Genomic DNA, 72089 nt, shown 5'->3' with positions numbered 1-72089 from the left:
TATAGCATAAGAGGCAGTTCTTGGGCATGACTATCAGGCTTCTGGAGGAACATGGAAATGTTGGGTGGTCGTCAACTCCCAACACTGTGAAATCATGAAGATTCAGGTCAAAAAACATGCATGCCTGAGTTTTGAGTTTTTCAGCAGTTTTTCACTCATGGATGAGGCTCATTTGAGCCTGTGGAGATCGGCCATCAGCATGGTGGTGACTGAGTTCTGGAAGTTTTTAGCTGCTGGTCTCTGTCGGGACAGGTGAGTCCCACCATAAGCCTCCCTCCAGGCTGCCCAGAATATGAGATTCAGCCTGGTGCGGGTTCTGAGGCCTTTCTCTCAAGAGCAAATTTCTAAGATAAATGAGGTCACAATGCCAGAACTTTTTGAGATGGAAAAGGCAAAGACTATGGGGGGCAATTCCTGTACTACTCTTTTAAAAGTACTTTTTAACATTTAAACACTATTTCATAAAAGTCCTATATTTGAAAATTCAACAGGTTTTCTCCTCCAACAGGAAAACTTCCAAGGTTTAAAATGGTTAATATAGGGGACTGGAGCAATAGCACAGCGGGTAGGGCGTTTGCCTTGCACTTGGCTTACCCGGTTTCAATTCCTAGCATTCCATATGGTCCCCTGAGCATGCCAGGGGTGATTCCTGAGTGCAGAGCCAGGAGGTAACTCTTGTGCATTGCCACATGTGAAGATGTGACCCAAAAAGTTAAATAGATAGATAGATAGATAGATAGATAGATAGATAGATAGATAGATAGATAGATAAGATAAAATGGTTAATATAGGGGGCTGGAGTGATAGCACAATGGGTAGGGTGTTTGCCTTGCACGTGGAAGACTCGGATTTGATTCCCAGAATCCCTGAGCACCTCCAACGTAATTCCTGAATGCATTAGCCAAGAGAAACCCCTGTGCATCGCCATGTGTGACCCAAAGAGCAATATATATACATACTTAATTGTATGGATAATAGATTACTAAATAATAGGTCTATTTTATTAAGTTGAATTATCTTCAGATACAAATTGTTTTTGAGAAACTGTTGAGATTATTTTTATCAGTTGCCAGAATGCCATGCAAACCAACAGTCTTCTTCAAAGAGAATCTTAAAACAATAGCCACAGGGCAGAATCTTTAATTGTTTTTAATAATAGTATATGAAAAGCAAAAACAAAGTAAAAAGTATAAGCATTTATGCTTCTGACAAATTACCTATTTGAGAATCACTGCAAGTAATACATAAAAGCAGCAATAACTTTAAATATCACTTAAATATCATCCTCAGCTAAAGACTCTCCTTTAAAGTTACTAGGGAAACAAAAAACTAGGCCTGGATGGTTACCATGAGAAGCATAAATAAACATATTTTTCATGACATTTAAGTCTCAGCCTTTTCTATTGATATAAGTTTTATATGCAACTCTCACACAATTTTCAAGAACCTATAAGCTCAGAAGAAAGTCCTTTTTAACAGTAACTATCATAGTCTCTTTTTTTCCTGGTTTTATTTACATTTGAATTACTATATAGATATGTTATAACTACAATTTATAAGGAAATGACCTTTCTAAATTAATGTGAAATCTATCAAAAGAATACCACTACACAATTTGGTACCCACTAACCATATGTGGCTTATAAATGATTATAGTGTGTCTAGTCTAATTTCAGATGGACTATTTGACATAACAGTTTACACACACATACACATATATATCAACCTATTGTTATCATATCAGACAAATTATTTCATCTATATGCATCCACATATATTCCTTCAAACTAGAAAGAAAGGGAATGTTTTTCATTAACCTCTAGGTTAAGAACCACTACGGTTAACACTCTAGGGGCACAAAGTTTGCAAAAGGTTATAGGAATAGTTATTCTCTTTTCTCTGGCATCTCTCTATATTGTCACTGTGCATTGATTTAATATGGTGGGTCTCATCTAAATGGTATCTAAAGATTTGGACTCATTTGAATATTAGAAGATGAAGGAATCAGCTTTGTTTATGCAGTGGAGGTTTATATGACTTGAATAAGAAATTCCATTTATATAAGTTTCCTATGAAAACTATTTTATTAATAAATAATAAATATTTCCCACTAATACTGGTCGATTGCAAAATAGTTTGTTATTTGCTAAACATAGAAGTAATTCATGTACATACTATTTTTGTATCCAACTCGCACAGTAATAAATTTTATACATAATCAAATGAGATAATACTCAAAGGTTGATGCTCTGACAATTCTTGGAATTCAACATCACATGTTGGACACTTGGGCACACTGACTGCTCAATTAGCTTTCATCCCTGATTGACATTAATTGAATATTTCTGACAGTAAGAATCAGGTTTGGTCTAGGTAAAACTAGGAATCAAACTTGGACATCTGGGTGATAGTACAAAGGTTAATTTAAGGTGCTTTCTTTGCACATGGCCAACCCTGGTTTAATTGCCAGCCCTCCATATGGTCTCTTTAGTATTGCCAGGAATGATCCCTAAGCACATGAATAAACCCAAAGCACTGCTAACTTCCTCACAAAAACAGAAACAAAAATCAAACCTGGGCTTACATGTCTGGTTTATATTATTTTATTTTATATTTATATATTTATATTATTTACTATGCTATTAATTATATATTTATAAATATATATTTATATACTTATTATATTATGTTTTATATCATTTACTAAATGCTTTGAATTATATCTTTACATTTTTATAAAAATACTTATATTTTTATAGTTTTTATTGTAGTTATGTAATGTGGTTGAAATCGTGTTAGATTGTGGTATTGCTTTTCCATCACCAAAGTGTCCCTGATCATCAACCACTGTATTTAATATATCCTCTTAGTTTACCTGTTATAATTTTTATTTTAACAGTATTAATCTTAACAAAAATGAAGACTGTAAGAACAAATAATATGCAATAAAAGAATACTATTACGTACACTATTATGTAAGCAGCACAAATTTGACATTTTTATTGTAACTCTCTAAACTTTCTTTAATGTAAAGCCCCTATAAGAGTAGGACTTAATAGCATTTGAAAAAGAACTGCCTAAAAGTCACAGCAGATATTTCAAATGAATCTCCATAGGATAGAAGTATAAAATATGATATAGGAAACATATATAGAGTATTATATAACAAACAAAGCAAATGAAATAGACATTCAAAGAAGAATACTTTATCCAACCAGTCTATCAGTCAAATTTGATGCTGCAACACAAGACTATACTAACAATCAGTAAAGAAATTCTTGGTCCCTCAATTGGTGCTGCAAGATGTAGTAATGGTTTCATATAAAAAAAAAACTAAAGAAACAGATTAAATACAGAAACATATAGAACCCTTGCAAGAAGATGACATCAATTTCCTCTATTCCAAAAATATAATTTATCCGTGGTCCGAGCTTGCCCCTCAAAAGGCATAGATTGACTGAATGGATCAGAAAACTGAATCCAACATTTTGTTTCTTAAAGAAAATGTACTTGAACTATTGTGAAAAACACAAGCTCAAAATAACATTCTGAAAACAATCGTGCAAGAAAATAATAAGCTAAAAATGTGTGGACTACAATACTTACATTGGGAAAAAAACTTCAGTCTACATAAAGCTAATAAAAAAGACAGTTGCAGACACTATATAATGATCAAAGTATCCATACAAGAAGACAACATTACCACATATTAGCCAAACAAAACAATATCAAGGTATATAATAAAACTAAGCAAGAAGAAAATAGTGACAAGAACATAATAGTAGATTTTTAATTTCTTGGCTTTTTGGTCACACCCAAGGATGCACAGGGGTTACTCCTGGCTCATGCACTCAGGAATTACTCCTTGTGATGCTCGGGAACCATATGGGATGCTGGGAATTTATCCCAGGTCGACCTCGTGCAAGGCAAACACCCTACCTACTGTGCTATTGCTTCAGCCCTGATAGTAGATTATTTTAATACCATGCTCTCATCATTGAATAGTTCAATAATAAAGAATCAATAATGAAGCAGCTCCCTTAAATAATAAATATAAGAATTATCAATATCTATTGGGCTTTCATCCACCCAAAACTAAATATACATGATTTTCCAGTGGTCTAGAATCATTTTCTAGATTAGAAAACATACTGGAACACAAAACAAATCTTTACAAAATCTAGAAACTAGAAATCAGACCAAATACCCTTTTAGACCATAAATCTGGGGAAACCTCACGCACTTGTGAGTTTAACAACACACTTCTTAAAAACCATTGTATCAGAAAGGAAGAAATATGTATCTATCTCTATAGTCATATAGATATGTAGATATGTGTGTATGTATAGTCCTGATATACATGAGAATAAAGACATAGGCTATAATTAATAAGACAATAAACATTCATCAGGAAACAAAAACAGGATCAAATAACCTAAACTCAAATTTCAATATGAGAAAAAGAATTACCTAAAGGACACCTAAGTAAGTAGAAAGGGGAAAATAATAAAAATCTTTAAGAAATCATTGATAGGAAAATAAAAACAAACACAATACACACAATCAATAAAAAAGAGTAGGTTTTTCAAATAAATGAGTAAGATCAAATGTCTTCTGGATAAACTTACAAAGGGAGGGAAAATTGATAAAATAAATCAACATAACCTTATTACTAAAAGCTGACATTACTAAAACATAAAATTGCAAACCAGTATTTCTGATGACACAAGTACAAATATCCTAAACAAATTTTTATAGAATGGACTATGACAATTTATTAATTGCATAATATAAAACATTCAACTAGCATTCATCACAAGAAGGCAAGAATGGTTCAATTATACACAAATCAATTTAAGTAATATACCCCATTAATAAAAGAAAGGAAAAATCCTATTTTATCTTCACAGATGCAGAGAAAGAAACTGATAAAATGCAATACCCATTTATCATGAAAACCCTCAACGAATGGGGATTGAATAAAATGTTTCTCAATGTTTTGAAGGCCATATACAATAGTACCATAGCTACAACTTCCAAAATAGGAAAAAATATGAAAGCTTGTCCTCTAAGTTTGGGTACAAGACATGATTGTTGACTTTCACTGCAACTTTTCAGCATATTACACTAAAAGTCCTAATTACAAAATATTATGCAGTATAAGAAAAATCAAAGGAATTCAAAATGGTAAATTGGTCAAACAATGGTGACTAGATTTTGTATGTAGAAAGTTGCAAATACTTCACAAAAATCTACTAGAGATATACATATATAGTAAAATAGGAGGGTACTTGCATTATTATATGTAATGGAGAAGTTTTTTCTTTTTAAATTACACTTATGCTGTAAAAAAAAAAAAACACTTAGGGATCCATTTGACAAAAGAAGTGAAATGCTTATTAAGCAAAAAAAAAAAAAAAAAAAAAAAAACCATTTAGAAAAGACAGCAAACGGAACAACATAGGCCTTAATCTTGGACTGGGAAAATCAGCCTCCCTAAAAAAGATTTGCATATGCAACTCAATTTCCATCAAAATCTTCATACTACATTTAAGGGCATATAACAAATATTTCTGAAATTTAAAAAGGCGGTAATAAAACTTCAAGAATAGTCAAAGAAATTCTGATAAGAAAGAAGATGAGAGCATCACATTTCAGACTTTAATCTCCACTATAAAGTCTCTATAACCAAAACCTCACTGTATTGGAACAAAAACAGATTCTTTGTTCAATAGATAAGAAATAAGAACCTAAAGATGAATTCTCAAATATATTGCAATTAATTTGTGAAAAATTAATCTATGTGTCAAGTAGAACAATAATAATATCTTTAATAAATCATGCTGGACAAACAGGCTATACACAAGCAAAAAATGTAGATCCCTATCACACACCATAAACAAAGATAATTCAAACTGGATTAATTTTCTTAGTAGCAAAACATTCCTATAAAATACTTGAATGAGAACATTGGCAGTACTCTCTAAGATCTCGATCTCAAAGGATTCCTGAATTATATGACCCTATTGTCAAAGGAAACAAAAGAGGAAAATAACACATAAGCTTACTCAAAAGCTTCCTGAACTGCAAAATAAATTAGGGATGAAATGAAAAAATAAGCTGCTGATTGGGAGAAAATATTTCTATAATGTACACCAAAGAATTAAATTACAAGATACATAAAACACGTTCAAAGCCCTCAAAAAAAAGAGTCTATAAAAAAGTGGGTGACAAAATGAAAGATACTTTTTCAAAGATGACAGAGAGATGGGCAATAGGCTTATTAAAAATGGCCATCATCATCATTTATAAGGGAAATTAATTCAAAATGACAATAAGATATCATCTCACACCAGCAAAAATGGCCTATATCAAAAAGTCCAGAACTAATAAGTAATCGTGGGGATATAACAAGAATAGAAACTCTCATTCTTTGTTGGTGGCAGTTTTGCTTACTTTGGTCTCCATGTAAAATGGCATGGAGATTTCATCAACAAACAAGAAAAGCGCTTGCATGTTACCATGCAATTACACACTTGGACATCTACCCAAAGCACACAAAAACATTAGTCTGAAAAGACAAATGGACACTAATGTTCATCACAACATTATTTATAATAACCGAGGTCTTCAAACAACACAAATATTCAATGAATAAGCAGATAAAGACTTCTAGTAATATTTACATATAAGGCATTATTTAGCTATGAGAAAAGTTGAAATCTTATGATTTTACTACAACTTGGATGGATTAGAGGAAGTTGTGCCAAGTGAAGTGCATCAGAAAAAAAATCTAAGGTAATTCACTCATGTGTATGAGGAGTATAAAAGATCAAATAATTAGATGATCCAAATAGAAATGGGCATTGAGATAGGATTAATTAAACTGCAATATGCCTATGGCAAAGTGATAGGGATGGGGACTTTAGAACAACGGTGGAGAAATTTGGGCACGTTAGTCCTGGGCATGAAGTAAAAGACCTGCAAAAATAATAATGCTATTATAATATAACAATAAATACAGAATAATGCATTTATTAGCCATACTTTACATTATGTTCTTCAAAGATAGCACAATTGTTTTGAGCAAATGCATTATATACTGTATACACATAGTAAGTATATATACATGGTACATACATAGTAGTCTATTCCTTCCTCAAATGTTGCTATCTTAAACATTCCTATCTATATAAAGACTCACTCTAAACAAAAATAGCTTCATTGATGTCCAGTGATATGGTTCAGTGGTAGGTTGTATGAATGCGTGTGTGAGACTCTGGGCTGGAAACTCAGCATTTAAAATAATTTTAGTAGCAATTTCAAAGCAAAAACAGTTAATAAAGTCTTATAATCTTTATGTTTTGTAGGCAGAAATCTAATTTAAAATGTTAGTCACTGAACTTGTAGTCAAATGCAAAATTTGTTCATATAATTTTTTTAATGTTAGAACTACAACACGTATACAAATGAATAACTGAAGGAATTCACAAAAGTAATACTGGAGTTTGTTAATTGCACTCCTAATCAAAAGTTACTTTTCCCGTATTCAACTTAATAGTCCCAGAGAGACCCGTTCTTTATTGCATTTACATATAACACACACACATGCCACGTACATCCACACGTTTTAATTTAGTTTAATAGAAACTATTTTTCACCAAAAGCTTTGTTTAAGTCCCCTACTTTCAAAACCTCCTCAGATCTATTTCCCTGCTGTCCTATTTTATTTCAGTTCTATTTTGAAGAAAGCCTCTCTCTGTGATTTGAAACATTTCCCAGTGTCTACGGCAAAGGCTAATTTTTCATCTTATTAATACCAATAATGTGATGCATTTGAGCACTCTGCAGTGTTTTGATAAGATTCCTCAGGGGTCTAGCCTTTTCCAGCTATCTAAAAATGTTCAAAAATGAAGCATTGGGGCAAAAAATATAAGCCCTGCTGACCACTTAATACCAAAGGTATAGAATACGTGGTGAAAGCTTGTTCTTTAAAAGTGTTTTCTGGAGAGTGAGCCATGCAGAGGGCCCCATTAACTTCCAAACACTTCAGAGTGAAAATTGGGAGGAAAGTGTCTTGTAATGATTGGACAAGAAAACATTTCACGGAACAATTATAATAAGGACAGAAGGGTGTTTAATATAGAGACTACTGATTTTAATTGCCAATCCAATAAAATGAAGAAAGAAATGGTAATTTTGAAAGGGGAAATTAAAACATTATGTTATATGACACTGGTTACCATATTTTGAGCTAGCAAATGCATTGTTCCATCTCCCTCAGTCTCAGCAGTGTTGCTGGTTACACAGTAGAGTGAATAAATAAGTAAAATGATTAATTTGTTTCAAAAATGATAGAAAAAATAATTGTAAATGGCTATCTTTTTTATTCTGGTATGGCCCATACAAAAATTATAGCTGTGGAACTTCAAAATAAATACAAGACAAAAGACATTGTGACATTTTTGGTATATCTTTGTGTATCATAAGTAATTTTAGAATTTAAAATTGGTTAAATTTTGAATTGACTTTTGAGAGCTATTGTTATAAGTAACTTTAAGAAAACTTTTATGTATTAGATGATGCTGGCTATAAACTTAATTATTTACCAACAGTTTGACATAGAGAAGTGCTATGACAGTTGCTGAGGCGAATTAGTAAATTTGCTTAAATCAAAGGTAATTTTATTTATTCTATTAAATAAATAAAATTCCTGGCTCAAGGATATATCTGAAAGCTGTTTCTGTTTTCTTTTGTTTTGATGTCACACAGTGGTACTGAGGACTAATTCCTGCCTCTCGGCTCAGGATTACTCCTTGTATAGTTCCAGGGACCATGTGGGATGCTAAAGGAACAAATCCTAATTGGCTACATGCAAGGCAAACTCTCTACCTGCTGTACTATTGCTCTGGCTCTAAAAACCATTTTTATGATAAAATTTTAATTGTTATATCAAATAAGGTGAATTAAAATTAACCCCACTGAGAAAAAATATATACATTATAAAACAATTTATAGCTATAAGTTCATAACTCATACCAGGCAACATTTAGTTTTACTATCATTTTGCCAAAAATTTTACATTTTAGGTCTCAGTTCTGTCTAATTTACCAGTTGTAATGAAGGTTTTGAATATGCTGGGAAAGTTTTGATCACGAGTTCAAATATGTTTATATCAAAGATGTCTCTCCATGTGTATCTTCTATGCTTCTACTGGGAATGCATACATCAGCAATTTTATTCAAATACAAGAAATTACACGGTGATGAAGCATGATGTATATTTTACAATTATTAGTAGAAATTAAATTATGTGTTTTAAGACTACTGAAAATGTGACATAAAAGATAATATTTAAATGATGAAAATTATTTATTTAAATGTTGTCAACTAAATATTGAATGGATTTGTCATAACAATGCAAGAAAGATATGTTCAAAATAAATTATTTGACTTTGCTACCAGATGCATTTTAACATATTCAGTGAACTCTGACAGCTGAGAAATTCAGACATAATTTTGTTTTGTGAAATACAAGTGATAATGACCTTAGAGTAATTAAAATTACAAATCCAGTGTTTATGATTATGATTGTAAAATCAAACACAAATATAATAACATTCCAGTTATTGATGGAAATATGAAGTGAATAAATCAGTTCTAGAGAAATTATAACAACTTTGAAAAACATTTTTATCTACCTCCCAGTTCTCGATTAATTAACAGAACACAAGGGAGAGTTCAAATTCAATTAATTTGCTTGCTATATAGAATTCTAATGGAGTGAATTAAAGAATACAAATGTGACAATATAAGGAATAGCTTTGTTTGTTTGGGGAACACATCTGGTGGTGCTTAGGACTTACTTCTGACTCTGCAATCAGGGATGACTCCTGGTGGTGCTTAGGGGAACCATACTGGATGCTGGAGACTGAATCTGAGTAAGGTGCATAAAAGGCAAATTCCTATCAGTGTACTATCTCTCTGGACCAAATATGAAAAAAGTTTTGATAGGATAACAATTTGCTAACATCTGCATGCTGTTAATTCTTGCTTTTTAACTGCGCTATTGACAAATTAAATTATCACCTAGTATAGCTTTTTAACTGCGCTATTGACAAATTAATTTATCACCTAGTATAATATTATATATGTCATATATATACACACATATACACATCATGGAAATATTGCAGAAGTCTGGATTATTGTAATTATCAACAGGTATTAGAGCCTATTTGTAAAAGACACTTTTTGTCAAAATGTATAAATAAAAGAAAACAAAACAATCTGACATTTTTCAACAAGGTTTAAATCTATAAATCTTAGAGTAGTTTAAACTAATTGAGGGCAAAGTGTTAAATGTATTATGAAAATTAGCTCATGGTTTTAAGATATAGATTCAGAAAAATTTGCCAGCTGCTTCATAGGAACTATTAAAACACTAAAGTTGAAAGCATTCCCCAAAAGAAGGAGAATTAATATTCTGTGGAGTTGCATGCCAGATGAATGTCATTTGAGTGGCCTGAAGGTTCAAGGTGGGCTCATCCTTTTTGGTTCTCTGACTCTTGTCTGCGCTATCAAAGTGAAGAGGAAACGTAAATAAATTATTCTGATTAACCATGCAAAACAAAACTCTCCAGAAATCAGAAATAGGTAGTTGCTGAGGCATAACATATCCATATTGTCTAAACTATCTTTTGTTTGAATTAATCAAAAAACATAGTGTTACTTAATTTTGTTACTATAGAACATAGTATCTATAGTATCTATAGTATCATGCCCCATGTGGCACTCGATAACTAAATGTGGGCTTTATTTTAAAATTAATTTATTTATACTTTGTTATAAGTAAATGTTGCATTTGTAATTTGCATACCTAGATACCCAGGATTTGGTTAAAATTTGGGGGATAGGACATGAAGAAATAGGATAGCACATAGCTTTGCACAGGGCAAACTTGGGTTCAATCCTTGGAATTCCATATGGTTCCCTGAGCACTTCCAGGAGTAATTCCTGAGGGTAACGCCCTGAGCACCTCCAGGTTATAGCCCCAAAGCCAAAAGCAAAAAAATAAATAATTTTTTTTCCTTGCATGAAAGAGTCTTGAATGAGAAGGTTTAATAAGCATTGGCACTTAAAATGAGCAAGATAATGATATCACAAAGTACATCTAACCTCTAAAACTGTGCCTCTCTTTCTTCAGAACATGGTGCTCGAAGAAATATTGATGCATAGATACCAAGCATTGATTGGGGTAAGATAAATATTAAGAAAAATGCCAATATCTGATATGAGAATGGACTGGACCTAATGAGACTGTAGAGTATTCATACCACTTAGGGACAAGAGAAACAACAACAGAAAAGACAGGGTCATGCATGGCTATATAATACATATTTCATTTCAGAAAACTCACTGTCTTGTGTAGGGGAGCCTGGCCAAGTAGAAAAATATGCAGACTGATGAGTAGATACAATTTAATTTTATAAGTGACATTTTAAATTAAAGAAAGGGTTGAAATGGAGAAAATTTACTGATGGGTAGTCAGTAGAGAATTTCCTGAAAATGTAGTTACTTTTAATTAGTGGCTTAAACAACATGAATTTTCTGTGTTAGGACCCTGTATCACCTAGGTTTGATCCACCACTCTTAGGTTTCTCGCAAGAGATAACCAAGCTGTCTACATGGTGTAATTTTCACCTGGGGATTTCTCTGGGGAAGTATACTCTTCCAAGGACAGTGAACTGGCTGTGCACAATATACAGTTCTGTTTGGCTCATAGAGTTGGCACTCCGTAGATGGCTAATCATCACTAGCTGCCTCCGGCCCTGGTCGTATGAATTTGTCAACAGAGCAACTTGCTTTATAAAAATTAGAAGGGTGAGGATCTTCTAGAAAAATAAAGTTAGAATATTTGTGATGTATGCTGTATGATTCTATGTTCATATCCTATTAAAAGAAAGTTTAGGGCAGGAGATAGCACAAGACCATGATTATTAGAAGAGAGGTAAAATTTGGGATCAGTAGTGGAAACTATCTACACCCAGAATTGTCATATCAGGTTATAAGCAACAGTGCAGACCATTTCTTCATAATCAAGGGATATGTACATCTGGAAATAATTCACACCCCTAAATTTAAATGCAGCTAATGAGGTACCAGAAAAATACTTAAAACAACTACTTATAGACTAGAAGAAAGACTTGTATATTAACATAGCAATTGTTGGAGATTTCAACACTGATATGTCACTTCTTGATAGATCAACCAGACTAAAGTTCAGCAAGGAAATACTATTTTTTAGGGAAGAAATATAAGAGAGCGAGTTAGTTTGTATATATATATATACATATATATCTGGAAAAGCTATATATATATATAGCTTTTAATTCACCCTAAAGCTGAATATACATGCTTCTCCAGGACGCATCAGACAGTCTCCAAGATAGACCACCTACTGGACCACAAAATATACCTGCATAAAGATAAGAGGATAACAATTACATCAACTATGTTTTCACACCATGATGAAATGGAAATGGATCACACAAAGAAACAGAGAATCAAATCAAACATCTGGAAATTAAACAGCTTACTACTCAACACCCAGTAGGTTAGAGAGGAAATCAAAGAGGAAAACAAAAGATTCCTGGAAACAAATGAGAATGAAGATACAAGCTACCAGAATTTGTGGGACACAGCACAGCAAAAGCAGTGCTAAGTGGAAAGTTTACAGCTCTGCAGCATTTATCAGGAAAGAAGAGAAGGCGCACATCAATAATTTGAACTCACAGCTTAAGATCTTGGAAAGTAAATAACAAAAGAAGCTCAAACTAGACAGGAGAAAAGAAATAGTAAAACTTAGAACAGAAACCAATGAGCTGAAATAAACACACAGAGACACACACACAGACACATACACACAAAATAGTCCAAAACATCAACAAAATCAAGAGCTGGTTCTTCGAGAAAATAATCAAGATTGATAAACCACCAGCAAGACTCACAAGGAAACCGATGGAGAGAAACCTAACAAACCGAAGCAGAAATACAAAGGGGCATCATAACAAAAACTACAGAAATACATAATATCATCAGAGATTACTTCAAAAATATTTATAGCACAAATAAAAAGAAAATCTTGAAGAAATGGATCAATTCCTGGATTCCTATAATTTCCCAAGGTTAAACCAAGAAGATTTGGGATACCTAAACAGACCTCTCACCATTGAGAAACAGAAATGGTAATCAAAAGTCTTCCCCAAAATTAAAGCCCAGACTCAAATCAATTCATAGTGAACTCTTTAAAACCTTTAAAGAGGACATCCTGCCCAATCTTTTCAAGCTTCTCCAGGAAATGGAAGAAACAGAAAGACTTGCAAACACTTTTTATGAGGCAAATATCACCCTGATAACCGAAGCAGACAAAGACACCACAAAAAAATAAGGAAAATTACAAACCTATATCCCTGATGAACACAAATGCAAAGATCCTCAACAAACCACTAGCAAATAGAATTCAACAATTTATCAAAATGCTCATACACCATGACCAAGTAGGATTCATCCTGAGAATACAAGGATGGTTTAATATTCACAAGTCAAACAACATAGAGCTTTGGCATTTTTGAAGCCCAGGATTAGGCTAATTGAAAATGCTCAGATGCTTGGAGGAGGTGACGGGAGAAAGTGAAGGGCACAGCATATAAAACAGTGGCAGTGGGAATAAGGACTGGAAAGAACTTCTGAATCACTGACAAATATGCAGTGTCCATTGGGCTGTTAAAATTATAATAGAATTGAAAAAACAGAGTGATCTAGACTGGAGTGGTGGTAGTGACAATGTAAGTAAAACAACCCAAGATATGTTTTCTTTTGAGGAGGGTGAGGTTAGGAGAAAATTAAATAGGCAAAGAAACCACGATTATGAATGGAAACTGGATTTCAATTACAAATATAAGGTAATATATGAAGATACTGAAACATAAAGCTGCACATCAGAACACTATACTATATAATTAATATCACCTGTTTTATCTATAAAAATATAGTTTAGGAAAATAACTAGACAACTTGATCATAGAAGTTCAAGTTCAAGAAGGGAATTAAAGAATTTAAATTTCTGCTAAGCTTCTTGTTTAAACAAAAGGGCCTGAGGAGCATAAGTGTACAATGACATTAGAATGAGATGAAGGAGTATTTCTTTATAATCCAAGGAGTATAAAGAAAAAATTTCTTTGAATAGAGAAAAATATTTCTGGATATGCTAAGTTTGAGATGTCAGCAAGAATTAGGCAGAAATGTGTAATAACACTAATAACAAAAGTTGAGCTCAGGGAAAATTTGGGGCTTACTATAAAATAATGTATAACAAAAAGTGTCAACATACTAAATGCTTTAGAAGATAATGAATTAATAAAGAAAAACATGTTTGGATTTGATAGCAATATATTTCAGTCACTTTAAACCTTATTTTCTAATATGTAACCCATCATCATCATCATCATCATCATCATTGTCAATCAGTCTCAGTAACGTCTCCATTCATCCTAGTCCTGAGATTTTAGAAGCCTCTCTTTACTCGTCCTTCCCAATGGTGCGACATCGGAGGCTCTTTCAGGGTCAGGGGAATGAGACCCATCATTGTTACTGGTTTGAGCATATGAATACGCCACGGGGAGTTTGCGAGGCTCTCCCATGAGGGTAGGAAACTCTTAGTAGCTTGCCAGGTTTTACCAGAGGGAGAACTAGGCTATAAAATGCTGCACAGCTGCTTTGCATGATAACCCAATGCATGATAATATATTTGTGAAGTGAAAAGAATATAACCAAAGTATTTTAATTAACTACATGGTCTTTGCCAAACTATATAGTTTCCTAAAGTATCCTTTCTCCTCTATAGAAAATATACAGCAATTTTAATTTCTAACATTCCTTCAAGTTTCAAATTTCTAAATGTATTAATTGAAATATAGCATTAAATAAATAAAATAAAATAGCATGATGTCACATTTTATAGAATATTTTGAATGGCATGGAATAAAATATCTAGCATTAAAGATCATAAGTTAATTAAATTTTTAATTAGTTTTTATTATAACAGTCATGCACCTTCAAGTATTTTAATATGATGACTATTTTATGGGGATAAATAGTAATAAAATAAATATAATCCAAGGAGTGTTTTTTCATATTGTAGAAAAAACATTTATTCAGCACTGCTGGATAGAACCTACCCCCTTTTAAAGAATTTTTTCCACCATCATATGCATAATACACAATCAGAACATATTACATTCTATGAAAGAAGATGTGTGAAAAGAAATCATCAATTTTTCATTTACACCAAACCAACAAAATCCAACCCTCTATTTAAAAACAAAATTATTGTATTGGCCTAAATTATCCAAATTGTCTATTTTTTTTCTTAGCATTTACCTTTGTTGCTTACGTTATCAAACCAAGTCTTGATTAGCCCTATTATGATTATGGAGTTAATGTGCCTTTAACCAAAATTAACCTTATTGTAAAATAGACAATCATCTTAACAATATTTGCATATCTGTTTAGTATGAGAAGTTGTAAGTTTAAATGTTCATGACTTTTCAAAAAGCAACAAATTCATTATCTGAGCATTATAATTCACATTGTAATGTATAAACACTAGCAACTGCTTAAGCTATTAAGCAAATACTCTGATTTGAATTTAATTTCTCTTTGTTTCCGTCATCACAATGACTCACTTTCCACAATGATTCTTATGTCTGTAATTTTTTCTTAGGCAATTAAAATGTAGTTATTCTTAGGCAAGTGATTATGAAATTTCCATAGGGAAATTCCATACTGCCTTCTCTCAATAACTTCTTAAATATTTTGTTTGTACTTTTCATGTATCAATATATAAGACAGAATCTAAGATCATCCTTTTCTTTTCCCTTTCTTCACAGAATCTATTACACCTGTTTTTTTTAAAGTCCTAAGAATTAATAAAGAAAAGGAAACGACTTGTTACCCTCACTCTTACAATACTATTATTGCTGTAAAACATTATTCATAGATATTTAAGAGTTAGGCAAGATAATAATTGTTCCTCCCACCAATGTTAGCCTTCTTTTAACATGAAGAATTACACAAATATTTGTATGATACTTCATACTAAAAGTGGTGTACATTATTCTTAAAACACATAAAATTACGAAAACCGACAATCATCTCATAGTTTAGTCAAATTATTAGTAAAATACTAGAAACATGAAAGTAGTATTAAAGTGTTGATAGAAAACAACTTCCAAATTATCTAATAATATTTGGAACTCATAAAATGCTTATCATTGGCTAAGTATCTATTTTTCAAATCAAGGTATGAATGAAAAATATGTAACATTTTATGTAAAGGTACATCCAACATTTCTTCACTGTGTTCAGTTTGATTTAAAAAAAATGCTCAAGCTTTTCTTCACAAAAATTGCTTCTTTAAATCTCATAAAAACATGTGGACATATAAATTAGTGGAGTTGACTCATGAGGAAATATTTCAATCCTAACATTTAGTACCTCGAGGAGCCTCCAGACTGAGTACTTTTATCATTTAGTTCAAATTGTCAACTTCCACTAGCTTTATTGCCTCAGTTTTAATCACGTAATTTATGTTTTTCCTCAGAGAGTTATCAATTAGCTCTGAATTTTCAACTTTGAATTTTTCATTAGTTCTCTTCCCTGAAGTTGGAGTGCTCATGCATTCTTTCTATGCTGCATCTTTCAAATACTTTGTCACAATTTTTCTACTTTTTTCATTTTGTTGAGTTTCAATAGCATTCATTTCCTTCTTGCTTCTAATACTGCTTGCTACTATTAGACTCAAGTATCACTCTTTTTCAACTCTATGGTCCTCAAAGCATCACCAGAAATGAGCCCCCAAAAATGAGAAAAAAAAGAAAAACAGAAACCTTTTAGCTCTGGAGGCAGAGTGATAGTCTAGGGCATAGGGTACTGAGTTATGGAATGGTGGATAATGCTCCAATAGGATGTGGTGTTAGGGATATGATTTAATGTCAGAGCATATTTTAAAAGACTCCAAAGCCTACAAGTCTTTGTCAATGAATCCTCTCAGATCTAGTAGTATACTTACAAATAGGCATTGTCTTTTCATTCAGTAACTTGATTATGGTTGCAACTTTTGTTGATGTACCTTTTACACCAAAGATGTAATTTGTCTGTCACAGTCACTGTCATCCCGTTGCTCATCGATTTGTTCGAGCAGGCACCAGTAACGTCTCTCAGTGTGAGACTTATTGTTACTGTTTTTGACATATCCAATACACCACGGGTAGCTTGCCAGGCTCTGCCATGTGGGCGCGAAACTCTCAGTAGCTTGCCGGGCTCTCCGAGAGGGGCAGAGGAATCAAACACGGGTCAGCAGCGTGAAAGGCGAATGCCCTACCACTGTGCTATTGCTCCTGCCCAAGGTATAATCTACTAAATATATTTATCTATAAGATGTTATTTATTTTTATAGAGTATTCTATATGAAGGGTTTGGCTACAATTGTTCCATTACTTTCACTATATATGCATAGCCTTTCAAATAGGATTGTCATTTAATATTTATTTTTATTTGTCTTTTGGTTAAAGGGGAGCATTCTTGGTGGTACAGAGAACCATATAGAGCTGCAGAACAAACTGAGGATCATGAGCACAAAGGCACATACAGACCCTAGATTAATAATTATTGGATTATCATTTAATGTTCAAAATAATTTACCTCTGCTAAATTCATTTATAGTGATCCACAGAACATACTATAATTTTCTTCCTGTTCTCACTTTTTGTTACCTCTGGTTAGATTGTTTCAAGCATATGCACTGCTTTTAATTCAATGCTTACAAAACAGTGTATCTTTCCTTTTTTAAATATCTTTATTAACATTGATGTTTCCATAGTCTTTAATCCTCTTCCAGAAATCTTACTGGAGCTTTTAATCATGCTCCAAAGCAACTTGATTAATTCTAAGGTGAACTGCTTGACTATTTCGTTGGAATTTCCCTTCATTATCATCTTAGAGATTCCTTATACATTAAAAAAAATAAGAGTTATTCTTTCTATCTTTATAATATCTGAGGAGGAAATTCTCCAGTAGTTTTATGGAAGGGGTTTATTTGAATCATATTTCCTGTGAAAGCTATATGTGAAGTTGCCATTTTCTACTCTAATAGTAAACTAATAACATAATTGGGTTTTAAATTATGAATTAGCTTTTCTTCAGAATTTTAGAGTACTGTCTCATTGTTTATTACTAACGAGAATTTGACAATACTTTTTGGGGAAACATTTTTATCTAAAACTAATTTTCCTTTTTCCAATTTGGAAATGTATAAATTCAATTAAATTAATAAATTTCATATTGCTGTGACTTGACATGTGTCCATTTTCATATACACCCTGAGAAAATTGGTATGGTGATAAACTGAAAATATTTTGGAATTGTGAAGTATCTTAAATTATTATATAATTTCTTTCTTAACTTTTTTTGGTCTTCTTTTTTGAAACTCAAATGACATCTGAAGCTAAAAAGACATTATCTATTTTTGATAAATAATTAAATTCATTTTATTTTTTCCCTTTTGTTTTTTTCTATATTTTTTAAATCTACTATCTAGGTGATTTTCTTACCATTTTATTCTTTTTTTTAGAAAGTTATTCACTGCACTCATTTTTGATTACCAAAGGTAGTCTATTATTTATCCATATCAGCAAATAATTTTTTACTTATATTTTCCTTTTCTTAAAGTTGGTTTTTATGCCTTGATACTTTGTGACAGATGCATCAGATTTCTTTGACTGCCTGTTTATATACATATTTTTTAGTACAGCTCTCAGACAATGCTTGAAACTTCTTTTGTGTTTTATCTTGGGTAAATAAACCTGATTTACTGTGTAATTTTTTACTATACAGTGAAATTGAATTTTCTGAACAATTTCTCTATTGCATCTGTGACATATTTACACTTGGGCTGGATGGAGACCCAAAGAAAGGTTAAAAATATTCTGTGAATTCAAATCTAGTGTCTGTGAGAGAGAAGAGGACTGATTTTTGGAAGATTCAATAGATAAAGTTTCAATTTGACCCATGATTTTCAACTATTGTGTCTGTGTACTCAAATATTCTGTGTTCTTTTTAATTGTTCACTAAGAGACTAAACTAGAACTCTAGAGTTCTGCTAACCTAAATAGAAACAGATGCTGGATCTTCTTGATCAGACAACTTCCTGTCTTTCTGTCTATGCTTATACCCTGTGCTTCACAGGACTATCTGACCTAAATAAATTCCTTCTAGACTGTCTTAACCACAAATTCAGACTCTGATTTCTCAAGACTTCAGTATCCTTACTAATGATTCAACTCTTTTCCCTTTTCTCCAACTATATTTTGTTATCTCTATGTTACATTTTTTTACTCCTTTGAGGGTGGAGAGATAGTATAATGAATAGGGTGTTTGTCTTGTACACAAGGTTCAATCCCTAGTATCCTCTCTGGTCCATCAGTGCATCAGAAATTCCCTGAGCGCAGAACCAGGGGTAAGCCATGAGCACCTCTTGATGTGGACCCCAAACCAACCAAACAAAAATATACTTTGTTGTTATTTTAGCAGCATTTGAAAAGAGAAATGTGAACTCTTTATCTTTTCTAGAAATTAAAACTCATTCATCTACCAGATGGAAACATTACCATATTAACTCCATGTTACTCTTCTAACTATGCATGTTCAGCTACTTCAAATTACTCTAGTCAGCATTACAAATCAGCTCATGGACACTCAGTTTTGAAATTTGTGTCTTTCACATAATTCATTTACTACCACTTATATTTAGTCATTGCTATACCATAAAATATTTTATCCATTTCTAAGCTTCCCACCCTAATCAGTTTTCCTATGCCTTAAAGTAATTCTAAAAAGAAGTCATAAACTACATACACCTGGGACTTAAACATCTGAATTTGGGCTGTAGGGACAAAATATTCTTTATTTCCTTCTTCTAGGGCTCCGTATTCACAGATTCAAGCAAAACTGATATGGGTTGGTGAACTTGTGAATGCAGAGACTTCAGAAAAAGAAAACAAACTTCTAAAGCCTCATTATCTTTAGAATCCAGAGTTTCGGGATCCATAGAGGGCCTAGGTATGGAGAATTCGGAAATCAGTCCCTGTGGATATTAACTGTGGTTAATGTGCGGAAAATAAAAAAATTTACTCATATCTTTATCTTGCATTAGGATTGGCACTGCTAATTCTTTTGTTGTTCTAGGGTCAACCACAATTGAATTTTGCTCCAAATCTCTAGGTATGACAGCTTCTTTCTTATTTGTAATTCTTATTTTACCCATATGATGTTCTATGGCAGCAACTAAACTTAATCTAGCTTTCAGATATCATTGTATCACTGTCATCCGGTTGGTCATCGATTTGTGGGCTCCAGTAATGTCTCCATTGTAAGAATTGCTGTTACTTTTTTGTCATATCGGATACGCCATGAGTAGCTTGCAAGGCTCTGCTGCGCAGGTGAGATACTCTCGGTAGCTTGCTGAGCTCTCTGAGAGGAGCAGAGGAATCGAACCCGCATCAGCCATGTGTGAGGCAAACTCCTTACCCACTGTGCTATAGCTCCAACCCAGCTTTAAGATATATCAGACCTAATCTGATCACCCAATCACCATTTCTACAAGTGTGCTTATTTCAGTGCTTCTTCAGTCACTCTTTTTTTCTATTTGATTGTATTCAATGTACAATCCTTTTCTTCTTTCTTTAGAATCACCAATTGTACAAGAAGCTTGATTTCATTCCACATTCTCATTTTTGTGCTCTGTCACAGTTCTTTCTGGAGTCTGCAAGAGCTTCTCCTGAGTAGTATTTTTCCTTTTCTCTTTTTTTTTTGGCGTAGGTGGATGAGTTTGTTTTGGGGTCACACCCAGCAAGGCTCAGGGATTACTCTTGGCTCTGCACTCAGGAAGCACCCCTAGAAGTTCTCGGCGGACCACATGGGATACGGGGGATCAAACTCAGGTTGGCAGGGTGCAAGGCAAACACCCTACTGCTTTATATCTCTTTGTGCCCCACCACTAAGTGTTTTTTAAACCATTATATGCTAAAACACATTATTATTAAACCTTTATTTACAGGAATATCGCTTTAGTTTACTACACTAACCTTACTCCGTCCACTATAACAAGATCCCTGTAGTGCTCTATCACAGTCATTAACTCTTCCAGTCCTATAAAGTTTTATTAAAGTGAGCCTATAAGATAAACAAAGAGTGATTACAGTGATTTGTTTGGTTACACCTTCTGTAACATCCCTAAAACCCTACAGTCATTCATTATCATATCCTTGGGCTCTTCCTTCTTGGGCTTCCGTACACTATTTCCCTTTCTGCCTTCAAATACTTTTGCACATTCTTTATCAGTTACTTTGAAGTCTCTTTCCTGACCATTGTGAACATTTTTCAATGTTCATTTTCCAATGCATTTTATATTACCTACTCCTTACCCTTTTCCCTTGATTTTAAATTTCTTCATAATTTATGAAGAAATTAAAAATTTCTTCATAAAAAATTATAAATTTCTTCATAATTTAAATGACATGACAGCTAAAGTAAATGACTCTTGAAGTTAAATTTCCACTGCCAATTTCTCTTCTAGACCATATGAATGCATTAATAATATTCCCATAGGTTATATGATTAATCTCTTATCCATGTATCAATTTGTTTAAAGTTAAATTTGTTATAACTCTCTCTCTCTAGCACATGACCTCTACTTCCTCTGATGATCTACTTTTTCAATTTGTAATAGCTATCACCTTTTAGTTAACCAGACTAAAAAATAAATCTCAGATTCGTCTTTCATTCTCATTTTTCATCATCACTTTTGTCCGCATACAATTAATATTGATTTCTCCTTATACAATATCTGCCAAATTTCCTCTTTCCTTTTTAATCCCACAATTACCTATTTTAAATTATTTATCATTGTTCTAGTTTATTGGACATACTCTTCCAAGTAAAAACGTATTTTGTACTAATTTTAGCCATTGTTATGACTACTTCCCACCATAGCTCGAGATTAACAAGGCATTATAATAACAGTATAAAGTGCATTAAGATAAATAATAAATAGTATTTTCATTCCTTCTTTCTCTTTCTTTCCATTCCTTAAGTTACTGATTCCTTTTCTTTCTCTTTTCTTTAAGAAACTTGCTGTTCTTTGCTGCCATAATCTCATAATTTCATACTCTGGTGATAAATTTTCACTTTTTTATAATATCTAATACATGTTATATTTTGCTTTTATACTTCAGAATTATGTCAATATCCCAATACACATCAGAAGTATCCTATAAAATGTCTGTTAACTTTTAGCCAAATTAAAATTATCTATTATTCTACTATTTAGCAACAAAGGTACTGACAGGCACATGATTATTTTTTAAAAAACACGAACAGTATAGAATAACATTACATGAAGCTAACACCTAAGGACAGTAGATACAAGGGCCATGAGGATTACCCCATAGCTGGAAGACTGCTTCATTAGTGGAGGGGAGAAGGCAGATGGAATAGAAAAGGGATCAATAAGAAAATGATAGCTAAAGGAATCGGTCGGGATGGGAGATGCATGCCAAAGTAGATAATGGACCAAACATGATGATCTTTCAGAGTCTGTGTTGCAAACCATAATTCCCAAAAGTAGAGAGGGCATATGGGGAATATTTCCTGCCATGGAGGCAGTGGGAGAGTGGAAAAAAGGGGGGTATACCTGGGATATTGGTGGTGGGAAATGTGCACTGGTGGAGGGATGGGTGTTTGATCATTGTGCAATTGTAAACCAAACATGAAAGCTTGTAACTATTTCACAGTGAGTCAATAAATTTTTTAAAAAATTTTAAAAAACCACCAACAAACATTTAGCAACTAAATACTCCCACACTATATCTCATTTTGTACATTTGGATTTATCATTCTCTGGAGAAAGAAATTTCTGAAAGAATATCATTCCTTGGCAATGGAATAATAGTACAATGATATGGCGTTTGCCTTGAACATGTCAACCTGAGTTTGATCCAGAGCATCCCCGCTGGTCCCCTTAGCCTGCCAGAAGTGAACCAAATTGGGAGCTAGGAGTAAGCCCTATGCTATGCACTGCAGGGTGTTGCTCCCCCTTCCCCCCAAAAAAAAAACAACAACAACACAAACTACAAAGGAAATAAATAAAAATTATTATTCCTTGTTTTTACTGCGTAGTCATCAGGGATCATACCTGGTAGTACACGTACAGAAGAGTATATGAAGTGCTGAGATCAAATTCAAGTTGCCTGCTTGCTGCACTACCTTTCAAACTCAAACTTAATTATTATCTTTTTGTTTGTGTGGAGGCCACATCTGGCATTGCTCAGGGCTTACTCCAAACTCTATAGATAGAAACCACTCCTTGCACCCCAGGAGACCATATGGTGTGCCTGGGATAGAACCCAGATCAACTGTTTGTAAAACAATGACCAATTTGTATAATGTTGGTTCCACTTTTTACATCTTACAATTGAAATAAAAATTCATGTGCTAGTTGAAAAATAGTTTCATCAATATTTGCTTCTGTTTTCATTAAATAAAAAAAATTATTGTTATAGTCCATATAATTGTTTTATAGCATAGCATTTGCTTTGGATGTGTCCAACCCGGGTTTGATTCCTCCCTCCCTCTCAGAGAGGCTGGCAAGCTATTAAGAGAATCCCACCTGCATGGCAGAGCCTGGCAAGCTACCCGTGGCATATTCGATATGCCAAAAACAGTAACAAGTCTCACAATGGAGATACTACTGGTGCCTGGTCGAGCAAATCTATGAACAATGGGAGGACAGTGCTACAGTGCTACAGTCCATATAATTAATGGAAATAATTCTGATTTCACATAAAATTATTTCTTAACCTCTCCTCAAATAATCTAGAATTTAAATATTTATGAAAATATATTCATTAAAACATTTATTTATTATGTAATACTAACATTTATACTTTTTGGAGCTTTGCTTTGGGCCACATCCAGCTGTGTCTGGGGCCTACTCCTGGCTCTGTGGTCCAAGATCACTTTTTTTTTAAGTTTTTATTTTATTGAATCACCGTGAAAAAAAAATACAAAGCTTTCAGGTTTAAGTCTCAGTCATATAATGATTAAACCCCCATCCCTTCACCAGTGCACATGTTCTACCACCAAGAAGCCCAATGTACCCCCCTCCCACCCCCCCCACTTAAGTAGCTAATGATCTTCACTTTATTCTCTCTATACTTTGAATACATTCAATATTTCAATAGAGAACTCACCAATAATATTGTTTGGAGTTTCCCCCCAACAATTAGGCCTGCTGAAAAGGCATCATTTAGTAGTTTACTTTCATTGCTGAGAATGAAGACTCTATGAGCTATGGTTTTGGATTTCTGATATTTTAGCTCAGTTCAAAGTTTAGATACATTTCTTTAAGAAGCCGCTTTGGGTGCCAAAATGGGTTAGAAGACCTCTCAGATCAAAGTCTTTAGGACCAGAGGGTCCGTTTCACACTCCGCAGCTCCGCATCTTATCTGGGCCGAAGGTGTGCCGGTAATGACCCCTCCCATGATCGCCTAAGAGCCACAAAATTGCAAAATTCATACCTCTTGGTTGGGGGTCTTAGAAGGTGGCTCTTGCCACATGGATGTTGCCACCACCTCCATTTTCCATGCAGGAAAACAGGGCAGAGACGGAAATTCCCTCCCCGGGCGGCACAGGATTGTAGCACAGCTCACAATCTAGATGCATTTCTGTAGGAAGTCACTTTGGGTGCCTAAATGGGTTAGAAGACCTCTGGGATCATAGTCTTTAGTAGAAGATGGTTCCCAAGATCACTTTTGAAGGTGTTCAAAAGACCATATGCAGATGATCTAACTTGGGTTCTGTGTGAATGGAAGTACTATAACCCTGGCACCATTTCTCTGGCATCTATAGTAACAGTTTACATTCAAAATAAGTCATCGTTTTAGCTCCCATTTTTATTGGATTATTAAAACAAATACAAAAAATAGCAATTCATCTACTACTTTATATCATTTAATGGGTAGGGAATTTACCTTGCATGTGGCTGACTTGATTTCTCCACCCCTCTCAGAGAGCCCGGCAAGCTACCAAAAGCATCTCGCCTGCATGGCAGAGCCTGACAAGCTACCTGTGGCGTATTTGATGTGCTAAAAACAATAACAACAAGTCTCATGATGGAGAAGTTACTGGTGCCTGCTCGATCAAATCTATGAACAATGGGATGATAGTGCCACGGTGCAGTGCTACTTTATATTATAAAAATGGGGTTATTAAATTAAATATATGCTTATTGCATTTAATATTTCATTTTATAGTATCTTTCAGTGGGCTGAAGCGATAGCACAGCGGGTACGGCATTCGCCTTGCACTTGACCAACCTAGGTTCGAATCCTCCACCACTCTCAGAGAGCCTGGAAAGCTACCGAGAGTATCGTGCCTGCATGGCAGAGCCTGGCAAGCTACCTGTGATGTGTTTGATATGCCAAAAACAGTAAGAAGAAGTCTCACAATGGAGATGTTACTGATGCCTGCTGGAGCAAATTGATGAGCAACGGGATGACAGTGACAGTGACAGTGACAGTACCTTTAAGTACTCAGTTTTGGTGTTTTTACTTAACATCTCATCATGTAGTTAGCTTGTGTATTTGTTTTGTTTCATATAAGAAAGTAGGATCCAATCAATTAGAGTGATATTGAAAATTGGCTTTGCGAATAGACTACATTACAAGATTTATCCTAAATGTGGTAAAACTGCACTTTCAGTGCTTAGATAAACATTTTAAAAGCACATGATAAAAGTATTTTTTTTTAATTTTTGTTCTTTTTATTGAATCACCATGTGGAAAGTTATAAAGCTTCAGGCTTAAGTCTCAGTTATACAATGCTCAAACACCCATCTCTTCACCAGTGCACATTTTCCACCACCGGGAACCCCCTCCCACCCCTCCTCCCCCGCCTGTATAGCTGATACATTTCACTTTACTTTTCTCTTTACTTTGATTACATTCAATATTTCAACAAAAAAGTCACTATTATTGTTTGGAGTTTCCCCCCACCAAAGTCAGACCTGTTGAAAAGGAAGCATTTGATAATTTGCTTTACATTGATGACAATGAAGAGTTAGCTGCGTGGTTTTGGATTTCTGTATTTTAGTAACTAAGTCCAGGGAAATATCTGCCAGAAATTGCATCACTGTAAGCTCGTACCTCCCTTTTGTGGTCATCATAAAATGGTGGCCGGGGCTCAGTTCACAGTCTAGAGACATTTCTGCAAGAAGCTGCTGGTGCCCAAAGTAGTTCAGCTGGCCTCTGGGACCCTGGTTGAGGATAGGAAAGGCTGCACACCTGTGGCCTCAGGGCTAATATCTCTGGCAGAGGGCTGATAAAAGTATTTTTTAGAAAAATAACATCACAAGTTTCTTGCTACATGGAGTTAGATATCTTGTTTCTAAGTAACAATGTATCAAGTATTATTATTATAAGTTATTTTATATGGTTTAAGAAAATTTTTGATATTTTTCTAGAAAATAAAAAATCAAATAATCAGATTGGACTGGAGTGACAGCACAGCAGGTATGGTGTTTTCCTTGCATGCGGCTGACCCAGGTCCGATTCCTCTGTCCCTTCCAGAGAGCCCGGCAAAGCTACTGAGAGTATTCCGTCAGCATAGCAGAGCCTGGCAAGCTCCCCGTGGAGTATTCGATATGCCAAAAACATTAACAATAACTCTCACAATGGAGACGTTACTGGTGCCTGTCTAGCAAATCGATGAACAATGGGACGACAGTCCGACAGTGCTACAGTGCTATTCAAATTATAATTTTAATTAGTTGCTTCTAATAAATAATTGAAAAATATTTACATAATCAAAAGTAATTAAAAAAAGACCTAGTAAATTTATAAACTACTAGTTCAACTTTTATAACAAATATTTTTTTGGGGAAATACAAACTGAATAGAGTTTTAAGAATCATTACTAATAAAATTAGTGAAGTCAGAGATATGGCTCAGTAGAGTCCACTCTTGTGCATAACCCCTGATACTGTAAGAGTTTACATATTACAAAATATTTTGAATGTTGTTTTTAGGTTACTATGTGACAAGATTAGTGTTAGTATTAGTAAATATTGTATCTTCCAATGAAAGTCTTAAAACTCAATATAGCTATCAAATGCTTTGATTGTCAAAAATAAATAAATGATATTATTTTCCTTGTCCTTTTATTTTTGCTATACCATTTTGTGATTCCATTGTGCTGTAAATATGCTCGAATAATACAACCTATAATAGTGTCTTGGATTTATTTGTTAATTTTTGATAGGACTTATTTCATGTTAATCATTCTTTCCTTCTTCTTCTTAAGAAAATGATTTTCAATAATTTTAACTCCACAGCTTTCACACAGGCTTATTTCCTTCCTGTGTGGTGCCTGTGTTATACAAGTCTCTCCCCAGTCTCATGTGGTGGCCCCTATTTATGTGATACCCAAGAATATTCTGTGGAATTATAGAAGGGAATTTGACCCCAGATATGCTTCTTTAGAGTATTCTCTGGCATGTATTATGTATGCTTACAACATATTTATAAAGTAACTGAATAGATGCCACAGATTTTAAGATTATTATATTCAAGAAAGTGCATATACATATACATACATATAAAGCTTATATGAGGCATAGCTAATTAAGTTATAGCTAATAAGTTATAGCTAATTCTACATTATTAATCTTTAATTTACATATTTTCTGGAAAGAGACATAAAAATTTTTAGAGAATTTTATTATATATTATCAATTAATGTATTTAAGTTTATTACTTTAAGCTATATTTCTTAGATAAAATCTAGCATTTCACAAATATCTTCAATATGAAAATGTATGTAATATATTCTTTGTTATAATATAGATGTTTACACATCAGAATCAAATCATTACTCTCGACAGATCAACTACAATTGAAACTGTATTTAGCCTATGACGTCCAGTTGAACACCATATTTACAGAGGGAAAACTGTAGCTATGAGCACATTTATGTAGATTCACATGATATACTCTTTTATCTAATTGGCAATTGAAAACACAGTTACCAACATGGGTCCTTGGAGATTGTAGTTTTGGAAATGCATTGCTAAATATAACCTTTAATTATCTTCATTGCTACAAAAGCAATCTATTGTATACTAACATACATTTTCCCAGTAAATAAAGTGTAGAAAAAAGTAATTTTATTGACCTAAAAGTAGTCTGTGTCCATGAGGCCAGAAAATAATTATTTTTTTTTGAAGTTCCGTTCAGGGAACAGAAAAGAGATTAAATTTAAAACTCCTCTTAAATGGTTCATGGAATGGCATTAATAGCTAGTCCAAAGGGACTTATGCTAATCTACTTCCTTGGCTAAAACTAAGGATGTAATGAAAGTGCTTTCTATAATGGGTGGATAAAATAGAGTTTACTTCTGCACTTTTTTGTAGTTATAGGAAATGTCGCTCTAAATGAGATTACATCATATTATATCTGCTCTCCTATGTAGTATTTTCATAATAGAAGTTAAGAAACAAATGCACTTGTTTGAAGAATGGTAATTCAATTCTCACCTCTAATAATACTTTCAGAAGTGGGACAGTTTATGGTGCATCTTTATTCACTCGTTCCCACCATATGGAAATTATAGACCCTGGGTCTTCATGTTAGACCCAGTGAACTATTCCCCCTCCTACCACTTATCAAAAGAAGAAAGTAAAGTTAAAATAACTACAACAAAAGTCTGTGCTGTGTATGCTTCACTTCAGAATTCTTACTGAATAAGTTACCTTATTCACCTAAACTGTGCTCTAGCCCAAATGGCCTTCATTTCTGTTCTGGAGTTATGTTACTGAATGCTCTTTCCAACTTACTATTTGGCCACAGCTATTCCTACTTCGAGAAATTTCTAAATCAATTCTATCCATATCAGATTCTCTTCTTTGTATTCAGATTCAATGCTTCTTTATAAATTTAGACACTATGCTTATATTCCTTGTGACCACATTGCCATTACTACTACTATCCATGGGCTGGAGCAATAGCACATCGGGTAAGGCGTTTGCCTTGCATGCGGCCGACCCGGGTTCGATTCCCAGCATCCCATATGGTCCCCTGAGCACCGCCAGGAGTGATTCCTGAGTGCAGAGCCAGGAGTAACCCCTGTGCATCGCCAGGTGTGACCCAAAAAGAAAAAAAAAACTACTACTATCCATACTCGAATGTTTCTTCCACAATTCTTCTCACGTAGAACTGATTTCTAGATGAACGAGTGTGTGTTAATCCCTATATCTAATTTCTATTCACCTTGCAAACTGTTACCATATCTCACACATTGTTGGTGATTGATAAGTAGATATATAATCAAGGAACTGGATTGTTTGAGACATCATAATCATCACCTCTCATGATTGATAAACACATCATTCTACAAACGATACTAATCTTTTCTTTGGTGAATTATTTGCTATGCAGTAAACATGGGGTGAGTAATTTCCTGAATTTTTCCTTAATAAGTAAATTGTAGAATAAGTGAGAATAAATAAGGTAGAGAAATTAGCAAATTTAAACCTCTAACCTTGAAGGTTGAAACAAAGTTAATAACATCAATGGAGGATATATTTTGCTACTTTTGTCTCAAGATACATTATACAGAAAGAGCTCATGGTACTCTCCAGTGATGGAGTTTTTAAGTTACATATTTTATGGAAAGAGTACACAAGTTATATACATATGTATATATGTGTGTGCATGAGTATTTATATATAACTACAGATACATATAAGCATGAATGTGTTATGATGTCAACAGGAAGTTCTTCTGTGGTTCAGTGAAAGAATATGAACAAAGTCCAAAAGAATTCAGCTTAAAATCCAATTCTGGCAGCGTTGACTGAATTCCCCAATAAGTTACTTCAAGGGTCTAAGCCATAATTTAGTTCTTTTAAAAAATGGAAAAATAATCTGGAGTATCTGATTATATAGAAATGGCTTCAAAATCACAGTGGTTCCTGGAGAAGTCTTAGGATATTAAGGTTATTGACAAGTGGGAATATTTTCAAGATCTACATGCTAAAAGAATGTGGTAGGTCCAAGTTAAGATACATTAGAGAAAAAAATAATCAAAAGACAGACTCATAAGGACCTCATAGTTAGACTTTATCTGAATATGTTGTTGTGGTGCCATCCACCAAAGAGTGATACATTTATTTTATTTTTTTTTTCTTTTTGGGTCACACCCAGCAATGCTCAGGGGTTACTCCTGGCTTTTCACTCAGGAATTACTCCTGGCAGTGCTTGGGGGACCATATGGGATGCCGGGGATCAAACCCAGGTCGGCTGCGTGCAAGGCAAACACCCTACTCGCTGTGCTAAGAGTGATACATTTATTTTTGAACAATTATCATATAAAATGAGTTTAAGAGAATGCTGTCACTTTTCTAAGCACTACATCACATATATATATATATATGGAGAGAGATAAAGGGGACTTCAAACATACATACATGCATGTATCATAAACTTCACCTAGAGTGAAATGATAAATTCACATAAGCTTTAATACTAATTGTCCCACAGTATCTCCATTTAAAAAAAAACCAAAATTTCCTTTGTACACATATTTTAATAGAAGGTCAAATTAAACATAACAACAAAATTTAAATGAACCAAGTTTTGAATATCTTTCCTGAGATTAGTAATAAATTATTTGGTGTCATTGTTTAAATTTAAAATATAATAACATTGCTTAAATTGTTTTAAGTTTTCCTGCCCAGGGAACACTGTTTCTTTAGCCACAGACATCCAGCCTTCTGTCCTATTACCGCCAGCTTCGAAGGCTAAAGTGTCTGAACATCTGCCCTGGGCAAATAAAATCTTCCAAAAACTGACTCCCATGACTCCCAAACAGAAAAGGTAAAAAATAAATTAAAAGAGAAGTCAAGGATATTAAATTTCTCTTAGACCCACACCTGATCTTTATTTGACTACTGCCTGTACCTTATTAAGCCCTAATTTATTTTATTCACATAGCATTTTTGTAAGAAGACAAAACGAAATCCTCAGACTTTATATTTTTCCATGTTACTGAAAAACAATATAAAAAGAACAAGAAAACATTTATGTGGTTGATTTCTGTCCGTTTTCTTTAGGTTGTTGGGAGTTCTGCAAAGACTATCAACTCTGCCTCTGTGAGGACACCTGTCCACCAGAAAGAGCCTGAGATTACGAATTCATTTCACATGGGTCACCAAACTGATATCAAATAGCAGTAGATCTTGTTTATTACCAGCTTAGATCATATTCAAGCTGGAGGCTCAAAGCTAAAAGGTTTAACCTCTAGCCCCTTCACCCTGGGTCATTCCCAATCTGTCTCTGGGGCACATTTAATTAATGACAGACCAAAGAGGATTATAAATTTTAGAATTCCCATATACCATTCCTTATGAATGCCCAACTACTTGGAAGTTAAGAAGATTTTCCATTAACCAATATTTGTCAAATGATTATAGCTTCAATAAACAAATTAAATGTAGACATGACATGAGGAAGCAATTTTACCTGAAAAATTTCAGGCTAAAATAAAAATAATTTGAGTTTGGGGAGCTACATTTTCTGAAATTGAAGAAATCAAACAGATGATGTCTAGCATAAAATTTAACTTTGTATGAGCCACTGCTAAATGAGAAAAAAAGGAGAGAGGAAAGGTAGAGGGAGAGAGAGAGAGAGAGCAAAAAAGAAAGCAAGAAAGCAAGCAGGAAGGAAAGAAGGGAGGAAAAGCATAAAGGAAGGAAGGAAGCAAGGAAGGAAGGAAGGAAGGAAGGAACGAAGGAACGAAGGAACGAAGGAAAGAAGGAAGGAAGACATTTCGAGATTGACAGAGAGGCATAAAGAGAAAAGCCTTAAAGGTACTTCATTCAAGGTACTAATTCAGCAATTAGCCAAAAACCACTGTGCTTTATCATATAAATAGGTATGATTTTTACAGAGTGGGAAAACAATTAACATACACTAACTTTGCAAGTTTTTTTTTACATGTTGGTTTTTGATGGACATCAAGTTAAAAGATAGTTTATGATAATCAATTATTCTTTCTAAATCATGGATGTATTTGAGGCATTTCTATAGTATTTGAGGACTTTCTATATCTATGACTTTGTTTTAATCTGGTGAATCTAGTACTTAGAATCAAATATTTATGTAAAACAATGGAATAGTTATGTTATTAGTGATTTTCCTTTAACAGCAATATTAAGAAGGCATTACTCTTTTGGACCCGGCTGTGGAAGGAGCATGATGGAGGGGCCCGAGGGAGCGCCCTCGGACCCCAAGCAGCCCACTGAACTAATTCCGGCATGGGACCAGAGACCCCACGGCGTGCTGAAGCAGTGGGACCCGGGCATCCCCCAATTCTTTTAACCTGTCTCTCTCTCAACTTCTCCCTCCTGAGCACAGCGCAGGGGCCGCGGTTTTCCTGAGCGCAAAAGGGAGACGCCGAGCCTCTCTCTAGGTTTCTCCATCTTATGAGCACCATAAAAGGGTAAAAGTTTGTAGTGATGTTATTTCTGGTTGTACTTTCCCTGGACTTTATACAGAAACCCAAAACCGCGCGGCCGCTGCCGCGGCCGCGCGACTTAATGTCATCTTAGTATGAGCAATATGTAATGGTTCCTTTCTAATGGGGCGGACTTTTGTGGGAGATCCTAATAGTAAGTCTGTTGCTGAAATATTGAAGGCAATCAAAGTGGTAGCCATCTCACTAGACTGAACTAAGCTATATCCCCACGCCGGCTGAGAAGAAATTTTCTTCTTTCTCGGGAAGAAACGCGGTGTGTCATCAACTACAGTGTGATGTCCATTAAGCAAACAGACCTGGTGGCGTGGGAATGGGATATAAGGGGAAAAATTATGTACAAGGAACAGCGGGACGCTGGTGGAATCTCGAGCTGGAGCCGATACCAGCGCAAGACCTTCGGTTCCAGAGACTGCTTGCAGATACTCTACAAGTCTATCAACTAAGCCAGAGCCCCACGCCTGCTGATGACGGGAAATAACCATCCTTTTCGGTTTTTTTTTCCCTTGTCAGGCAGCGTGGCGATTACTAAAACAGGCGTGAACTCGGTGGCGCGGGGCAAGGGGGAAAAAGAAAAACTATGTAACAAACAGCGGGACTTAATATCTCTATATTCTTAGCAATGGAGAACTATCAAATGCCTCCTTGGCAATAGGACTGCTTTTCTTTTTTGGGGGAAACCCCAACAACGGTAGTGAGTTGTGTGTTGAAACATGGAATGTAATCGAAATAAGGCGTAAACGAAGTGAAACATATCATGTGCAAGGGTTGGGACTGGGGAGGTGGGAGGGGGCGGCAGGTATACTGGGGGGGTTGGTGATGGAAGATGGGCACTGGTGAAGTGAAGGGTGTTTGAGAACTGTATAACTGACATAATCCTGAGAACTATGTAACCCTCCACATGGTGATTCAATAAAATTTAAAAAAAAAAAAAAAAAAAAGAAGGCATTACTAATATAGCTATTGTGTAGACTGAAAAAAAGCTAACGCTTATTACCATTATTAGTTATTTAGGATATTGCTCAAATCAAGATGAGATTAATGATTTTTTTAATTGAATCACAAGGTGGAAAGTTACAAAGCTGTCAGGCTTAAGTCTCAGTTATACAATGCTTGAACAACCATCCCTTCACCTGTGCGTATATTCCACCACCAAAAAAAAAAACCCCAAAAAAAGTATACCTCTCCCCCCCAGCCCCCCTATGCCCCCCCCCGGTTATGTAGCTGATAAATTTCATTTTACTTTATCTTTACTTTGGTTATATTCAATATTTCAACAAAAAACTCACTATTATTGTTTGGAGTTTCCCCCACGCCCCAGAATCAGATCTGCTGAAAAGGAAGCATTTGATAATTTTTTTTCCATTGCTGAGAATGAAGAGATATGAGGTTTTGGATTTCTGTATTTTAATATTTTAGAAACTAAGTCCAGGGAAATTTCTGCCAGAAACTGCATCATTGCAAGCTCCTACCTCCCATTAGTGGTCCACATAAGATGGCGGTCACCACGCCGTAGCCCCCAGCAAGGAAAAGGGGAAAGAGAAAAACCTTTCCCCTCCTGGGGCGGCATGGGGTCACGGCTTAGTTCCCAGCCTAGAGACATTTCTGCAAGAAGCTGCTGGTATCAAAAGTAGTTTAGGTGGCCTCTGGAATCATGCTCGTTCAGCAGCGTGTGCAGCCGCCGGGGGTTACATCTCGGCAGAGAGCCAAGATTAATGATTTCTAACGTAAAAAATAATTTTAGTAAAAAATTTATCTGGTTTAGAATGCAGCACATGTTTTTATATTTTGAGATCACTGTCACTGTCATCCCATTGCTCATCAATTTGCTCAAGCGGGCACCAGTAACATCTCCATTATAAGACTTGTTGTCACTGTTTTTGACATATCCTATATGCCACGGGTAGCTTGCCAGGTTCTGCCGTGTGGGCAGGATACTCTCTGTAGCTTGCTGGGCTCTCCGAGAGTGACAGAGGAATCAAACCCAGGTCGGCCACGTGCAAGGCAAATGCCCTACCCTCTGTGCTATCTCTCCAGATATGCCTGAAAATTCTGACATGTAAGTTCTTTAATAATTTAACATATGTAAATATATGTAGACCCTCAAAAGAAATCCCATTACCTATAGAATATATAGCCTAACTTTTTCCCTCAACCTGGCAATGCCCTAGATGAAACAGAAAATAAAACACACATATGTATCTATATTATATATGTATATATATATATATATATATGATTCTGTACTTCTACTAACACTAAACTTAAATGGGATTATTGGTCATTTGCCCAAACATACCTTGTTCTTTCCCACTTTAGTTCCTTTACTCTTGTGAGCCTCATCATATTTGAAACAGCTTCTTTCCTCTTCTTGCCAACATTTTAAAATCCTCATAGGCATTAAAACTATCTGGTTAAACTATCCTTTTTTTATTCCTTAACTGATTATAGGGACTTTGTGGTTCAGTCATTCCACCTCTTTATGGCAGTTTCTGGCTCTTTATAGGTTTTCCAGTTTCGTGCCTTGCCATATAGTTTTGCGATTGTTGATTTTATTTTCATCCTGTTTCAGAAATATCCTAAATCAGGTGGTAGTAGTCCTACTCATCTTCAAATTTCCTGCCCCTATCTCCAGTACCAAGTACAGTGACTTCCACAGAGTTGGTCATCTGTAAATATTTACAGAATTGATTTTAAGTTTGAGTTAAGCAGCCTAAGATCTCTGGGGTTGAAAAATCACATTGCAGATGGCATATTCATACTTGTGCTGCTTAATATTGATGAACCAATGCAGCAAAGCATATGCTGCAAATTCTTCATCTAAATGGTAGGAATCAGAAAAGGAGATGCTTCTCATAAAAGATTATCAACAATCCAAAGCGACACAAGATATAGGCAAATATTAAAGAATCGTTGTCTATTTTATTTTGTTCATCTGTGGCAATTCATTTTCTGGTTAGTATATCTGCTAGATTCCAGAGTTAGATTCAAAATAAACTAATTTGCATTGGCATAGTGACTTAACTCACTGGTGTATTATTACTATGTAAGCAGGTGTACATGAGACTACAAATAAATGCTCACTGATGGAATCCCAGCAGGGCTTCTGATGAGTTTTCATTTTGTTGAACCTTACCGAGGAAATTACTGTGTAAAAGCTTTTGCTATTAGTCCTTTGCCTGAAATATCGTTTAGCTACACCTGTCCAAATTTATGGCAGTTGTACTGACTACACAAAAAGGACATTCTAAAATCCTCATCAGCTTTTTTATATTCTTTTCTCAAATTTATTGCTGAAGTAATAGAAGTATACATACTCAAATCCAAAAAGAAACACACTAAGAAAAAGTCTTTAGAAGTAAAATCTTACAAAAGAATAATAGAAGTCAAACTGCCGTTAAAATAAAATCTCCACTCTTAATTATCAACCCTAAATCTCAAGCTGTTATTTACTAATATAATGTACAGCATGAATGTTATGTGTCTTAGTTGTAAGAATGTTTAAATGGAAAAATGTGAATTATTTTATTTACTTTGTGACAAATTTAAAAATGACAATAAAAACTGAGAATATTACATCTTGTGACCACACATATTAAATTCTTATCATAACATGTTATGTGATATGACATGCCACTATTGGCTTAAAACACCATCATCATGAATTTTTTATACAAGTTAAAATGCATCAGGAGGTTTGGGTTTCAACTTAACTTATTCAAATAACATGATTCTCCTCTATTTGAGGTTTATTTGAAAAGATTCAGTGACAAAGAATGTAAGATAGCAATTCCAAAATTTTTAGTCTATTTTAAAAATAAGAAATGAGACATAATTCACATTAAAGAAGATAATAATAAACTTAAGGCAATATGCAAAATGGAAAAATATTTGCCATAGCTGATCAGTGGTGGAGTGAGATGGTTAGAAGGGGAAAATCTTGAGCAGTATTTATTTGGGAGAGTGATCATATTGGTCTGATTTAAATGCAAGAATTCCACTTTATGCCTATGGCCTGGGTGTAACATTAATTTGACCTATTTTTACTCTCCAGTGTGTTTCGATTTCAATCATAATTACATATTTATTCTACACAGGTGCAAAAGGGCAAGCGTGACCTTGAAAGAAAGGTAGAATTTAAATAACAGGGTTCTGGGCTCTAAGACTATAAATTACATATAAAAATGAATAAAACAATTCGCAGATATCAACAGTCTGAAGGAATTTGGCAAAAATATACCTTTATACTTTTGTATTGTGAACTACAAATATTTTTTTTACTTAAAATTAATCATCTTAAAATATCCTCCAAACCCCCCCCAGAGAACACAGGTCATGTGTGTGTGTGTGTGTGTGTGTGTGTGTGTGTGTGTGTGTGTGTGAGCGCAGTGGTAGGGGTGTGGAGTGGTGGGTGACTTTCAGAATATGCTTTAAAGGACTATCACTCTATTCCAAATGTGGCAGGAAAAAAGTCATTCGGGGACAAAACACAATCTAACATAGTATTAAAAATAAAAATCCTTGCCAAGGTATCTAGATTTTATAAACAAAACAAACAAAAATATTCTGTTCAATTTTACTTTTTTTAATAACAAGGAATAGTTTATTTTTTAATATTCTTGCCCAGGGCTGGAGCAATAGCACAGAGGTAGGGCGTTCGCCTTTCACGTGGCCAACCCATGTTCAATTCCTCCACCCCTCTGGGAGAGCCCAGCAAGCTACCGAGAGTATCGAGCCCACACGGCAGAGCCTGGCAAGCTACCCATGGTGTATTGGATATGCCAAAAACAGTAACAATAAGTCTCACAATGAGAGACGTTACAGGTGCATGAACAAATCAATGAGCAATGGGATGACAGTGACAGTGACAGTGATTCTTGCCCAGCATATTGCAAAAAATTAAAAATATAAGTTCCATTTTAATATATAATACCAGGAATATGCTTATATTTAAAATCTGTCTGAAATTCAAACTGCATTGGGATCCTGTATTTTATCTCATACATATCTTCTGACATATTTCAGTCTTTAGGACTTTGCTTTGAGTATTTCCAAAGTTAATAAAACTCCCCAGAGGCTGGGGGCATAGTACAGAGGCCGTGCATGTGCTCAATCCGTGTATGATTCTCAGCTTCCCATGCCCCCCCCCAGCATCCAGCAAGACCAGCCATGAGACATCTGGGTAGCACCGTGTGTGACCCTGGAGCCTGCAACACTTCAGCTCAGGGGTCTCCCACTCCCACTGACACTGTCAGAGCCCCCAAAGCATCCACCCTCAGGCTTTTGCACCGAATGGCCTGCCAGGTTGGAAGAGATCTCTGCTGTGGGCTCCTAGCCCTACTTAAATAATACTTTAAAACAAAAATCTCTCCAAGCTGTGCTTGGGAAGATCAGATTTCATTGCTTTCAGAAATCATTTTCTTGGGGCTTAGGAACTGGTGTGTGAACTATCTAAAATCCCTATCAAGGTTTTCTTCAAATATTTTCTTAGCTCTAATTCAATTTATTATGTGCTATGAATTAAAACAGATGTCTCTATTTCTAATGTTGGTTAGTCGGTCCTAAGGCAGGACTTCTGAAACTTTTTCTACGTGTGACGCCTTTTCACGCTCAAAAATGTAGCAGGAAATGTTACATTTTTTACCCTAAGAAATATAAAGGAGAGCACTGTTCTATTTTTTTACAGGAGTGAACTACTTTTAACCCTCAAAAATGTAACAGGGTGAACAATGCCAGAAACAACTCAGATTTGAATCAATTTTTGGTCATTGCATATTCGCAAACATTTTACAGCTGCCAAAATTTTGCTACCTTCTACTTTCAGTTATACAACTCCGTGTAGGATCTGGACTCACAAATTTAGAAATTAAGCTCTAAGGTAACCTAATAGTAAAGGTACTTTTTGTCTTTTAACTATAGTTTAATGATGCTCTTTCTCCTCTGATTAGAAGTTTTAAAAACATAAGGCAATATGAGAAAATTTTATTTTCTCAGTTCTCTCTTATAAGGATCCTGAAAAGTTTTTCTAACATTACATGGGTAACAAAATTGGCTTAAGGCCCTTTGAAAATATACTTCAAAATTTCCATGTCTATGGCACTGTCGTTAACCCAGAATCCATAATATCAAATTAATAATTTATTTACATTATATTATGAATAACTATGAATAGTGATTTTACCTGCCAATTTCTGATAGAGATGCAAATAAGGCTGCCTAAAATAAAGATCAATGCCTCTGTTCCATGAGAACTCAGCCCTCTCAAGCACTTGTGTTGTCTCTTTAAGATTCTCACCTTCCCTCTTGACAGTTTCATCGGTCACCCAGCACCACATGGTCCCCCAAGCACCTGAGTGCAGAGCCAGGAGTAACCCCTGTGCATCGCCAGATGTGATCCAAAAAACAGCAAAACAATGTTGTTCATTGTTGGGTTTCAGTCATACGATGTTCCATCACCCGTCCCTTCACTATTGTACATTTCTCACAACCAAAGTCCCCAGTTTCCATCCTGCCCTCTGCCCTCTGCCTACCTCTATGCCATGCACTTTTTTTCTTTCTATCTCACTTTCTCTTTCTTTTGGGGTATTATGGCTTGCAACACAGGTATTGAAAGATTGTTATGTTTGCCCCTTTACCTACTTTTAGCACTCAGTTATTGTCCAGAGTGATCATTTCAACTATCTTTGGAATAGGGGTCCCTTCTCTATTCTAGCTGTCCTCCCTTCACAAAGCTTGTTGTGACAAGCTTCCAACAGTGAACTTTACTCCTGACACTTGTTTCCATGGTCCTTGGGTATTAGTCTCATCTTTCCAACACCAGGCATAAAATTCAAATCAAAATGGATTAAAGACCTTGATAACAGACCTGAATTCATAAGGTAATGGAGAAATATGTGAGCAGAACCCTCCATGACATTGAAGCTAAAAGTACCTTCAAATATGAAAGACCACTAATCAAGAAAGTGGAAACAAAGATAAACAGATGGGACTACATTAAACTATGAAGCTTCTGCACCTCCAAAGAAGTGATAGCCAAGAGACAAAGACAACTAACAGAACGGGAAAAATTACTTACCCAGTACCCATCTGATAAAGGGTTAATACCCAAGATATATAAAGCACTGGTAGAACTTTACAAGAAAAAAATCCAAGGTCAGGGAAAATAGGACAAGATGCCTGGTCAACAGTGGGTAGATGATGTGGGAGATGAAGGGTACTTAAGACAGAAGAGGGTCCATTATGACAATCACTTGTATCACTTATATTACTTGTCATCCTGTTGCTTATGGATTTGCTCGAGCGGGTACCAGTAAAGTCTCTATTGCCCCTATCATGTGCTAGTGTAGCCCAATGACGTCTGTTTGCTCCAGGAACACAAAGAGCCTCAAACTGTTCATTCAGGGTCTTGATGAAGAAGTCTGATCATCTCATAGGTGGGCAGTCAGCATTCTCTTGACGTCCCTTGGAATCCAGTCGGTAAAAGCTCTAGTCCAGCGGTCGTCTCCAAATTTCATTATGTGACTAGCCCATCTGATTTTTGATGCCTTAGCAAACAAGACAGCATCCCTGATTCTTGATCATGGATGGAAGTCAGAACTTTGCATTCCTTCTCTCATTTGAGTGAAACGTGACATTCCAAGCAGAGCTCTTTCAATTCCTCTTTGGGATAGCCGAATAGCATTTTCGTCCTGTTTTCATAGGGCCCAGGTCTCTGAGGCATATGTTAGTGCAGGAAGAACGGTGGAGTCAAAAAGATGTGCCCAGAGCTGGAGGTTCTTCATCCTATAAACAACTTCTTTGATGCTCTTGAAGGCATCCCATGCCATTCTCTTCCTCCTGCACAGCCCAGATGCCAAGTCATTTGTCATGTTGAGTCCTTGACCTAGGTACATGCAACTGCTGCATTTGGAGATGTTAGTTCCATTGAGAGCAAATGGAACATCACAAATTAGTCCATTTCTCATGAACATAGTTTTAGTGAGATTCAGCTGCAGTCCGACCTTTCCACACTCACGATCGAAGTCGGCCAGCATTTGTGCCACTTGCCTAATGTTTGGTGTTATTCAAACAATGTCATCAGTGAAGCAGAGATGGAGTAGCTGCTGACCGTCTATCTACACTCCCATTCCTTCCCATTTCTGTCATTGCATGACATTCTTGAGAGTGGCACTGAAGAGTTCTGATGAAATGGTGTTGCCCTGTCGAACCTCTCTCTTTATGTCAATGATCACTTCCTTGTAGAATGGTGAGATCCTGGTGGTGAATCTGTAATACAGCACACGGAGGATTCTGATGTATTGAGTTTGAACACCCTGTTTGGCTAGGGCTTCAATGATCCCTTCAGTCTCAACAGAGTCAAAGGCCTTTTTAAAATCAATGAACATTAGACAGAGTGGCTTTTTGAACTCTCGAGAAACCTTAATGAGCTTCGTCACCGTGTGGATATGGTCGATCATTCTGAATCCTTTTTGAACCCAGGTTGCTCTCATGGTTGTCCTTCATCCAGTGTTCTGCCAATCCTATTCAGGATGACTTATGTGAACAACTTGTAGACGACAGACAACAGGCAGATCGGGTGATAGTTTCGATGTTGTGGATGTCTCCCTTCTTGTACAATAGGATGATCCTGCTGAGTTTCCACTGGGATGGAACCATGCATTCAAACAGGTATCATGCAAAGAGCTGAGTCAGTGTATTGACAAGTACTGACGGCTGATTCTTCAGGTGTATTGACCTTGTGGGACCGGGTGCCAAATGCTTTACCTACAAAATGGCATGTCGGGTTTTGGAAGGGAGAACGCTGGGAACGACTTATTCATCCTGTGGAATTTGGTATGTGGACAGGTGGACATGTCTATCAAAGAAATTCAAGTAGAAGTCATGGATAACCTTCTCCATTGCTCTTCTGGAAGATGTGATAGATCCATCAGGACATCGGAGAGCAGTCATCTTGTTCTTATAGTTGTCGAAGGACAGGCAAGAGTAGTGAATATTTTTCCCGGCTTCTGCTGCATCAGCCAACACTGATTTGTGAGCTCAGATGTTAACTCGTGATTGCCTAAGGTTCACGCCAAACCACATTGGCGAATGAGCTCGAGAGTTTCTGAAGACAGACTTCTTTTTGTGGATTTCTCTCTCTGCATTCCTCGCACAGTCATGGAGGTGCTGAACCAGTTGATTGTATTCCGTGTTGATGTTGTCAACGACAGCATCTTCCCATATTGCTGCAATAGTGCCAAAGAGCTCCCAGTTGATGGTCGTTCTGGGAGTTCTCTTCTTAAACTTTGCCGCTCTTTCTCCCCGCTATGTGAAGTAGAATTTTGCACGAAGAAAACGGTGGTCTGATCCCATTTGGAATTTTGGGACAACAGGACATTGGTCAGGTAAAATTGTCAATTGAGTATGCTGTGGTAATTTCATTGTGGAACTGTCCACTGGCAGACTGCGATATCCAACGTTTAGATTTGGCCTTCTGGAACTGTGAGTTACCATGGATGGTCTTGGTCAATATGATGAACTCAGACCTGTTTGTTAACCCTGTTCGTTACATTCTAGGTAATGGTTCCTGATGTGGAGTCCTTTGGGTGACCTTCTTGGTCCTATCTTGGCATTAAAATCACTGACAATGACCTTGTAGAAGGTGTGGTCTTCTTTATACAATTTCTCTAGCTCCATGTAGAACTTCTAAATTTCTTCTTTGTCATAGTTGGATGTTGGTGCATAGATGATGAAGATAGAAACTGCTGGCAATGAGCCACATCTATTCAAACTTAAGCATCCAATTCAGGTTGTTAGGCATTCAAATGAATCGATGCTCATGGCCAAGTTCATGTTGATGAGGACACAACACCACCAATGCCTCTACTGTTGCATATTCCGAGGAACAGTTCTTCTCCAGTGTCAAAAACGGCATGATGAATTTGATGCCTTCTCATCTCGGTCAATCCAATGATGCCGTACTTGATCTTCTGTGCTTGCATCATCAGGTCCTCGATGGATGCTTCTGAGGCCAGCATATATGCATTAAAGTGCAGACCGTAATTTTAATCCTTCTTCGTTTTGGCAACTTAGTTGGGACCTGAGATTTTAGCATCCTCTCCTTGTTCATCCTTCTCAACGCTGCCATATTGGGGCCTTTTCCATGGTTCAGGGATTGAGGCCCATTTTTATTACTGTATTTGGAATATAGAATATGCCACGGGTTACTTGCCAGGCTCTGCCATATGGGTGGCATGTAGGGAGGTGAAGGTGGTCCCTTTCCTACTGCTTCCTTATCTACAATAACTGGCTACACAAAATCTGTATTCCTACACTATGATAACATTAGTTGAAAATGATCACTCTGGACAAAAACTGAGTGTTGAAAACAAGTAAAGAGATAGAGATGATAACCTTTCAGCAACTGTATAGCAAACCATAATGCCTAAAAGAAGAGAGAGAAAGAGAGAGAGAAAGAGAGAAAGAAAGAAAGAAAGAAAGAAAGAAAGAAAGAAAGAAAGAAAGAAAGAAAGAAAGAAAGAAAGAAAGAAAGAAAGAAAGAAAGAAGGAAGGAAGGAAGGAAGGAAGGAAGGAAGGAAGGAAGGAAGGAAGGAAGGAAGGAAGGAAGAGAGGGAGGATGGGAGGAAGGAAGGAAGGAAGGAAGGAAGGAAGGAAGGAAGGAAAGAAAAAGAGAAGAGAGGTGCCTTCCATAGAGCCGCCAGGCTGGGGTGGAAGGGAACTTGAGAACACTAGTGCTGGGTAATTATACTGGTGGAGGGATGAATGTATTGTATAATTGAAATGCATTCATGAAAAATTTAGTAATGTTCTTTGAATTATAAAAACACAAATGGCCAAAAGACAGCATAAAAAACATTGAATTTTTAAAAATGACTTAGTCAGGTACTGTGGTGTATGGAACTGTTAATTGTAAGGTTTCCTATATGAAACATTTCAATACCACACCATACCACGCAGTGTCCACTGCCCTCCAATGTTGCATCAGCATCCCCTCCCTTTCCACCACTGTGGCAAGCATCCTATTGTGACTATACAACACAGAACTGTAGCACTGTCATCCCATTTTCATCCATTTGCTTGAGCAGGCACCAGTAACATCTCCATTGTGAGATTTGTTATTACTGTTTTTGGCATATATAATACTCCATGTGTAGTTTGCCAGGCTCTGCCGTGCAGGCTAGATACTCTTGGTAGCTTGCCGGGCTCTCCGAGAGGGATGGAGGAATTGAACCCAGGTTGGCCGTATGCAAGGCAGATACCCTAGAAAATAAATTTTTCTTTATAGAGTCTGCATCGTTATAGAATATTCAACTTATTCTGCCATCATTTATAAGCAGGCATCATTTATAGTTATTACATGAGACATGAATTTAATATTCCTCAAAAAAGCATCACCACTTCAAACCCCAGTGTCTCCTAACAGCAATTTGAGAAAGATCATCTTCTCCATGATGTTTTTTTCAAAGCCATAATTCAGAAGTCTCATCTAAAAAAATTATGTAAAATTTATATTTGCATTTCAAAATGGTTCCTTAGCAGGTGCCAATTGTGGTGTATGTACTCAGCTGCTAGCTAAATATATAGTGCATTTCATTCTTTATGAGTAAAATAGTACTAGTATGAAGCCAGTTCTCCTTTTGGGCTACAAAGCCTTCCTGGATGCAGATAGCATGAAAACTTAGTGGCAACTCTCTAGCGATCCTTATGGTAACTGATCAGTTACTACGGGTTACTACAAAACCCTTAGTTAATGCTGATTGAATCAGGACGTTTCAACTGCAGAAAACTCGATTGTTTTGACTCCATGCTTATGGAATATCTTTTTTTTTGTTTTGTGAGCTGGTAATTCTGATGACCGAAGTTCTATCTCCTAATGCACTATGAGTAGAAAAAACACCTAATGTAGTTAACAAAGAATTTAGCATGACACTTCCTAACAGTCACCAAAGAATGATCTGATACTAGATCATTCTTAGATACAAAGAATCTCTGATACTAGAAGGACCAAATTGATCACTAATTACTTAATAGTTTAAAAAAAAATCTTGCTTCTTCTGACAACTTCCCCTATTCACAACTTCCACTCTAGGACTTTTGCATAAACTTTTGACAGGAAGAACAATAAATTTCAATTTGGGGGACCAGAGCAATAGTACAGCAGGTGGAGTAAATGCTGTACTCGCACGTGACCAACCCAGGTTCGATCTTGGGCATCCCCCATGGTCCCTGGAGCACCAGCGGAATAATTCCTGAATACAAATCTAGGAGTAAACCCTGAGCATTGCCAACTGTGTTTCTAAAAATATATAAATAAATAAAAAGTAAAACAAAAAGGTTTTCCTTTTTGGATTTTACCTCAAACCTTCCATGACTAGATATTCACTTAATTAAAAACAGATCAATTATAAATTAACACCTGGAAAACTAATTCATCACCCATACCTTTTTAATACATTTATCTCTAATGAGCACTTACAAGTGAAGGACGTAATATATCACTCCATCTATTAATCCTGGAGGTATTTGGGGTTTACTTCTGACTCTGATCTTCTGGATCAGCCCTGGTAAGGCTGGTGGACCTTATGTTTTTCTAGGGATCGAACTGGGATCCACATTGATTCTCGACCAATGGACATGTGCCTTAAAGCAAAGGTTCAAGAATGCATGTTGTTTGGACTCTGTGGTGCCACAGAATACTTGGGCCATTCAGATGGTACTCAGAGACTTCTTCAGCTTTCTCAGAAATACTTTGGGGATGATGTAGTGCCAAGGATCTAACAGGGCCAGGCACATGAGGGCAGGAATCCTACCACTATCCTATCTCCCAACTCCTGAGTCACAAACATCTCACATGAATATAAAAAGACAGAAGTTGAGGAATGAGAGCAAGAAGAACAAAGGGCAATTTTCTCTAGCTTAGAAGCATAAAAAACTGAAAACATCGCCTAGGGATGTTTCATAAAGAACACTGTGACCTAATGCAATCACAATTTGCTGGGATGGCACTCTTTTTTAACAGATTTTCAAAGCATTAACATGGAAAAGATACACAAAATAATGTTTTATTTCCTTCCTTTCCCCTACTAAGTCCCACCCTATACTAGTGATCAAACTAAGTATCTCAAAAATGAAATGCAGGTGAGGCAGTTCTCCTCCCTAGCATTACAAAACAATTTTTGCCATCCTTTCTATTCACATAACAGAACTGAGATGAAGAACAATTATAAAATTCCACCTAAGTCCATACTAACTCTTGCTGCATCCATGCCTGCATCTCATATAAATGCTAAGGTTGTTTGAATTATAGTAGCAGGTCTCAACATATATCACAGTAATGAAGTATGTGTGTAACAGTACATATGTATGTGTATTAAGTGTGTGCCTTGGATACACTTTGGACTAGTTTTAATCAACATAAGGAGAAAGCTATTATAATATGCTGACAATGTCAGGATAAAATTTTGTATAAAATATCAAATCAGAATTAGCCCTTCCATTTTGATTCAATAATCATAGTCTCATGATTTCAATTTTTCTTTATTTAATGTTTTTATTCTTGTCCTTTTCTTTCATTCGCTGAATTAAAAAAAAAAACAGGAGGCAATTCAGATTCTAGAGTGAACATTGTTTCATTTTCCTTTGTTCAAAACCACTTACACTGACACCTTTCAAAGCCTATTCCTCTTATTTAAGACTCCCTTGTGCTCTTTCTTTTTTTTTTTTTTTTGGTTTTGTTTTTATGAGGAAATTTCCTGAGCTTTGCTCTGTGTTGTGAAACAAAGGCTAAGCAGCTGTGTGGATGTCCCAGCAAAGCCAAACAGCCTAAACCATTGTTCACCTCACTGCTGCCCTTCATGTGTTTGCACTGAACTGACCAGAAGGGACTTAACAGGGTCCACCTGCAATGTCAGCCCTCAGGCTCACTCACAACATGAGTGTAAAGAAAGCTGAGAGGTACACACCAAACTGAATAGCCCGCACTCCAGGGTCGACTGTACAGCAACTCAACAATTTTAAATATTCGTCTCCGGTTGCATTTTATACAGTACGTCCATGGTACATAGAATACACTGAGGTATTTCTGAGGGGAAGGAAATGGATATGATGATGGGGAATGAGAAACACCACTTTTAGCTGCCTGAAAGAAATACCCTTTGAGAGATCAGAAATGTTACAAAAAAAAAAAAGAAGAAGAAGAAGGAAGAAAGAAAAGAAAGAGATGAAAAAAAATCAATTAATCACTCAGTCAGTCATCCATGCAGATCCTTGTAAAGAAAATGAGGCTATTTTGTCAAAATAATAATCATGTTTTCTAAGGGCTTTCCTGCTAAAAATATAGCTTCTCCAGAGAAGCAGCTACATGCTCCCTTTAAATAGCTCCATTTGGCTTGCTTCGCTGCTTGTCCTTATCTTAACTGAATAAGAACTGTCTAATATCCTTCTAAATGAAAGTAATTTTTGGACTCAGTCATATTGCACATTTGACAATCCCTCCAGATGTGATTATGTAGAATTCTCTCTCACATTTACAATGGCAAGTAGGGGGTGTGCTGGGGGGGGGGGAGGTGAAGTTGTTCCATAGAAAAATCACTGTCTGGCCCTTCTGGGGTCGAAATAGGAGGGTGGTCCATATGACATTGAATATAGGTGAGTCGCATGCTGAGCTTTGAAAAGAGAAGTATTCTCCTGGGCTCTGAATAGGAGCTCTGCATTCCCCTTTGAGGATAACTGATACCCTGTGATGAAAACCAGCGTATAAATGCAATATGCCTTTGTTCACAGCAACGGCAGGTGTTGTTAAAGCTTTCTGTCCTGGTTCTGACAATGTTCCAGAAACCTGACCTGCCACAACCTTGTTATTCCCACAATAGGAAAGCCTTTCCCAGAACATTTAATTGTGCCCAATTGTGCAATTCCATTGTGATACTTAATAGACCTGAACAGATTCTTATGGACTGATTTTACACTGACCACTGGAGTAGATAAATGGATGTGTTTTGGTATGCACACTGGATGTATATTATATCTCTGCATGTACAGATGATATGTATAATAAGCATAAGCTCCATAGTAATGCAAAACTTGGACTTCCAGCTCAAAATACATTGACTTTCAATATGGCAAGTGATCTCAGTATAATTTGATATGAATGTTGGAGGAAACACTGACTGTGATGTGCCAAACTTAAGCGAAGGCAAGAAAAATCAATTTGATTTTCTAACAATTCAGGGAACGACTATGTTACGAATAAACTAAGTATATTAACAATTTTTTTCTCTTTCATTTTCATAATCATAGAGAACAAGGTCATGTTGTGTATGAATTGCAAAGAAAACACCTGTTGCAAATAAATTAGATAATATTAAATAGGATCAATCAAGAAAATTGGAGAATTAGGACAATTACTTGAAAAATGTAGGGTAAGAAAAGGCTTTCAAAAATTATATAAAGCAATATACAAAAATAGAAATATCATTGTTTTAGAAATTAGGTTTAGCTATTTTCTCACCTAGGATGTTTCTCATAAGCTTCAGAGTGCAAGTATATGCAATTTTTTTAAAACTTGAATCCCACTGACAACTTAGTTTATTATTTTAGTATTAAAAATTTGGGCTCAAATCATGATTTAGTTGTTTAATACAGATGAAATATTAAGTGCATTGTCTAATACTAGCCTCAGTTTGCAATTTAGACTCTGAATTTTGTTTTGAGAATTAAGTGAGATAAATATATTTGTTCTTGTTCCTGTATCATAAGCATAATAAATGACAATTTGTGACCATGGTACTGTATCATTGTATCACTGTCATTCCATTGCTCATCTACTTGTTCGAGCAGGCACCAGTACACCAGTAACATCTCCATTGTGGGACTTGTTACTGTTTTTGGCATATTGAATATGCCCTGGGTAGCTTGCCAGACTCTGCCATGTAGACGAGATACTCTCGGTAGCTTGCCAGGTTCTTCGAGAGGGGCAGAGGAATCGAACCTGGGTCAGCTTTGTGCAAGGCAAATGCCCTACCACTCTGCTATTACTCCAGCCCATGATACTATTTTAAAAAAATACTATTCTGTTCTGGGTCTAGTATATAAAGAACTCCTATACATATAATTGCGTGCATTTTTGCCATTTTCATTTATATGATTCTAGAAAAATGACATTATTCTCAGATAAATACAATTTGCTTTAGTTTATCAGTAAAGAGAGCAACAGTTTGCCTTAACAAAGAGAGCACTTACTAGATAGAAACATTCAATGACATGAAACTCTAAATTTGTTACTGTTCAGAGAGTGAAAGTGTCTGTATTCTATGAAGTCTAACGACCACTCAAATCCTATCCCTTTGATTTTATTTTAGCTACAGGACTATGCATAATCTAAAGCATCCTAGAGTACCCATGCTCCATCCAAATGATAGGAAGAATCAACACCTGCAAATCTATGTTTTAGTCAGCAGGATTTGCTATATTACATAAATACAGCTAGCCACAAGAGCAGCTATGGAAATTTATCTATAGCTCCCTGCCATATGGCTAGTCAAAACTCAGCAAGTTGAATTGCTAAAAAAAATTTGAAAATAATAATAAATTTCTTTCATGGTACAGATATCAATCCATAGCTGCATAACAAAACATCCCATCCTTAGTCTAAAAAATATCACTGTATCACTGTATCACTGTCATCCCGTTGCTCATCGATTTACTCAAGTGGACACCAGTAATGTCTCCATTGCGAGACTTGTTACTGTTTTTGGCATATAGAATATGCCATGGGTAGTTTGCCAGGCTCTGCCGTGCGGGTGGGATACTCTCAGTAGTTTGCCAGTCTCTCCGAGAGGGACAGAGGAATCCAACCTGGGTAGGCTTCGTGCAAGGCAAATGCCCTACCCGCTGTGATATCACTCCAGCTCCTAAAAATATGTATAGGAATAATTTTTTAACTTATCTGTTAAGTTTCTTTCAGCTTATCTTGGTTTATCTTACTCAGGTGAAAGAGAACAACTACAAAGTTTCCAGCATGACAAGCTAACTATCAACTGGAGTGCTCAAATCTCTTATTATCTAGCAAACTAGTTGTGGTTTGTCTACCTGATAACCTTTGAGACCTAGCCTCATAACTTGCAAAATGGCACTTTCGCTATATTACACAGACCAAAGTAAAATAGAAAATATTAAAAGGTTTGTGGAAAAATATGTTCCACATCGTCATAGAAAAGGCTAATAAATACAGTTATAAAAAGAGATGAATTGTCATTTTTGAAATCTATAAAAGGAATTAAATAGGAGGTAATATAAAATGTGCTATGGAATAAATGTTAGTATAATAAGGCATCCTTGTTATTAAATGCATGAAATCAATTTGAGAAAGTTATTAAAGGAGATATGTGCAAATATTAGGTCCTTCAGTTACACATCTTATGAACATATTCTCATGATGTTAAAATCAGATAGAGACTAACCCATGTCTTGAGCTTTAGATGATCATTTTGGTTGTTACAAATTCTCCTATGATGTAGAAAAATAAAGAAAAAAATACAATACTGGCCAAGAGAAAAATAAATTAAGCAAATGTCTCAAAAAATGTGGTACAAATTAGTCTAGGCATCAAAATAGCTGAGTTCTAGTTTAGCTTTTATTTCAGAGTTTACTTTTATTTGTGTAATTATAAAAGTTTTGATCAAATTAAATCCTATATTTTTCTGTTTTAACCTGTGTTTATGAATTACAAGAACCCCCAAATTTAGTTATTAAAAGTAAGTCTAAGACTATGAATGCATGAATAGAAATAAATACAAACTACTAGGATGCTTAGTGTCCAATATCAAGCTATTTGTAAGCTCCTAGACTAAGTTTGTTTAATTACTAGGCTGTCTAAATTCTGAATATGGTAACAAAGTTGAAAAATTCATGTTTACAAAATCAACTATAGAGACACTTTCATTTAAAAGCAAAGTTATTTTTAAAAAATTATTCAGTTATATTGAAAGTAATCCTATAACAACTATAATTAGAGTTAATATACAGAAAAAACATGTAATGAAACTCTTAAGCAGATTTGTTTCTTAAAAAAGGTAAGCACTACATACTTTTATGTTTTTATGTTATATTTTATTTTATGTTCCTATCTGCAGGACATATAAACTTAGGTGTTTATTCTTTTTTTCATGCCATGCAACCACCCAAACAAAACACTATCATATTTATCTTTCAAATCAGATGCAAAAGCAATTTTTCTTTGTTCTGTTTTGGCAGGGAGCTAAAACTGGGAATACTCAGGGATTACTCCTGGCTCTGCACTCAGGAATTAATTTTGGTGCTTCTGGGTGGCACGATGGGGGGTGGGGTAGAGGGCAGAGTAGGGGAGGTAGGAACAGGGTGAAAGGCGGTGGGGGCGGTGGTTGTCATATGAGATGCTGGGGATTGAACTGAGGTTTGCCATGAGCAAGGCAATCTTCCTGCCCACTGTAGTCTTGCTCCACCCTCCCTAAAATAGTTTCTTAATTCAACAAGAAACATTACATGAACCACAAAGATGACAGCAACACAATTATGATGCTGATATTGGCCTATGGATTCCTAAAATCATACATATATCGATATAGCTAACTACACATAGCTAATGTCTCAAAATTTTGAAGAATACTACAGACTGACCAACCCACTGGTTATTAAAGTGGTCATAGGTTGTGTGGCATATATACTGCCTAAAAAATTATTGAACTGAAATTCTTCATGACAGGGACAGAAAAAGGACAGAAAAGTCTTGTTCTGATAAAAAAAAAAATGATGTGAGCATGTAGGTGTGGAGAGGCCCTACTGCTCTAAAAACCAACAAAGAATAGCTTTTTGGAAGGATTGCTAACTTGCAAGTTGTCTTGTATCTTGTAAAATTAACAGCCTCTGATTGCCTTGTCCAAATAGAGTAGTAATCCACATGAGTCCAGATTCCCTTTACCTTTAGGCTGAGGGCTTTCCCTAAGGGACACTATCCTAAAGGCAGCCAAGCCAGTTCCAAACAGACCATAAAAGAATGGAAAAAGGTCGAAATCCAAATCCATAGAGAGTTGTCCAGAGAAAATCCATCTACAAACCATCGCTTGATTGCAAATATCCTGCCCCTTCATTAGAGAATGAAACTAGGACTCCCTGTCTACTCTGAATACTCTGCCCTCTTTGTGCCTGCTCCTATTTCCTTGGAATCTTTCTCTTCCTTTCAATAAATTCCTTGATGTTCATAAATTCTTTCTTCCTTTATCCACAAAGCCTATAGCTGCCTAAATAATCAGACATACTGAATTCCTCGAGAGGATATTAGCACATCAACAAATCCTATTGACAATACTGACATAGCATAAGAATTCAGAACCACTGGACTGGCCTGTCTTACTGTGTAAATCATCAAGGAAGTAAATTTGCAGACATCTGGATAGGAAAAAAAAAGTGTTATTTTGTCATGTAGTTATTACCCTTTTCTGTTTCAAACAGATCAACAAATGTCATTTCAGTTTCAATAAGAGTATGTTTGTGAAGATTAATATGCTCTTGGAGAATTTTATTAGTAGAACACGGGTGTGTACTCAGCATAAAAAGAGGGCTGAATAAATATGTGTTAACTTCATTTATTACAGTTTGATAGAAGACACATATGTAATTCCTTGAAACATGCTTTAAGAAGATAACTTTAAAAATTCTAAACCAAAGAGATTAGTGACATTGCTTCCATATGAAAAAGATTGTAGAGTTTAATACCCTCTTTTTTAAATAGAAGGAAATCAGAGATCACAGAACATCAGTTGATTTTTTCCACAGATAAGCCATTTTACTGACAGAATCAGGGAAAGGATATATGCTTCTTTCAGTCTAGTGTTCTCTAAAATCCACTCCTTTAGATGAATTAAAGCTCTAGGGAAGCAATTTATGGTTTATCACCACCTATGACAAGATAACAAGACAAAAATAAAATAAAAAATAGTCCCTTATGTGCACAGAGAAATGGCAGAGAATGCAAATAGTGTTTGGAATATAAAAGAAATAAAAATTTAGATTTTCCATAAAAAAAGTTCCTTCACATTTTTTTAAAAAGACATATCACTTTTTTCACTTTTAAATCTTAAATAAACATGACACCCAGGAATGTGGAAGCTTGCATGAAAGATAATTTTCATTTCCTAAAAATTCCTTAAGCATAAAGAAATCAAATTCCTTAACAAGGCAAACTCCTTTTATAACATCAAAAAGAGATAAATCCACAAAAGAGGAAAAAGAAACTGCCGAAGGGGATTGTCATAGCAACTAGATAAGAAAAAAATTGGCATATAAAGCAACCTGATTATTTCTCCTTTTTTGATCAAAATTACATATCATCAAGTTTGGAAGCAAAACAATCGGAAAAACAGTTAAAATTTTCAGAGTACACGGTATGCACATTAATTTTATTAACTGTATCTGCACCAAAGAGTCACAATTCTAATTAATATAGGAATCAACTACTTTTCATGGAATTTCCAGCCTCATTTTCACTTCCTTATACACTGAAAAAAACATCATCAACTGTGACCAGAGAGGTAGGATAGGTGGGCAGTGGATAGTAAACACACACACACACTTCCTTGGTTAGGGCCAACACAGGTTTAATCCTCAGAACTGCACATGGTCCCCTGGGTGTTAGGAATGACTCCTGAGCACCAGCCAGGAGTAAGTCTGAATATATTCAGTGTGCTCCCTACCAACCCTGGCCAAAAATTATTAACTGATTCACTTCCTAATCTTTCTCAAGTTCACTCATTGTCTTTTAATATTTTTAATTTTCACTTTTAAATATTTCTCATCGGCTTAGTACCTTCTGAAAAACTGACATAGATTAGCATGGTTTTCAGAAATATTTACTTTTACTTGGTATTTTATTTATTTATCTATTTATTTTTTTGCTTTTTGGGTCACACCCAGTGATGCTCAGGGGTTACTCCTGGCTCTGCACTCAGGAATTACCACGGGCAGTGCTCAGGGGACCATATGGGATGCTGGGAATCGAACCTGGGTCAGCCGCATGCAAGGCAAATGCCCTACCCGATGTGCTATCTCTCCAGGCCTTACTTGGTATTTTAAATAATAATGGTCTGATTTTTCTAAATTTGTGCTTAGTTCTCTACTTTGGAGAATTTCTGTAATAAACCACGGGGTAAAAATCTGTGATATATACCTAAGTGGTACACTGTGTTCACTTTTTTTGGCACTTTCATATATCTGAAAAAAGATGCGTTGATAAAATACAAGTTCAGGGTAAAACTACTCCAACAATATAATTGGCAGTACAGAAAGTAGGGCACCTGCCTTGTGTAGCTGACCCTGGTTCAACCCAGCACCCAATATGGTCCCCTGAGCTAAGTAGTAGCCATCACTGAGCACAGAGACAGGAGTAAAACCTGACTGCTGGCTGGATGTTGTCTCAAAACAGTAAACAAATTTTTTTTTAAAAATTAAAAAATGTAATCAACTATGTATAAGACTAAAGTATTTTAATATTCCCTGATTTAATATGTTACTACTGTCCTCTGAATTTTGATAAATTACAGAGAATGAAGTTTATCCAAAAGAACTTTGATTAAATTCTTACAAATATTCTTAATTAGAATATTCTTTGTTGAAGCACACACACACACACACCACACACACACAACACACACACACACACTCTCACACCTAAGAAAACATTTAATGTGGCATCGATGTACTGTAACACTCTTTGCAAATGAACTGCCCTGAGAAATCATCAACCCTTCTCTTAATTTTTATAACCACAATCAATTGTCCAAACAAAATGCAAAGGATTTTCTCAGTCTATGTCAGTGTCCAACAGAAAACTGTTACAATTAATAGGAAGTGTCAGTTTAAAGAGAGAACAGGAAATGCCAGAGCCAGAACAAAAGAGTAAATTAATTATCTTATTTTATTGTACATTGATTTGTACCTTTGAATGAGAATGGACAGACAATTTCTCCCTTGGAAATAAAACTTATGACTGTAAAATGCCCACCAGTCAAATGGCTAAAACAACGAATCCTACAGCCTAGAGAACAAAAATGAAGTCTGCAACTCTGAGGGCCTGTGGCATATTACATGACTCTTAGTAGGAAATTTAATGAAAATAGCACTGTGGCATTGTCGTCCTGTCCCTTTGTTGTTCGTCAATTCACTCAAGTGGGCACCAGTAACATCTCCATTGTGAGACTTGTTACTGTTTTTGGCATATTGAATACGCCACAGGGAGCTTGCCAGGCTCTGCCATGCGGGCAGGATACTCTCAGCAGCTTGCCACGCTCTCCAAGAGGGGCAGAGGAATTGAACCTGAGTTGACTGCATGCAAGGCAAATGCCCTACCCGCTAAATTCAATGCCATTACATAGACTGGCAATGTTTTTAAGCCTCACCAGTACCCATTTGTATGATTTATCATCACAAACAGAAACTATAGCTAGATGTTTAACTTCAAGTAGTTTCCTTTTAAGAGTTTAAAAAAAAATTGTTTGGTATATGTGCTGTTGAAGCGAGCACAAAAAAAAACTGTTTGGAAAAGATAATAACTTCAATTCTATGTACCTTGTAAATAAATAAAAAACACTGAACTGTAGTAGATAATGTGGACAACTAAAGTGAAAAGTATTCACTATATAGAAGTTATATCACAATAAAGTTATTAAAAATCGAGATAGATATTTCTCAAATATTTTAATAATAAAACAATGTCCCCCTCCCCGCCCCCTGCCCGCTGCGGCTCGGGGCTTCTCCTTAAACCCCTGCCTGGCACCTTTCCGCCGCCGCCGTCGGATCCTGACCAATCTCCATCCTGCAGGTAAACAGGCAATCCTTTGGAGAGCCTGCCTCAGCGCGGAGAAGCCCCCTCCCCGACCCCTGCCCGCCGCGGCTCGGGGCTTCTCCTGAAGCCCCTGCCTGGCACCTTTCCGCCGCCGCCGTCGGATCCTGACCAATCCCCACTCTGCTGCTTAGGGGCGTGTCCTCATCTCAGGGGGCGTGGCCTAAAAAGTGGGCGTGGCCTCTTTCCGGAGCACAGGCCGCTAACGCGGCCGCAGTTATTTTTTTTTTTTACCATTCCATGCCTTCTCCTTTGGCCACAATTGATAGAATTCATTCCTTCAAAGAACTCCCTGAGGCCCTCCCTTTCCCCCACTTCCCGCTGCCATCTGCGTCTCCCGAGTTTCTGAAGTCACTCCCTGCTCGCCCGGCGCACCCCGTCTCCCGAACCGGCTTGTAACTGCGCACGTCCCCCCCATCAACAGGAAGACACTGGGGGCGTGGCCTGTGTCTTAGTGGGCGTGGTCTAAAGGGGGCGTGGCCTCCTCTCAGAGTGGCCAACGCTAACGCGGCCGCAGTTATTCTTTGCTACCTCAGCTCAATCCGTACTGTGTATTCCTTTGAAAACTCACTTTTGCGATCTCAAACATTTACGCAAAATAGCCATTAGCTTAGGCTGACAGTATAAAAGCTATCAGTGAATAAGGGAAGTTTAGCACAATCGGAGCCCCTTCTTCCCACAAAAAGGAAGAGGAATAAATAACTACAAGGTTCCAACTCTGCACTTCCGTGACAATATGAAGAAACAGCGAAAATCCCCTCCACGAAGAGAGGGAGAAGAAAAGATACTAGAAACCTCAAAAGAATCTCCCAACATCTACGACCTCTCAGATAAACAATTCAGAGAGGAAATATGGAGGAGAGTCGACCTACTCCAAGCAACTATGGAACAGACATCCAATAAATTAAGGGAGGAGATGAATCAAGCACTGGAACGGTCTACCAAGAAAATACAGGAAGAAATGAGAGCAGAAATGAGAGCAGAAATTTCAAACCTTCGAACGGAAGTCTCACAAATAAAGCAATCGGTAGATGAAATAAAAATCTCACTAGATGCCCTCAACAGCAGAATGACTACAGCCGAAGACAGAATCAGCGAGCTTGAGGATGAGCTGCAGAAAGCTTACAGACAGCAACAAATAATGGCCAAAGACCTCAAAATGGCTATAGAGCGAATCAGAGCCCTGGGGGATGACTTCAAGAGGAACAACATAAGAATCATTGGAGTACCAGAACCACAGGGAAGTAACCCCAATGAAAAAAACATAGTCAAAGACATCATCACTAAGAAATTCCCAGAGCTGGAGAAGGCAGGCGTCCAGATACAAGAAGTCCGAAGAGTGCCAGCAAAAAGAGACCCAAATAAAAAGACTCCAAGGCATATCATAGTCAGAATGGCGGATGCTGTAGATAGAGACACAATTCTACAAGTAGCAAGGTCAAAGAGGGAAATCACATACAAAGGAGCACCCCTCAGATTTACGGCCGATCTGTCAGAAGAAACCCTCCGAGCCCGAAGACAATGGTGGGACATAGTGAAAAAACTCAACGAAATGAATGCCTCACCAAGAATACTTTATCCGGCTAAACTCTCACTCAAACTCGAAGGAACCATACACTACTTCTCGGATAAACAACAGCTCAGGTCCTTCATAGACTCAAAACCAATCTTGAAAGAAGGTCTAAAGGGGCTACTGTAAGACAAGGAGGAGCCCCATAAGAACAACAAATCCCACAGACAAATGACACAAAACCACATCACAATAATCTCTCTCAATGTCAATGGCCTAAATGCACCTATCAAGAGACACAGAGTGGCTAAATGGATCCGGAAATTAAACCCAACATTCTGTTGCCTGCAAGAAACACACCTGAACAAACAGAGTAAACATAGACTCAAAGTCAAAGGATGGAAAACAATCCTCCAAGCAAACAACCCCCTTAAAAAAGCTGGAGTGGCCATCCTGGTATCCGACAACATAGATTTCAGGATGAAAAAGATCAAAAGGGACAGCGAAGGTCATTTTCTGTTTATCAAGGGATATGTACAACAGGAAGAAATCACACTCTTAAACGTATATGCTCCTAACGAACGACCGGCTAAATATTTAAAACCACTCCTAACAGACTTCAAAGAGGACATCACTAACAGCACAATTGTAGTCGGAGACTTCAATACGGCCTTATCGCCTCTAGATAGATCCACAAGAACAAAACTCAACAAGGAAACACTGACCCTGAATGAAGAAATTGAAGAGAGAGGCCTAATAGACCTATACAGGGCCTTACACCCCAAAAAGAAAGAATACACATTCTTTTCCAGTGCACATGGAACATTTTCAAAAATAGACCATTTACTGGGCCCCAGAACATACCTCAATAGAAAAGGAAAAATAGAAATTGTATCAACCATCTTTTCAGACCACGATGCGCTGAAGATAGAAGGTAACCACCCACAAATACGGAAAATCAAATCAAACACCTGGAAATTAAACAATTCCATGTTGAACAATGAGTGGGTCAAGAAGGAAATCAAGGAAGAAATCAAAAGATACTTAGAAACAAATGAGAATGAAGACACGAGCTACCAAAACCTATGGGACGCAGCTAAAGCCGTGTTAAGGGGAAAATTTATAGCTCTCCAAGCATTCCTCAGGAAGGAAGAAAGGACCCACATAGATAGCTTGACTTCAGGACTCAAGACCCTAGAAAAGGACCAGAAAAAGGACCCCAAACCAGACCGAAGGAAAGAAATAATAAAAATTAGAGCAGAAATTAATGACATCGAAACCAAAAAAAACAATCCGAAAGATCAATGAAACAAAGAGTTGGTTCTTTGAGAAAATAAATAAGATTGATAAACCGCTAGCAAGTCTCACAAAGAAAGAAAGAGAGAAAACTCTAATAAATCGAATCAGAAATGAAAAGGGGGACATCATAACAGAAACCAGTGAGATTCAAAAGATCATTAGAGACTACTTTGAAAGTCTTTACGCCACAAAAAAGGAGAACCTAAAAGAAATGGATGGATTCCTTGATTCCTACAATCTCCCAAGACTGAAGAAAGAAGACCTGGAATACCTGAATAGACCCATCAATGTTAAGGAAATTGAAACGGTAATCAAAAACCTCCCCAAAAACAAAAGCCCAGGCCCAGATGGTTTCACTGGCGAATTCTTCCAAACATTTAAAGAAGACCTATTGCCTGTTTTCCTCAAACTTTTCCAGGAAATTGAAAAAACAGGAACTCTCCCAAACAGTTTCTATGAAGCACATATCTCCCTAATACCAAAAGCAAACAAAGACACCACTAAGAAAGAAAATTACAGACCAATTTCCCTGATGAACACCGATGCGAAGATCCTCAACAAAATACTAGCAAATAGGATCCAACAACTCATCAAAAAGATCATACATCACGACCAAGTGGGATTCATCCCAGGGATGCAAGGATGGTTTAACATTCGGAAATCAATCAACATAATCCAGCATATCAACAAAAGTAAAGATAAAAACCATATGATCATATCAATAGATGCAGAGAAAGCATTTGACAAGATCCAACATCCTTTCATGATGAAAACCCTCGCCAAAATGGGGTTTGGAGGAACTTTCCTCAAGATAGTCGAAGCCATCTATCACAAGCCTACGGCAAGCATTATCCTCAACGGGGAAAAACTAAGGGCCTTTCCTCTGAGATCAGGCACAAGACAAGGATGCCCACTCTCACCACTCCTCTTCAATATAGTACTGGAAGTACTTGCGATAGCTATTAGACAAGAAAAAGAGATTAAGGGCATCCAGATAGGAAGGGAAGAAATCAAACTCTCACTATTTGCAGACGACATGATACTATATCTAGAGAAGCCTAAAACCTCTACTAAGAAACTCTTAGAAACAATAGACTTATACAGTAAAGTTGCAGGCTACAAAATCAATACCCAAAAATCCATGGCCTTCATATATGCAAACAATGAGGCAGAGGAAAGGGACATGAAAAAAGCAATCCCATTCACAATCGTGCCCCAGAAAATCAGGTACCTCGGAATCAGCTTAACCAAGGAAGTAAAAGACCTTTACAAAGAAAACTACATAACGCTACTCCATGAAATCAAAGAGGACATGAGGAAATGGAAACATATACCCTGCTCGTGGATAGGGAGAATCAATGTTGTCAAAATGGCAATACTCCCTAAAGCATTATACAGATTCAATGCGATCCCTATAAATATACCCATGACATTCTTCAAAGAAATGGATCAAGCAATCCTAAAATTCATATGGAATAACAAACGTCCAAGAATAGCTAAAACAATTCTTGGGAAAAAGATGATGGGAGGCATCACCATCCCCAACCTCAAACTTTACTACAAAGCAGTAACAATTAAAACAGCATGGTACTGGAACAAAGGCAGAGCTGTAGACCAATGGAACAGGGTGGAATATCCCTACACACAACCCCAAATGTATGACCATCTAATCTTTGATAAGGGAGCAAGAGATGTGAAGTGGAGCAAGGAAAGCCTCTTTAACAAATGGTGCTGGCACAACTGGACAACCACATGCAAAAAAATGGGTTTAGACCTTGACCTGACACCATGCACAAAAGTCAGATCAAAATGGATTAAAGACCTCAACATTAGACCACAAACCATAAGGTACATTGAAGACAAGGTCGGCGAAACCCTCCACGATATTGAAGATAAAGGTATCTTCAAAGGTGACACGGAACTAAGCAATCTAGTAAAAACAGAGATCAACAAATGGGACTACATTAAACTAAAAAGCTTCTGCACCGCAAGAGATACAGTGACCAGAATACAAAGACTATCCACAGAATGGGAAAGGATATTTACACAATACCCATCAGATAAGGGGTTGATATCAATGGTATATAAAGCACTGGTTGAGCTCTACAAGAAGAAAACATCCAACCCCATCAAAAAATGGGGCAAAGAAATGAACAGAAACTTTACCAAGGAAGAAATACGAATGGCCAAAAGGCACATGAAAAAGTGCTCTACATCACTAATCATCAGAGAGATGCAGATCAAAACAACCATGAGATACCACCTCACACCACAGAGACTAGCACACATCCAAAAGAACAAAAGCAACCGCTGTTGGAGAGGATGTGGGGAGAAAGGGACCCTTCTTCACTGCTGGTGGGAATGCCGACTGGTTCAGCCCTTCTGGAAAACAATTTGGACGACTCTCAAAAAATTAGATATTGAATTCCCATTTGACCCAGCAATACCACTGCTGGGAATATATCCCAGAGAGGCAAAAAAGTACAATCGAAACAACACCTGCACATGTATGTTCATCGCAGCACTGTTTACAATAGCCAGAATCTGGAAAAAACCCGAATGCCCCAGAACGGATGACTGGTTGAGGAAACTTTGGTACATCTATACAATGGAATACTATGCAGCTGTTAGAAAAAAGGAGGTCAAGAATTTTGTAGTTAAGTGGATGGGCATGAAAAGTTTCATGCTGAGTGAAATGAGTCAGAAAGAGAGAGACAGACATAGAAAGATTGCACTCATCTATGGTATATAGAATAACAGAGTGGGAGACTAACACCCAAGAACTGTAGAAATAAGTACCAGGAGGTTGACTCCATGGCTTCGAGGCTGGCCTCACGTTCCGGGGAAAGGTCAACTCAGAGAATCGATCACCAACTACATTGTAGTCGAAGGCCATGTGGGGGAAGGGAGTTGCGGGCTGAATGAGGGCTAGAGACTGAGCACAGCGGCCACTCAACACCTTTATTGCAAACCACAACAGCTAATTAGAGAGAGAAAACAGAAGGGAATGCCTTGCCACAGTGGCAGGGTGGGGTGGGGGGGAGATGGGATTGGGGAGGGTGGGAGGGACACTGGGTTTACGGGTGGTGGAGAATGGGCACTGGTGAAGGGATGGGTTCCCAAACTTTGTATGAGGGAAGTATAAGATTGCCTCCACATATGACCTGTATCTGTTACCATCCAGATGAAATCACATAGGATTGTTATGGGTCTGTGTTGACTGTTACATTCTGGTGTGAATGAACCTTACCTTCACAGATAAAAAAAAAAAAAAAAAAAAAAAAACAATGTCAAGAAACACAGATATCAACTCAAGATGAGAATCAGAAGTATTTCTCTCTCTAGGTATAAATTATGTACCTTAAAAATAATATAATTTAGAGTAATTTATTTGATTGAGGAGAGAGTGGAATTTAAAATTCAAGCACAGAGAATACATTAGATTATTTTGGAAGGGAATTAGGAGCATGATCAAGAAGTGTCCATAAGGAACCTACTATACATAGCCCTTATCTCCAGGAGTCATACATAGCCCTTAATGAAAATAAATACTAACTATACTAATAACTCTCCATCCCTCTTGGAGAGCCTGGCAAGCTACCAAGAGTATCCTGCCTGCACAGCAGTGCCAGGCAAGCTACCTGTGGCATATTCGATATGCCAAACACAGCAACAGCAAGTCTCACAATGGAGATGTTACTGGTGCCCACTTGAGCAAATGAATGAACAATGGGATGACAGTGTTATAGTACTACAGTGCTACTAAAAACTAGGATTCCTTTGCTGATGTTGTAAAAAGAGAAAGAAGTGTGTGTACGAGGGTGGAGGTACAGTTGTCAAAATGAGAGAATGGTATTCAAAAGAGAAATCAGGCTTCTCCAGAAGGAATAGACATAAATGTATCACATAAAATAAAAGAAAAGGATTATAAATCCCAGGTTGAGATGAGAATGATCCCAGAATGAAGATACACCTGGATACTTATAAATGTAATCTGTGGGCCCGAAAGATAATAGCAAGTAAGGCACTTGCCTTCTATGCAGCATACCCAGGTTCAGGACCCGCATTACACATCTATACATATATGTTCATATCCATGAGCATCTCCAGGATTTGTATCTGAGCACAGAGCCAGGAGTAAGCTCTGGCACCACAAAACATGCCCCCGAAATAAACAAATTTTTAAATTAAAAAAGATTTGTAAAAGACGACTTTAATGTCTCTTTCAATAGCCTACAAAATTAGCAACAAAATTATTTCAATAAGAATTTATGCCTGGATAAAAAATTAGCCAAAGGGAAAGATTACAGAGGAACATAGAGTATTCAAAATTACTATTTTGACACCTTAATTAATATAGTTATGCTTCATTTAAAAATCATATAAATATATTAAGTATTCTCCTATGTGTATGTAGCACTTCAATGCAATTATAAACAAATCATCTGAAATATAATTAGTACTACCATGCATGGAAAACTTAACAAAAGTATTTTGACGGATAAAAGGAGCATATAGTATACAATAGATCATAAAATATTAATTAATTTAATTACCTTAAAATTGAGTATGTTTTAAATTATTAACTAACCTAAAAATCTCTGGTTAATCACTAAGGACAATCTAATATATTCCCTAATATATCCTAAAAGAGTGTGTTTTAGGTTGAAGTCTTTAGAGAGTCTTAGATAGAATTCTATTTCTTTTTATACACTTATCGAGGGAGCAGTTATAGATAAGCTTATGATACAATGAAGGATACAAAATAGTGTAGGGAGAAAGCGAAGTAACGATGTTGATTGGGGAATACTTTAGTTTAAACTTGATTCCACAAGTTATTCTATGTATTCACAGTAAGAGTGTAATCTGACCTTAAGCAAGGAAGCAAGATGGGTATGTTTGTGTGGGTAAGTGTATACATGCCTATGTAGGTGTTTTTGCCTGGGATTGAACCCCAGATCTCAAATGTGTGTTCAAAAAATCTGGGCGGCCGCCGCATGTGATTGATGGCCATGTGCCACTTCCCCAGCCCATCCCCCCAACCACTGATGGACTCATCAAAGAGGGAACAGGGCCGCCTAGCTGGCTGGTGATCAGCCACTGTTTATTCCAAACTCCATCTTCATTCCAGACTCACACAACTCTTCTCCTTGTCTTATACACACCCCATCCAGTTTCACTCTCTCCTTCCAGTTTCCCTCTGCCCACCCATTTTCATTCTGTCCCATTCCAGCCGTACTCTCCTTCGTGTTAGTCTCCCTGTGCCATCTGACAGTCTTAATTATAGAGAAAAATCGGGGCTGGAGTGATAGCACAGCGGGTAGGGCATTTACCTTGCACGTGACCGACCAGAATTCCATTCCCAGCATCCCATATGGTCCCCCGAGCACTGCCAGGAGTAATTCCTGAGTGCATGAGCCAGGAGTAAACCCTTTGCATCGCTGAGTGTGACCAAAAGAGCAAAAAAAAAAAAGTTATAGAGAAAAGTCACCAAAGGTTGGGGGTTGGGGGTAGTAGCAATTAAGTATTGGTAAGTAGGAAAGCGCTTCCTCCTGGGGAAGCTTATTCTAAGACAAAGATCTCATTCTGCTAGGAGATCTGCTCAAGGGCAGAATTTCATCTAAGGGCATGTTTCTCCTTTCCTTAAAGGAGAAGTATACATTTAAACAATCATCTTAAATTTACTTCTTAATAATATTTCTAGTCATTTTGTATGAACGCAGTAAGATATATTAAGCTTATAAGAGTGGCTCTCCTTGGGACATCTTGCTATAGATCCCAGACTACAGTTCGCAAGCCAGATTAGTCCTTCCTAACTCCAGCAGGATTCTTGTCCAATCTCTTCCCTTTGAGTTATAACAGAACTTGTCCATGACCATGCTCTAAACTTATGATAAGTTTGATAGTGCTTGATCTGTCCCTATTTGATGCCAGGGTAGCTTATAGCTTGTCCGGGGTCCATCCAAGTCCCTTCGTCGGAACCCTGCTTTTGGGGTGCTAGGAACTAAGGGTAACTGAGGCTTAAGGCGAGTAAATAAGACAGATGCCCAGGAGTAAATATTATTCGGAATCAATTAACTCCCAAGTTACAAAAGCATAGAATTAACTCTCTGCGTCTATACAAAAAGGACATTGCTCTAAAGTAAACTGCAAAGAACATAAAGGCAATAGAAAAAGCAATATTTTATTTATAAATACAAAATCCAGAGATCTCTGAAGAATCTGACTTTAAAAGTCACAGGTTCTGGTTAGGAGAAATGAGCAATTAGCAGAGAAGGGAAGCAGAGCACAAAGGAGAAGTTAAAGATGAATACTGAGGAAATGGAGCGCTTCAGGAACAATGTGATGGGTGCTACTCAGTAAACCTAAGCTTACAGAGAGGGAGAAAGAACAAACCAATGTTATCCAACACTCAAATATGCAAGGAATGTACTCTACAATTGAGTCACATTCCTAACCTCCTATTTCATTCAGCCATTTGCCACCATTATCCTGGAGGCATTTTATATGAGCAAAGGACAATGATGGATGCCTATAACTCTTAGTCTTGGAAACGTTCCTTCTCTTTGGATGGTAGTCTGATATTCAAAATAATTGGGTGGGGCAAAAAAGAGATTTAATGCAGAAGAAAAACTTGAATAATAAAGTATTTAATTGATTCAAAAATGAAAACATAAAGACAATATAGTACATAGGGCAAAAAAATCAGCTAGAATTATTTGCAATTACATTAAACACAAAAAGGTAAATTTGAAATTAAAATGAATACAATTTTTGCCTTCAAAATTGTACAAATGTGGGCCAGAAAGATAGTACACAGCTAAGGCACTTGCCTTACACACAGTTAACCCTGGTTCAATCTTTGTCAGCACACATAGTGGCCCAAACACACCCTTCCACCACCAGTTACTCAAACTGCTTACAAAAGAAACATATTGACTATAAGGGTGAAGAAAATTTAAAGGTATATGGATAGTCAGTACATTAGTAATTAAATACTCATTAATAAATAGATGGCATGCTTATGCTAATAGCAGAAAAAGATTAAAAGGAAGAATTATGAGCTCAAAATGTTAATAGATTAATAATATGTAAAAACACAATAAAAATACAAAGATATAATAATATAACGTTTAGTATATAACATATACGTTGATAGACTCCAAAGGAAATTAGCTAGAATCATAATGCTAAGAATCATAGTGGGAACTGGCAGATGACAGTTAGATCATTGACTCTATCTTAATGTATATTTTGGTTAGAAATTTCCCTTTCACTTACCATTTATCTCTTTAATGTCCAACAAAATTTATACAAAGCAATGTTATTTCTTTTGTTTTTTATTTTAATTATTGAGTTGTTTGGGGGTCACATCCAGAATATTCAGGGCTAACTCCTGGCTCTGCAGCCATGGGTCCTTCCCAGTGAAACTCAGTGTATTATATGCAACAGTGCCAGGTATCAAATTAGGTAGACCATGTGCAAGGCAACTCTCTTAGCAGCTGTGCTATTTGTTTGATCTTCATTTAGATCTATGTTCATCTGTATTTCCATTTCCTTTTTCACTCATTTTATAACAATTTTATTTTATCTATACCAGAGGTTTAATCTATCAAATATTTTATTCTTTTGTAAATAAATTTTAATACAACTTTTCCAGAGAACTTTCAAGCAACATTCAAGTGGTCTGGGACCACTCCCTGTGATTCCTGGCCAGCTAAAGTGGAGGCTTCTATGCCAAGAAGCTATATTCCTCAGGTTCTATAGTGCCAAAAACTTGTGTTCACCTTTATATCAGGGCAGGAAGTGCGCAGGGAACACACAAGCAGTTCTGGTGATAAAAACCAGGGTCTTGCATATGTAGCATGACCTCCTGGGTCCTATGCTAATGTCCTTTGTTCCTAAGTAAAATTCGCCCCAACCCCCACAGAATGATAATGATGACATGATATACTTCTTACAGTTCAGATTGAGTCAAATTATTATTGTGTTTCTGAACACAAGATCTAAAATTTGGGAGCTTCTACTTGTTGGATATAGATCTTATTGCTTTCAATGTTTTTTATTTTTATAAAATTTGAGTAGCACTGTAGCACTATTGTCCTGTTGTTCATTGATTTGCTCAAGCAGGCACCAGTAACGTCTCCATTGTGAGACTTGTTGTTACTATTTTTGGCATATCAAATGCGCCACAGGTAGCTTGCCAGGCTCTGCCGTGTGGGTGGGATACTCTCGGTAACCTTTTATAAATAATTTTACAAATAATGAGTAACCTTTGGAGATACTTTGAGAATATGTGAATAATTTGCTCTCTGACAAATTTTCACCCAATTTGTTAGCAAATATTGTCTGTATTCTGTGATTTTTGGAAGGTCAGAAGCCTATCCAGAGATACAGAAAAGGTAGTCAAACACTTAGGCATTTAATAATGTTTATCCAAGGGCCAGAATTAAAGGACGGAGGCTAGAGGCCTTTCCCTGCAAGTGTTTAACCTGGATTGGATCCCAGACACAAGTTATGTCCCCCTGAGCACTACCTGAGACCAAAACCACATGTATGCAACACAGGGTGCCAACCAAAAATAAATAAATTAACTAATCTAAGGGAAGTAGCACATAAATGGTGTATAATTCCAAGAGGCTAATGTATTGTTTGTATTGTTCATGATATTAAGGTTTTTCATATTGTTCTTAATAAAATACAGTTATGTCATTAAAGCTTAATACATATGGTGATCAGAATTTATATATCTAAACATATAAATTATTTCATTAATGTTCAAGCATATTTTCAAATTACTATTTCAAATATATATTGCCTCCAAATTTCTTTATGCAACCTTATTAATCTCTACATTAATTTTTTAGTTCATAACGAGCATTTTGATATTTATAAATCACAGACATATCAACTAAGACAGTTCTCTTTGGGATTTTCTAAAAAACAAATGTCTATAGACATAATTCAATTAATGTGAAGCTAAAATGTACTTTCTACTCTTGATCTTGAATTTTTTAGTCATGATTGAAGCAAGCAGAAATATTTACTGTATACTTAAAATAAATGAAAATGATATTTATTTGTAACAAGCAAATAATTACTTCAGAAACTATAAATATAGTTACTAAAAAAAGTTATTTCAACAATAGGAAAATGATGATATTCCCGCCTCAGAAAATCTGCAGATTAGCAACAATCTTTTCTGTCTGGTGCAAACAACTTTATTCTGATCTGTATAACAGGGACAATCTATTTTACTCTAAAACTGGGAACAATAAACAAATAACCACAAAAATAATGCTTTCTTTTTACTACTCCCTTCACTCCTAATCTTTTCCTTCTCTTCTTCTTATTAATTAGGCGGTAGATATGGATAAATAAAATATGTGTATTTCAATGTATGAAAACTTACATTTATCATGTGGGTGTAATGTATCAGTCACAATGCTAAAAATTTTTATTAATTGCAAAATCTATTTTATTTTCTACACCCATACTATATGATAGTGCTATGCCTGTATATTTTGCACAGAGAAAAAAATCGAAGATTGGAGGATGCAGTGATGTTTATTTCAATATCATCTTATTTCTTCCAAAGCAAATCAACGTTTTGATCCATTATTTAATCTTCATCCATGAGTACATCTCATACCTATTTAATTGAAAAGTACTGATTTTAGTGCCAATTCCTGACTTCTTAAATCATGAAGAGAAATTAACTAATAAGCATCTAGGAAATACTTCCATGCTAATAGCAGGAGGTACAAGAATGAATGTTTTAGTGTCTTTGTATGTGATTGTTTGATTATAAACATTGCCTTCAGCCACTGGCTGATGTCTTAAGATAAAATTGACTATGAGCATGATAGATGCTGAGGATTAAAACAAGCCCTCCACACATTGCCAATTATGTAATAATGTTATATGCTTTTTTATTGACTATGTAGGGATCATTTTCACGAGAAATATAAAGGCACCAATATATTGGAGATGGAACTAGAAACCCTACAATTAGACTGAAATAATTTAGTTCTCCCAAAGTTTACTATATTAGCACAAGAGATACACAATTGATTCCCAGGAACAAAATTTGTCACATGAGTGAGAGAACTTGATCTTAGATTTTTCTAACAAAATATCTAGAATTACAACCACAGGTCCTTTAGAAACTCTAGGACTGAGGAAATAGTTGCAAATAATGGTAATCAAATAATAATGTTCTACAACATTGTGTCCTTTACTTTCCCTCAAAGATTAGAAAGAGTAAGCATTTTCTGGAGTTAAGAAAGCAAAATCCAGGGCTGGAGTGATAGAACAGCAGGTTACGGTGTTTGCCTTGCACGTGGCCGACCCAGGTTTGATTCCCAGCATCCCATGTGGTCCCCCGAGCACCGCCAGGAGTAATTCCCGAAGTGCAGAGCCAGGAGTAAACCCTGTGCATCACAGGGTGTGACCCAAAGAGCCAAAAAAAAAAAAAAAAAGCAAAAGCAAACTTGAAGTTTGGAGGATGCAACAACCCCTCTCATAGAGAAGCCAACTTGCTACATTATTTTCGCTTTGATTAAAACAAGACAGAGCCTTATGAATACTCTTGTATTTGCAACATTCCAGAAGACTAAAGCCAGAACCCTGTGTCAGTCAATGGAAACCACATAGTACAGCCCTCATTACCATATGAAAAACATCCTAGAACATTAATGCCACCATTTTTTTTTTACCTCATGTGTTCCTCATCTGTACATGACACCATTTGCACATAAACATGCATGTGTTTTCTAGAGGAAGAGGAAAAAAAAAAACCTACTTACTGCCTTACTCCTGTACTGTTGTTTTTCCCAGATTTTCTCAGGGTTGAAACCAGAGCTCCAGTTGTCTCTTTGAAACTTGCTCTATTCTTGTGATGTTTAGCTACGCTTCCTGAATTATGTAAGTGGCTACTGTGCCAATAAAACCTTCTTTTTCTTTTTCTTTCTTTCTTTTTTTTTTTTTTTGGCTTTTTGGTTCACACTCAGTGATGCTCAGGGCTGACTGTTGGCTCTACACTCAGGAATCACTCTTACCGGTGCTTGAGGACCACATGGGATGCTGGGAATCGAACCTGAGTTGGCCGCATGCAAGGCAAACTCCCTACCTGCTGTACTATCGCTCCAGCCCCAAGCCACTCTTTTTCTATTTATTTTTTTATTTTATTTATTTTTTTCTACTTTCTATTTTTTTCTTGTACTTGTGATTTTTGATGGTTATAAATAAATATCCAAGTTGTAAAAAAAAGCAAAGTAATGTTCAAATGTAACCTTACAAAAAAGCAGAAAGCAACAAAATTTCATCTGAGTTCACCTTAAGGTCCATAAAACTAGAGATAGCTCTGCGGGTAGGTCATTTGCCTTGCATGCAGCTAACCTGGGTTCGATTCCTTTGTTCCTCTCGGAGAGCCTGGCATGCTACCAAGAGTATCCCGTCCACACGGCAGAGCCTGGCAAGCTACCTGTGACATATTCCATATGCCAAAAACAGTTAAAAAGTCTCCAGTGGAGACACTACTGATGCCTGCTCGAACAAATCAATGAGCAATGGGATGACAGTGATACAGTGATACTCTTCCAAATAAAAAAAAGAGTATGCTTTATTTTTTTTTCCTGGTTTGGGTGCCATACCTGGCGATGCTCAGGAGTTACTCCTGGCCCTGTACTCAGGAATCACTCCCAAAGGGACTCAGGGGACCTTGTGGGATGCCAGAGATTGAACTACATGCAAGGTAAGCATCTTACCCACCGTAATAGAACTCAGGCCCCAAGCATTCATGACCTACTTCTAAACTAACATACTTCAACCTAGTTACACCTACAAACCAGCAATTTTCCGGCATGCCTGTCTGTAGACCAACAATAGTAGACTGAGTTTTCAACTTTTCCACATTTGTTGACTGGCATCAGTTGGAGAATCTGTGGTTGAAGAATGTGGATCAGGAAGCCAGAGAGATAGTACGGCAGATAAGGTGTTTCCCTTGCACACAGTTAACCTGAGTTCAATCTCTACCATCACATACGGTCCCCCAAGCAAAGAGCTCAGACCCAAGAGTAACCCCTGAGCACCAGCAGGTGTGACCCCCTCCCCTACCAAAACAAAACTACAACCAAAACACCCTGCTGATCTAAATGCAAATCTAAGGTACAGAAAAGGCACCAAAGATTTCTCTCCTCCTCTAACTTCATGGTGTTTGGAACACAACCAGCTCTAATGTCCAGAAGAAATTTTTTAAGTATAAAAATTGGACTAAGAATTTTGAATAGAAATTACAAAGTTATATCTGAAAATGTGATTTAAAGTGAGAGTGAATACTAGGTCAGGCTTTTGAAGGAAAAAGCTGCAATATTGTACTCAGGCGTGGTCTTGCAGATGCCCAGTCATGCTGTAGTGGGGAGCAAACCCAGTAGTCTCACACGAAGAACACTTAGTATACCCTCAGTCTGCTGACCTATCTCTCTGACCAAGTGCCAGCCACTTAAGAGTGCAAAAGAAAGTAAATCAATAATCCTTCCTAAATTTTCTTTGTTAGGGGCTAAGGGTCTGGATCATACCTAGTAGTTCTCTGAGAATTTTGCCATGCTATAGATCAAACTGTGGTAAGCCAGATTTAAGACAAACACATTAAATGCCTGTGTTATCTCTCAGGCATGCTACCTGAATTTTCATTTGGGGCAAGGAAAAGATAACCCATAATGAATGAAGTGTAAAGGCACAATGAGAGCAAAAGTAAAATTGTATTGTATTATAGACTAATATAATATAATATTAGAGAGTCTCTTGCCTGCACACCTGGCTGTCTTCCCCGGGGCCCCAGCTTCCCTTCCCACCCCGAGCAAAGCTCCCGGCGGCTGAAGACCTCCGGAGCCTAGCCACAGCCATGCTCAAGGCCCCTCTCCACATGTTCGTACGAGCCTCACGCATGAAGGAACCTGCAGAGGAAACCAGGTGTGTGGGACCCGGGGCCGAGAACTCCAAGCCTGCTTGGATCGTGACTGAGCCTCCTGTGCTCAGATTTCCCATTTCCCAGTAGCTAGGCCGTCACACCCAGGGACTGCTCCTGGTGCCCTGTAATCCTGTCAATGGCCAACATCCAGAGACTTAAAAGCAAGCTCCCAGACATCTTATAGCCTACTTTTCCCTCTGGGAGAACCTGGCAAACTACTGGGAGTTTTCTGCCCACATGGGAGAGCCTCTCAAACTACCCATGGTGTATTCGTATGCCCAAACCAGTAAGAAGCTGGGCCTCATTCCCCTGACCCTGAAAGAGCCTCCAATGCGGTATCAGTGAGAAGGACACATAGATAGAGGCTTCTAAAATCTCAGGGCTTGGACAAATTGGAGACGTTACTGAGACCTCTCGAGAAATTCGACAATCAACTGGATGATGATGATGACGATGATTGATGATGATGATGATGATGATGATGATGATGATGATGATGATAGACTAATGGTGCTTTCTACCAAAATACTATATCATCATTACAATAATTTTAAAGATTATATCTTTGTAATATCATAGAAAAATGCCTATGGTATGGTAATTATAAAATAAATTGGAGGGCACTAGAACACCTAGTCTCTAACATGCAGATTAATTTGAATGGAAGCAGTTGAGAACCTTGGAGATACCAAAGTTCTTTATTTCCCCATTCATTGGCTAAAACTGTAATAATTTT

Source organism: Sorex araneus, chromosome 2 (genome assembly GCF_027595985.1).
Source record: "Sorex araneus isolate mSorAra2 chromosome 2, mSorAra2.pri, whole genome shotgun sequence".
NCBI lineage: Eukaryota > Metazoa > Chordata > Mammalia > Eulipotyphla > Soricidae > Sorex > Sorex araneus.
This window is presented reverse-complemented; position numbering follows the sequence as displayed.